Source organism: Copadichromis virginalis, linkage group LG23 (genome assembly GCF_057382275.1).
Source record: "Copadichromis virginalis isolate Kocher_CV1m ecotype Utaka linkage group LG23, C_Virginalis_male_GT1.1, whole genome shotgun sequence".
Lineage (NCBI taxonomy): Eukaryota > Metazoa > Chordata > Actinopteri > Cichliformes > Cichlidae > Copadichromis > Copadichromis virginalis.
Genome location: NC_140639.1, coordinates 5,462,820 through 5,534,572, shown reverse-complemented (window position 1 = coordinate 5,534,572; position 71,753 = coordinate 5,462,820). Strand labels below are relative to the sequence as shown.

The window sequence follows — 71,753 nt, the reverse complement described above, 5'->3', positions numbered from 1 at the left end:
AGGCCACGCATAAGTGCAGTTTCATAAGTCTGACAAAAAAAATGCAACATTTCTGCTTTCGTGCAAAGACACAGTTTTAAGTGTATCACCACAGACTGCCACGCATGTGGCCCCAGGTGCATTATTTTGACTAAGCTGAAGGTCAGATAGTAACACTGATCATAAGGCCTTGTTCTGTGGTGTCCAGAGTGCCTGCCTGCATCAGCGGGGTCCATCAGATGAAAGACAGACTTCAGGGGTAATCATGTCACTGCATTGATCTGAATGTTTTTGTGTGCCCCAGGGCCAGCAATGACCCTGAGAAAACCAACAACACCTACTTGGAGGAGTCTCAGCCCACCCATGGTAAGAGAAAAAAGAACTAAAAAAAAGGAAGGAGAAATGTGAGGGAGGGCTAGAGAAGGAGACAGGAGAGAAAGAGGCGAGTAAGTGAGTGAGGGAGAAGTAATGGAGATGGGGAAGCTGTGAACTGGAGAGATGGGATGGTGGCATGGATATTTTTATCATGTCAGCACAAATGTGTAATGTCTATTCCATTAAAATATTGTGATCTCATCCCAATTAGCTGAAATGGCTGTGCAATTCCAGGAACACATTTTGACATTGTGTTACCAGTGAATGCTATCTGTGTCAAGTGAACAAGATATATTAGAGGTAGCATGTGTTTTGTACCACACTACTTTTGCAGTGCATTTAGTTTTCCAGTATTTGGGGGGCATTTTATAGTTTTATTACACAGTGCAATAGAGGAAACGAGTAGGAAGAGAGGTACCCATGGGGACTTGAATCAGACACGTTTTCTTCAGCGCTGTAATATGCTGTGTATTCATCCTGATGTAATATTAAACACCGCTCGTTACATGAACCCAGCACATGAGTCTATGTAATTCATCCCAGGGAGGACATGAATGCTTTTGCAAAATTTGAAGGCAATCCATTAAAATAACTGCTGAGACACAAAACCACACTGACACATTTCACAGAGGTCTAAAAAACAGGAGATGAAAGTGGGAACTTCCTCTGGGGAGCATGATTCTTACAAAGTTTGGCATCGGCCCATCTTAGGTAGAGAGCAATTTTCAGTGAATGAATTAAAGCTGTATCCTGTTAGTCAGATTGGAGTAAAACACACCAAAGTCAGTGGGATCCATAAATGGTATTTCCATATTTCACTTTGTACTAGTGCAGTTTATTCACTGACTGACAGACCAGCATTACAGCTGAGCTCACACACTTACTTCTATTCTTCTATTGTTTTGTCCTTGTGCTCTTGCTATTTATGTAATTATCGTTCTCCTCTTCCTTCATTCTGGGCAGAAATCACCATCAGGGTGGATGAGTCAGACTGCCTGTCCATGGCCAGTTCTCATGACCAAGAAACAGAGCGTTTCCTCTCCACGGGCCCCACAGGCCGTCGCGTCTCCTTCAATGAGGCTGCGCTCTTCGACCACGGCAAGAAAACCCAGGAGAAAGGCCGCAGGTTAGAAAGCCAACACAAACAAAGCAGCCCACATTTGCAAATCTCTGTGTTGTTGAATCGGCATTCACCACTCACTGATGTAGGTTCACGCCAGTGCTTAATTCTTTGTGAGCTCAAAGTATCTAAACCTTTTACTGTGTCCCACATGCGTTTGTTACTTTAGAGTTCAGAATAAAATCAGTCTGCATTATGTATGCTTCGGACACAAAAAGCTCTCACCCTTTGTTATTACTTCACTGTCCTACTTTTCCCTTAAAGCTCCGACTCTAAAATACTAATTTTTCTTTAAGCCTAAATCTAGAAATCACGGTAGTTCTAATGGGTTTGAAGTCAAATATCTCCCCTTGGTCGTTTCCCTCTTATACAAAGATAAGCTTCATGATTCAACACTCATGAAGAATTCATGCAACTCATGTCAGCAATTTATAGTTTTTTAGTAACTCAGCGTTCTCCACCTCAGGTACACTCTGACGGAGGGTGACTTTCATCATCTGAAGAATGCCCGGCTCACAAACCTCCACATACCTCCTCCGGCCCTCAAGATAGTCACCATCCACGAGTGCGACTCTGCAGAGAACACCATCACGATGACAACGCGCCCTGTTGCTAAGTCAGCCCTTTCCATCTTCCAGGTGACAGCCTTGACCTGCCATTCGTACTGATGTAACAATAGTCATTAGTATTCACCAGGGCCAATTAAAACATCTTTTATTTGGGTCAGGTCAAGAAAATCCGGCAACCTAATGAGTCCAAACATAGGGTTCAGGGATCATTTCAACAGACCCAGCATTAATTTTCCATTTAGGTAAAGCTGGGATGACAGCCTAGAAGGAAATCTGTCCTTGAAATTAATTGATATTTGTTACTTTAACACAAAAAATAAACTTTTCTAAAATAATGTAAATGCACAGCAGTTATGCATAAGATAACAAAGTCTAGTTTTATTTGTGCTTTCCTGCAGCCAATGCTGTGTCCCTTGCCACAAACAGCGTTGACCAGCCTAAGTGTCAGTCCAAGCTGTGCCCTCCCTGGAGATGCTCTCAACTCTGTGGTGGACAGCACCAAAGAGCCAAGCTCCACTTCTGTGAGTGAAATATATCAATATATATTATTCTACATCACCTTGTTAATATGTTTTTGTACAAAGGATGGTGTCACACAACATTTTTATTGCTGAGGAGCCACACAGTAAAGATACATAAATCCAAAGGCCTTCTAGATGCTGAGCATGCATATAAATGATTTGTAAGAGGTCGTGCGATGAAAAAAGTAAACAAGGCATTAGTTTAGAATCTAGGTCAACATGGAGTTTGTGGAATGAATATTTAGTCATTTGTAGAGTGATACATTTTCTTAAGTCAGTCAGTCTTTACACCCACAAGCCAGTCAACAAGTGAGTCATCCACACAGACGTTAGAGGGTCACGTAGCCTGAGGGAGGACCAGCAAGAATGATGGCTGATGGGTAAACAAGGAACATCACTGTCGGATAGGATTTTACACAGACTACTACTCTTGGCAGGTTTTCTCTTTGACTATGTTTTTCTCTGCTCAGATTGAAATGATGGGAGTGGGGCCTCGGGGCAGAGGCAGCAGTGTCAGTGTGGGAGAATCAGCAGTGCTGGGGAGCGGTGCCTCTCCTGCTGGTGGCGGTGCAGGCCAGAGGCCCGTGTTGCAGTTCCTTACTAAACTGCGGCGCCATGCTAGTCTAGAGGGGGCCAGTCCCTACTTCAAGATCAAGAAATGGAAGCTGGACAGCAGCCAGAGAGCATCGAGTCTGGACACCAGAGGTAATGGATGGTATCTCTGTGGTATTCTTTTTGAGAAAAATCAGTACCAGTGCAGCAAGGAAGTACAAATAGTTCTTCCTGGTTCTGGACTTTTATTTTTTTGGTTTATTTGTGTATGAAGTATTTGTGCCAGCTTTCTCTCTTGGTAAACATACAATGGTTAAGCAGCAGGCTTTAGCAACCAACTGTGAGCTGCCTTTTGACTGAGGTGGAGATGTACACACAAGCATAATAGACAGATGGCTCAGTGACGCAAAGATTGGTTGTTCCAAATCAATTTGAGCCCCTGAGTAAATCCTCCACACCGATCCTCCTTATTCTATATACACACTTGTCTGCACGCGCCTCTTCTGTCATACCAAGGTACCCAAAAACCCCCAAAACATCACAAAATCTTCTCCGCAGTTAATAGAAGCTTTCTGCTGAATTAAATGTTACTTCACTCCTGCTGTCATACACCTATAACTCCCAGCTCTTTCTTCATGTGTGATGCGAGCCAGGCTCTCCAAAGAGGAGACAGTTCCAGCGCCAGCGGGCCGCCAGTGAGAGCATGGACCAGGATGACAACGATGCACATCATATAGACCTCATCCAATACATTGCCCGCACCCATGACGTCACCTATCGCCCTAGCCAGCCCACCACATGCCTCCTCTCGCCTCCTTCGACACCACCCCCCTCCCTCGGCAGGTATCTTTAATTCCCTTGCCATTCATCCCGTCCACTGCTTTGCTGCCTTGCACTCATTTCTTTATTTCAGCAAGAAAACCTGTGCTAACTACTTGTAGTAATTTACAACTCAAAGTCCTAATTCTCCACCACAGTGCGTTAACACAAAAGTTCCTAAACGAAATAAAACTGTAACTTATCATCTTGTCTTTTTTTAGACTAATTGTTTTTCTATGATCCTTAATTAGATGATATCAGACAATGCAGAGTTAAGTGTGAACACTCTGTAACCAAAGTCTGATCTGTCTTTTCAAACAATGCCATCAGTTTGAGCCACATGGAGAGGATTCCTTGCGGAGAATTGGGACGTGGGGTTTATAACAGGCACACGAAACCATTTCATTGCTGACTTGATAATGTAATGATGTTTTCAAAAGTACGATTATAATATAAGTTTGCAATTATAGCAGTGCAGGTTTTTTTAGGGTTTTATGTTACGCAACAAAAACTGCTAATGCTCATACATATTTTCTTACATAACTATTTATTTTCTTACACTGAATATGAAACAAATCAATGTTTTTGGTGTACATTTGTTTTATTGCTGAAAATAAAATCCATTTCTGTGAACAAAGAAATGCAATGATTCTTATGCTCATTTCCTCAGGTCATGTTATGCTCCGTGCATTACGTTTATTAAAATTCCCTGCCCTAAGATGAAAGCACCTTTCCAGAGTTTAAGCAGTTTCAGCTGTTCAGCTAAGATCACTTTAGAGACATGCAGCTGCAACCATTGCAAGTCATGATAATCATTCTGTGCTCTGTGAACACGACCATGTCTCAGATTAACATCCTATTTAGGTAAATGCTCACTGACACTTGTGTTGCATGTCTCTTTGTTTCTCTTCTTCCTCGTCTCTTTATTTCTTTTCATTTTATCTCATCTCTCCATCCCTGTGTGGATACTGCAGGGTAGAGGTAGAGGTGATGGTGGAGCCCAGCTGCAGCCATGGAGGACCAGGGGTGATTGGCCTGTCCCCTGATCCCCAAGAGGAAGCGCTGTCCTTGGCTAGAAGGGAAAGTGCAAACCAATCCGACCCCATTGATCCCCAGGATTCCCAGTCACTTTACAGAGACATCTGGACATTACGTGCAACTCTCGAACAGTACGCAGCCTCTGACCAGAGCAGCAACAATGACAGGAACTCAGTCTGCAGTGATGCTGACAGTGTGTGTTCACTTGGTGGACGAACAGACACAGAAAGAGGTCTCCCCAGCTACCCATCCCAGGATTTAGGGGATGAGGGAGAGTGTGGGGAGGATGACAAGGACTTCTTTGTCTATATGGATGAGAAGATGGAGGTGAAGGAGTCAAAAAAGAAGAAACAGAAAAGCACAGACTCAGAGCGAGGGAGCAATGATGGAGAAACGGGGACTCGTAAATTACTGCAGATGGACAGCGGCTACGCGTCGATAGAGGCTCCGTCTCGAGGTCCGGAAGATCTGCGACTGTTTGGGAGCAGCAGCATCACCAGCAGCCCCAAAGACAGAACAGCCCACGAGAAAAGGCATCATTTCACCAATGCAGGGCGAACTGGCACGATAGGTGAGAGTTTTGAATCTCATCTCTTCGAGGAGGAGCCTGAAGATGAGTTGTTGTTGGGTGCCAGTGGAGGAGTTTCCACCGAAACAGGTGCTGGTTCACTGGGGTGGTTTCCATATGGTCATGTGCTCTCTCCTCGAGAAGCTGCACAGCTTCCACCTCAGCATTTAACCCTGCACCGCCGAGACTACAGCATAGATGAGAAGACAGATGCGCTCTTCCATGAGTTTCTCCGCCATGACCCTCAGTTTGATCAGCAGGAGTCCCCACTAAGAAAGCACCGGTCCCGAATCCACCTACGCAAGCAGTGGCAGCGCCACAAGCAGTGGAGCGATCCTGGTGTCAGACACTTCCAGTCCTCCTTTGAGAGACAGCGGACGCCTCTACGGAGGGGTGACAGTGTAAACTATCCCCTGGACACAAGCTACCACAGTACGCTGCCCCGCATCGTCAGTGCTCCTGACGAGGAGACGAGCGATGGGACCAGCAGCACACCTGAAACTCCAAAGGTAGAGCTCACAACATCTGAGGATGGAGAAAAGGTGCAGGGCGCCCCTGTCAGAGACACTGAGGACCACACAACCTCTTCCCCTTCACCTCTTCATCCCTCCATTTCAGAGAAAGACGGAGGACTGACTGAGCTGCCTGACCCTCAGGATGACAGCAGACAGTCTAGCCACCCCTCTGAACCCCCAGATGAGCGTTCACGTCAGCTGCTCGACTCGTCGGGATACGGTCCACAAACCATCACAGCAGAGCTAACAGACAAACTGAGTGCTAACCTGGATGAGAGGTTGTACACGGGCCTTCGCAGGACCAAGGACACGGCTACAGAGTGTGTGACCGTGACAGCCACACACGCTTCTCCAGACCACAGCCCAGTGTAGCAGGGCTCCAATCGTCCTCCTCATCAACCTCCTGTCTGCTAATACACTCATTTCTTTCTGTTTGGTTTGTCTTGCTTCAGTTTCAATTAAACACCAATTCCCAGATAACCGTAGATACAGCTGATCCACCAGAAATGTATCCACTCTCTCCCTGCAAGTGTCAGCATTACAAAGCTGTTGAGTCTTCCCATTTTACAGCTCACTAACATCAACATATCAAAAATCATACAATTTTAGAAATAACTGCTTCCTCATTAAGTGTTTCTTTGTGTGTGTATTCTCTTTATGCCTCTTTTGCTGCCTTTCTGTCTCTGCTCTCCAGTAAAAGTAAATCAAGCTGAGAGCTGCTATGGCCTCTGTACTCCTTGATCCACTGTGAAACCAGGTGCTATTAGACAAGTAGAAGGCTAGTGAAGTGGACAAAACAGTTACCTACCAGTGCTGTGAGAGTAAATACTGTAGTAAAAACATAGTTGTGAATTCAAAGATTGCTTAGAACTATATGAATCATAAATTATCTTGATGTGGCCTATTGCAGGGCAACACAGACCCTTTAAAAAAGTTAAATTAGTTTAGTAGGCTTAGTTCCTTTAAAAAGATTGACCCAAATAAGGAAGACGCTACGCTACATGGAGTTATTCAGAGTGGTTGTTTAGATCAGTGGTGTCCAGCCTGTTGGTTGACCGGATGACAGAAAAGGTCAAATTGAGGACATCCTCTATCACCAACTGTGTGATTGAAAATGCTTCTCGGCTTTGTGACACATTTCTTGTTTACTTGTAACTTTTTGTTTAATGAGCAGTAATATATTTTTGTATGTCTAGCTTGCTTAGATGACAGCGAAAACTGACAGTGCGGCAGGTTTAAAAATGAGACGTCCTGCCTGCCAACAGGAAGAACTATCAGACTAGACAAGATCCAGCACTCTGGTGCAATGATTCTTCATCAGTCAAAGATCCATCAGCTATGACTTTTATTACTTTGGGCATCACTGCACTAAGAATGAGAACAGAGCCAGAGTTGTGTTTAAAGCCATGATAAGAGAAATTACATAAAAGCTATTAGATATGAAGCTACAACTGAATTAATCAGGCAGGCATGTTCTCTCATGCTTACAAAACAAGCTTTATTTGTCAACATATGACATTCTAATTTCTGCCCCCCCTCCTCCTCTAATTTTCTTGAGAAAGTTGACAGTGCAGCAGATTCCTCCCTCGGGGGCTTTATGGCTTCCTGAAAGGTCATAAAACTATCAGAACAAAGTGTCTGTGTTTAAGTCGACTTTTTCTCTCTCTTATTTAGCTTTTTTTGCAATAAAAAACAAGCTGTAGTTGTGTCTAAATTAAACAAAAAAAAAAAACATCATCAGATTAAGCTTTTTAGGCAGAGAATTCAATGCAGAATATGCATAAAAGGGAACACTGTAGATGATGGTGTTGAATATTAATTGTACAAGGAAACGGGGAGTCCTCCTCGCGTGCCCCGTCTCCCTTTACTCCCTTCTTTGAGGTTGGTGCCATGCAGGCAGTTGAAAGGACTGAAGTGAAATATCCGAGCAGACAACATTATCCTCCTCTGTTTGTTTGGGTGGATGATGATGATGATGCTCCTTTACAGTCTGCCCAAATTAGATCTTTCTCCTCTGTGTGACAGGAGTCTCCTAAGTGGACTCTGAGGCACAGGCTGAGTTTCCTATTACAAGAACAGTGACTGAGAATAAAGGAGATGAACTCAAATAAAGAATAGGGAGCCTAGTGCTTTTTTAATTGCTCTTGTCTTCCCCCCACCCAACCACCCACCCTACACACACACACACACACACACACACACACACACACACACACACACACACACTGAACAATTATGTCACAATTAAAACCACAATCCCCTGGAGCAATTTTGTGCCATCAATTATTGTTCTTCCTATGTTGGTGCTAGTTAGTAGGAAGGGAAGAAAATATCAACAAATCCCCCTTTCAGTTAGGATGGAAATGACACCTCCATGCTGATAATTATTCATCCCATCCTGACAGTTAATCTTAAAGAGGAAAACCGCTATGTTTTCCACAAAACGCCCCCCAAAAAGCCAAAATGTCTCAAACGTGAGTCAGTTTGAGACAACAGCAGCCACAAAAGAAAACGGCCATAAGGATTGAACTGAAATCAGTGCATCTGTACAAATATTACAGTTTGCTGTGTATACAAGCACAATATCACAATATCTAGACTGTATCAATATCCTTTATTAGGTTTAGGCAGATATTATATAACTGGGGACACTGTGGTAAATGGTGTTTGTATACTAACCAGTAGCCTGACAAATGCGTTGATGCATAGCAATGTGTTGGTCTGCATGAGTTCAAATTTTAGTGCAAATCTTCATGTTTTCTCAGACTAATGGTACCGATCCAGTCCATATTTAATGCTCAGTTGTTTAATGCAGAAGTCAAAACACTGGTGTGACTAGAGATTTTGTATTTTATGGGATTTAAGAGTCATTCTAGGATGCTGTAAACAACGAGATTTTGTGGAATTTATCTCTTTGAAAGTAGAAGTATTTCTGTATTTCTTGCTTGTTAGTAAACTGCTTATTTTCTCAAAGGAAAAAAGAAAAGATACATTTTCTTAACAACTTTGCTTTTGATGATCTGAATCTATTGAGCCTTGAGGGACCAAATAATTTTCAAAAAGTGTTATTTTAGGCTTGTTTTCCAATCTGTGAATAAATGAATGAAGCAAAATTGGTTATAGCGTGCCTCATTTCTAGGGAATGGTTGTTAATCAAGGCATGGGAAAGGATTGCAGATAAGGTTCCCTCTCATGAATCTCATTTCATGTTTTTTTCCCTGTTGCTTAGGCTCATATTGATTTCTTGCCTCTTCTTATCACTTCCTCCAAATAATTGGGGAGTAAAGCCAAATCCTCTCTGTGATCTACAAAGGGAACTTTTCAAATGGCTGCCTTCCTCTTCACACCTTATAATCTGTCCTTCTGGTATACAACGTAGACTGGAAACGGATCAGTAAAATACAAAAAAAAATCTGTCCCACTGCTTGGTGGTTGGGTGGAAGACACAAAAGTTGATCACAACTCAACACGTAGCCCACACAGCATGTTAGAAACATACTGACGGTACAGAATAACAAAGTTGAGAGATCGCAATAGTTGATCTGTTACTGATATGTCCATTCAAAACCCTAAATGTCTACCTCATGGTGCAACAAAAGGAATGAGCAGAGTAGAGCTGCTTCCACACATGATTTCCAAACAGTGGAGAGGATCACTTCTGAATATTTTCAAGAGGTAGTTTCATTGATATGCATGATGACCGGTGGAAATATTCTGTGCAGACCATGTTGGAAGCAGGACAGATGAAAAACAAAGGGGCTACTAACTGCAATATTCTCACACTGGCCTGATCGGACATTAGTTAGATTATGGACCAGGAAACTGGCAGGTTAAAGGCCATTTCGTGTCCAATGCTTCTAAATTGCACCTTTGTGTTTACAAGTGCTGCTCTATTAAGTAAGTTCAGGCCAGAAGTGCATCTGTGATTCATCCACAACAGCACAGTAGAAGAATTCTCAAAAAAATAATCGAATAACTGTTGAGATGTTTCAGTCATGCTCACCAGATGACCTTTCATGGACTGACGCCACAAAAACAAAATAGTGGCATAATATTTTAATATTATAGTTTTGTTTTTTTCTGTTGCAATCTTAATTAAAACCACATGACAACTAACCATTGCAAGTACTGCTGGAGGAAAAGCATGGCTCTGTATACATTTTTGAGGTTGGGGTTAACTTTAAGGAAACCTCCGGTGAACTTATAAGACTGGGAAGTCATGAAAAAAGAGCGATCCAGATTAATGCAAAGTCTGTCTCATCCTGTACAAGCTGGTCAGAGCAGAAGTCACAAATTATCTTGTCAAAGTTTGGGATTCCGCCAACCCACCAATCAAACCATGTATCACAGTCAAAGTAAAGCAAACTGCAGAGTGTTGCTGGCTGAGGTGGAGGAAACTGCAGGGAGAAGAGCAAACAGGCTCCCAGTTCCCTGCTTCAGTAGGCATGCATCTTAAGAGGCATGAAGAAATAACAAGTCAGGGGCTATATGAGTGCAGACAGTCATATTCTCATGATTAAAATGTTCTACAAGTACTGCAGTAGATATAATGCCATCACTTTAAATAAACACAGAAGAAAATAACCAGTCAAAGCAATAATAAACTGAGAACCAGTGTGACTGTAGTCTGTGTTTTCCTCCCTTAAGCAAGATTGTTTCATGTCATTTGTCCTCGTGGAAAAATACAATTTTCATAATGTACTGTCCTTAGTCAAGTAACTGTCAGTGTGTTGATTTAATAAACATCACTTTGTGCTTTATAGTGACAGACAGCAGGGAGAAAAGCACAGACTATAAAAAGTGACATTCATTCAGTAAAAAGTGGGAGGTGAATGTGAAGCTTTGGGGAGTCTGACATTAATCTGCTCTGAAAGAGGGAGACAGCTTTGGTCTCTGACTGCCACTCCTCTGTGCTTTTTTCACTCTTTTGCATCATCCTAAAGCTTACCACCACGGTCCCCCTTATATTTGAGCCATTCACTGAGCCAGACATCTCGGGGTTTCCTTCCGTAGGTGTAGACACTTCATCTTCGATGCAGTGTGGCTAATCCAATGAAACATCCTTTGAGGTTGTTCAAATGGAGTATCCATTTCCAAATCTATGCCAAGTCACCAGCCACCAAGGGAAAAAAACAAACAATTATGCATTTGTAGTGTCTTCATGTACTAAATGATTGTTTCACATTTTGCAGAATGAACAAAATTCATAATCAGCTAGGCAAAGTGGGACAGTTCATCCAAAGCAGTCTAAAAACTAATCGAGAAGTTCAGTGTTAGCTCTTTGACTTTGAAATGCACTACTATGTCATTTACTCTACACTCTACTTTTTACTTTGCCAATCACATAGTAGCAACTCAGTGCATTTAGGCATGTAGACATGGTCAAGACGACCTCCTGAAGCTCAAACCAAGCAGAATGGTGAAAAGAAGTGATCGTCAGTTCTCTGGGCAAAAAAGCCTTGTGATCAGAAAAGAATGGACAGACTGCTTCAAACCACTCATTATAACCAAGGTTTGCAAAAGAGCATCTCTGAAAGACCAGCACACAGAAAGCAGAAGAAGAACACACTGGGTGCCACTACATATAGGAAACTGAGACTACAATTTGCGTGACCTCATCAAAGTTGGACAATAGGAGATTGGGAAAACATTAGCTGGGCCCCTTAGTACCAACTGAGTGTTGTTTAAACACCACAGCATACCTGAGTTGACTGTGCCCTTTTATGACCACAGTGGGCTCATCGTGTGATGTATGCTACCAGCAGCATGACACATCAGAAGCCTATAATCATACCAAACTGGTTTCCTGAACACAACAGTGAGTTCACAGTACTCAAATAGTCTTCGCATATCACCGGATCTCAATCCAGTAGAGCACCACTGGGATGTGATGGAACAGGAAATTTGCATCATGTGCTGCCAACAAATCTGCAGCAACTGTGTGATACTATCATGTCAACATGGACCAAAATCTCTGAGAAATCTTTCCAGCACTTTCTTGAATCTGTGCGACCAAGAATTAAGGCAGCCAGTCCGGTACCTGCAGGGGGTAACTAATAAAATGGCCAGTGGGTGTACACTGAACTTAAATACCTTCAGATAGACGCAGGCGCTGCTGTGGGGATATAACTCATGACCTTGTGTGCAGAGGACTGTGCCTCTTGCTTCTGTGACTTATTTTTCATTCTTGCTGTGTAAACACGAAGCTGGGTTTGATATTATCATGGAAACCTGTTGATTCTTTGTCACTGGGATGTCTAGCAGACTGACAGACTACAACATGTGAAAAAAGATGCTATGAGATGTTTCAGCTGTCACAGTTTGCTTCAAACTGGTGCAGTAACTTTTCGTCCACAAACACACAACTAAACACAACCATACCATCTAGAACCACAAATAGTGACAGCAAATAGCGTTCCTTACTTTGTGCCCTTGCTTCACACATCCACCCACTCGCTGCACAATTACCTTACACACATGAATGAACACATATTGGCCACCACAATTCCCTCAACCTCCCTGCCTGCTCTCTCACCAACATAAGAAGCCTGTCAGGGAGATGCTCAGTATTCAGGGATGGTGCTAAGAGGAAAACCCCGTCTCTTCCTCCCTCCCTCCTACCTCATCGCTCCCCTTCATCACCACCGCCACCATCACCTGCTCCTCTGTTCCCCCTCCACCCACGCTTTCACCCCGCCTTTCTCCCTCTCACCAGATTGCCTTTTAACAGAGCGGCTCCAGGCATCATTCGAATGTGCGAGCGATGCCGATGACTCATCGGGTTACTCTTTGCTCACGATTAGACGAGTCTTCTCCTTCTCACTTATTATATGTGGCTAAACAAATGTGATGCCAAAAGCTGATAAGTGTGAAATAATATTGCCTGAGCAGACCCTGGCGGTGTGTTAGACAGCCATGAAGCTGAAAAAACAGGTTTCACTACTACAGTGTTGTTTTGTGAATTACCCAGTGAAAAAAAACAAAAAAGGAACAGTGACATTATCAGTTTTATTGTAATAATTTCCTTTTTCTTGCAATTATACAAGAAAAAGGTGTTTCGATATGAATATAACCGCTCTCTGAAGAATATGAAGCACCTGCTTGAAAATACAAGCTTGGATGATTTATCTCTGAAGCTTAAGAAGAAGCACATACGCTTGTGCAACAAAATGAGACATTTGAGCGAAAATATTTTTTTAAAAAAGATAAAAGAAAACAAGAAACCAATAATAGCAAGAGAGCCAGGCAGACAGGGAGAAGGATGATGGGAACGAATAAGTCGGTCAAACCAAAAAAAGTGAAGAAAGTAAAGAGGAGAGCAGGAGAAAACCCTAGAAAGCTTATTATGCACCATCTCCGTCCCACGCATTCTGCCTACGCTCCCTCTCTCCACCGCCTCCTCTTCCTCCTCTCCTTGTTCAGGATTCTGCTCCATGCATCCCTCCCTTTCCTTTCTCAGCTGCGTCATCCAGCTCTTCATTGTGTGCACACCCCCACCCTCCTCCTACCTCTCTGGGGACGGAGCAGAACTCTCCACAGCTTAGCTTTGTTATTACATGCTGGCTGAAGCGTTTGGGCTTTTTGTTACAGCCGCTATGCTTCATGATGGGTTGAAAGACAAAAACACACCCACACACATGCAGACATTATTGCACACACTGGAGAGGCATTTATTTATCAACCGGCATGTAAAATCCGTTTAATTTAACAGTAGTCATGTGTTTCGATGCTTGGTGAAAGATCCCACGCGAGCATTTGGATGCATTTTTTTTATGTTTGTGTAAAATTCAATTTATTCCTGGAGGGCGGCTGAAAAAAAAAAAACCCTGAATGTTGATATTTTCATTAAATAGTTTGAATGAGAGGGTCTCATCATCTGTCCTCTTCATGTGATGATACAAACTCTTTTTTATACTGACCTTGAACCTGCATCTGCAGATTGAGCTGTTTTTCTCTCATGATTATGAGTTTGGGCTTGGTATATCAGCCTGTAGACTTCTGAGTAATCCTCACTATTTAAATATCACTGCTTGTATGCTGTCTTTGCCTCCTTTGTCTACACGACTGGTGCTTCCAAAACAGCTCTCACTTGTCACTTGTTGGGGCATGAATGAAGGGTCTCTCAGGGTGTCTGGCACAGGCTGTTGAAAACAAATTCTCTGGGTACCGTGGGTTGCAGAGTGGGACCCCACTGGGATGTGGGGAGGCTGGAGGCTTGGCTTTATTATGTTTCCTATTTTTAGCATAGCATGCATTTGGGTGAGTTATATATGTAAAAGCAACACCCACAATATGAATGCCAGGACCTAAAGATGTCCCATGAGAAAACTACATTATAATAGCACAATCAGTGCTATTTATTTAACCTATCACACAAGCCCCAAGGCACCGAGTATGATATGAAACCTGCCAATAAGAAATTTATTTTTCACTGCCCTCAAACAGACAAGCATACAAATGGTATTATTACTATTTTTACATTTGGCCAGTGTAAAGATATTTAACATAATGATGGGTATACCTTTACAAACTGATCTGATGAAGGTTCGCTTGGTACCCAGTGTGAGCTGCTACCCAGTTTATTCCATGAATGTGCAGGTGTGAGTCTCACATGCAGAGCAAAATCTAGAGTTTCCGGTTCAAATAAGGTTGCTGTGGACATTCATTAGATGGCTTGAAAATGTTAGAATTCATCTACAGCAAAGTGAAATCCAAGGAAACCTGATGGAGTAAATGAGACTCACCACTGGTCTTTTACGCACCAGGTGAAAAGAAAAAGGAACTGACATCATTAATGACAGGCCACAACTAGATTTTCTGTTATATTTAAAGCACCAAGCAGTGATGTCATTTGGTGGAAGGACACCTGTTATTGCTCTTAGATAGCAATAAAAATGCTAACAGTGTTTTGCTTCAAACAGGCCAAAGTTTAACCCAGAAACCACACTCCTATCTAATTTACATGAAGCTGATTTATGCCTAAGTACAAAATGTGCTATTATAATTTGTAGTATTCGCAAATCCGTTAAAAACACTTTTGCCACACAAACGTAAGCAAACAAGTCAAAAAGAATGGACCAAAACCAAAAGTAATTTTCTAACACCAGGTGCAAAGTATGAAACCAGACAGCATTTGTGAATCACCTCAGCTCTCACTATAAAAAGCTCTTTTCCAAAACAGCATGTCTTCACCCAAGCTCTGCGACAATGAAGTGACAATGAGGCGTTTGATGATTAATTTCTAAAGCAGGGGTGTAGTGTTAATATTCAGAGACGCAGCTGTAAACTTGCAAAGTCCTTTTATGGGAAAACAGGAAATAATTTCCGGTAATGGATATCAAACAAAGAAAATAAAAATCTCCTTTCCAAAAATCATCTTTATTCAATCAGAGATAACAAGTGTTCTTGGACTAAAATAAGTGTTAGGTGCCCCCTTCCTCTTTCTGACACCACCCGCCTCCTTCACAGTGTGCTTCTCAGCTGTGGGTTTACTGATTAGTCAGATCCATAAATAAATAATCAAAGAGTAAGCGGCGACATTCCGCTCGCCCTCATCATCAGCCTGTGCTATCAATCATGCACATCACAACACAAATGACACAGTGGCCTTTTTAGATCATAATTTTAAGTATATTAGAATACTGGTGACAACTGAGACATTTAGAGACATTTTTTTCCTTATCTGGTGAATTTTTAGAGTTGGAAGAACTCGAAAAGTGTGTCTCAGTGTACGTCCGTTGATGGCGGGAAGGCAGAGGGACAGTGGGATGAGGGGAAAAAAAGAAGACAGAGGAACATACAGTCGGTGTGAGTGTGACTAAACTGACTGCAGCAGAATGACTCACCCTGTTGCTATGGCAACCTAAAGACACGCTCTCCTCTAATGTGCGATTTCAACAACTGGTGGATCGACGGCTAACAGGGGCGGGGGGAATGTACATTTATGGAAATCACTGAGGGAAAAAGGGTTGCAAAGGGCAATGCATGGGTGCAAGGAGCAGACATAAAGCCTCTACTGCAAAAAAAAGCAAGCGATATTAACAAAACCAAAGGCAAAATGCCCGGCACCTCTCTCTCTCCCTCTCTCTGTGAGTCTCTCAGCACTGCAGTATGAAACCCAGCGGCTCCTTCTCCTCCACTGTAGTGGACTGCTGTGTGTGGGTGTTAAGCTTGAATGCCCTTGGTAAGTAAAAGTCATGTAGGATAAAGTCTGGCCTCCCACCACAAAACTAAAACCCCTTTAGATTTCATTTCCAGCCAGAATTTTCTGGTGATTTGTAACCACTGTAGCACTTCCTCTAATTCACATTCCGTCACCTCTGGTGATGCACAGACGAATTTAGCTCAGTAAAATAGCAAATATAAATATCCATAAACGTATTACTTAAAGAGAATGTAAAGAAAAACAATGGTTAAACATAATAAGTACTGAGCAGAGGATGTACTCCTGTCATTTCAGACACCAGACTTGCTCAGTTGACAGAGTGATAACAAATGACAAAGGTAGGAATGTAAATCCATTCTTATATCACGATGTTTTAAATTGCTCATCACTGACTTCATGAATATTTTACATTCCCCCCACCATAAAAGCACAAAATAAAGCACACAATTAACAACAAAACAGGAATAAGATGATGGAATCTGATTTAACAATTTCTAAACAGCTACCGGTGCACAAATATACCAAAATGTTTAACATAAATTATAATATGGCACAGCCTCTTGAAGCAAAGACTTTCTTCTTCTCTCGACTGCTCTGTTTAGGAGTCACCACATCATCTGTCTCCCCCCAATTTATCCAGGCTTTGGATCGACAGTAGCAATACGCTGGGTTATGGGCAGCCTCAAAAGATACTTTTATTTCTCAAAGATATAACCTTCTGGGCTATAATTGATGAAGTTTTCATGTTGCAGAGAAAGTTGAATGGAGAAATAAATAAAAGAATTTATTCCAGTGTGAAGCAAATCACAAAGTCCAGTTTTTGTCCTCAGATTCTTTGTTCTCTTCCTCTGCCCTCCCCTCAGCAGGAAAGAAGAAAACCATGATTACTCTTCCACCTTAACAACACACCCCTCCCCCCAAATCATTTCTGTACAATCCCTAAATTGTGTTGAAATAATGTGTGCCCTCAGTTCAGACTGAAGAAGAAGTAATCTAATTTCCTACCACCACATAAACAAGACTCCAGTCTGACATACTTAACCTGCAATTAATTGGCAATAGAAAATGAATCAGACCATGTCCCTCTTCACGTCCTACCATTCTGGAGATGGGGGCGAAAAGAATGATGGTCCTCATGTTTAATTTAATTGGTTCCTGTGTGCACACAGTCACATTTCCAGGCAGCTCATTAAGCTCTCCTATGGAAAAATAAATGTTCCAATTCAAAAACTAACACAATAAAACTAGACAAGATCATAAATAAATAGATATAATTTCCCATGTGACCCTCAAGACAGGTCTAACTTCAGCTGTATACTGTAATGCAGTGAGGCAAACATGTAATAACAGCAAATAAAAGGATTATTCTCTATGACTTCTGCCCGCCTACCACAAGAATACGCTGCCTGGATCTGTGATTGAGGACGCTTGATTATAAACGAATCTGAAGAGACTGTTGTAATGTAGCCTTTCATCACCACGTTTGACTCACCGCAATAAAGAGTCACTGCAATAAGAATGCTGAATCAGAACGCTCCTATAAAAGCATATTTGCATAAAATCAAATAAAGAACAGTGTTGAAGCTTTTTGATGGAGTATTCAGTCAGAGATGATTGATGGCTGTGTGTCTACACGTGCTTGAACGTGCGCTTGTGAGTTCGTGTTGGCTTGCTTGGAGGGCTGACACCGGCACCATGCTGTAATTAGCCAAACAAGAGACAATGACATATTGAGCACTGCTAGCACCTTCTGTTAGTCAGCCTACATATGTCTCTTCAGGCCATAGCTGCTGACACAACTACATTTAGAAAATAGTTCAAATGTAACCCAGTGCATGTATCAAAGATGCTACGCATGACTGTGATCTTTTTCATTAATCTCCAAGTAGGTTTCCTAAAGAGAAGACTTTAGCAAAGACTTGGTTCCTTTCTTATTAGTTAAATCAAAATAGCTGCAATCATAAACTGAGCAGCATGCAAATGTCTGACTTCTTTTCTATAGGCAAGAATAAAAAAGTGTAATGACTTCAATGATTGAAGGGAAAAAACAATAAACAACATCTGCTTAATGTTAATCGATACATGATGGATTTTTGTAAGTAAACAGTGTTCACCTCTTTTGTTTAGAAGTGGTAAACTCCTGCAATCGTCCCAGCATGAGCTTATTTACTGCAAGCCCAAGCAGCTCCTTATTTCGAATTATCCACTCCTATTTAAGCCATTCCTAACAGCGCGTATAGCTATTATTAACCATTGTGGGTTGACGGTTATTTGCATACTGCTAATAATCAAACTACAGGCCTTAATCATTTCTTTTAAATGATCTTGAAGCCAGAATAGCCTGTAGACATACAGGTAATCAGAGACAAACACATCATGTCTCTTGTTTCTAGACACTGAAACAGATAATCATTACCAACTTGTCATTAGACGTGCTCCTGTGAACCTATCTCCTTCATGATGAAGTGTCTCATCACGAAGCGGTGGGGGTGTGGGGGTAGAGCCATTTTCCTACAAGAGCTCCTTCGTGTGATGAGAACAAAAGGTAGCTGCAAAAGCTAGGAAAGCATGGCGGAGAAAAGGTTAAAGGATTTAAGTACAGAGCAACAAAAGTGAGCCAAGGAGTCGGGAAACACTGAAAAGGGACTGAGAGGCTGCGTGTGCGACAACTGAGTGAAAGATGAATGAGACAGCTGAATACGTGTGGGGAGACACATTTGGAACAAGACTCAATTCACTGCATTTATCTGTGCAAAAAGGTCTGGCACAAACAGCAGGTCTAGACAGCTCTCTGCAAAAATCAGGTCATATTATGTAACGGTGACTGTTGATGTTGAGTTCATATATTTTCCTCAAAAAATGCTTTCAAATATTTTTTGAGCTCTTGTGGTTTTCCTGTTTGAGTTAAGTAATGCGCAAAAGAAAAACAAAAAGCTGAAAAAGGGGAAATTTTCTTCTATAGCATAAATAAAAACCAGCTACAACTCTTGTAGCCTAGACATGAAGTGGTTTGTATCAGTGTAAGTAATAATGAATAATAACCATAATAACGACCTATTATGCACAGTTTTGATTACAAGCTATGAGAGACAAGTTATGTAACAGTTCCTCTTGAAAATTTTATTACAAATTAACATTACAGTGGTTCAGTGTTCAGCGCTGCCACCTCTCAAGAGGGTCCTAAGTTCGAATCCTATAGGGGCTTTTCTTTGTGGAAGTAGCGTGTGCTCTTCCTTTGTGTGGTCCGACTTGACCCCATCCAATCCACAGACATGCGTATTAGGTTAACTGGCAATTCTCTGATTCTATTTCTAATTCCATTTGCTGTGGGTGTGAATGTTAGCGTTTCTACATGTTAGACCTGTCCCATGATAGCTGGGATAAGCTACAGTGGCAGCAGTACTGTGGAACTATCCTCTTAAGATTCTCACCAAAGAACAGCTTCTTTTCTTCCACAAAATGATCAAAAGTATGAACAAAGACTTAGAACAAATAGATATTTTATTCAGTTTTAAGAACTCTGTGATTTTCACTTTTCTTTCAGAATTTTTTTTCACAAAGCAGTTTTATAAATAACACGTCTGCAGCACCGACAGCACATCAACTCTTTGGCAGCTTGTTAGAAGATAAAAGTCAAACTTACAGGTCCATAAGGGCCATACAGACAAATACGTGCTCGTGTGTGTGTCATGCAGTCACCCCGTGACAAATAAAAGAAAGGTAGAAATGACTTTTTTTTTTTCAAACAAGGGTCGTGACTGGTGTCATCTCATCATGAAGTGTGCTCTTGCTCTTTTTTACACATTTCAGACTGTCCGCTCACGACGCACCGACATGAATGAAGCAATGAAGCTTCTGTGGTCTTAATGAGGGGCTTGGTAGAAACAATTGGGACCCATTCAGATTCCTCCCCCTCACTCATATGAATATTAACTTTGTCATTCATGATCATCAAAAATACATTTGAAATTCAGAACACAGCTGGAAGTGTACCAATAGATTCCCCACTTTATAAAAGAAAAGCAGACGCCTTACCACGACTTTGTGTAGACACTTAAATTATGAAACACTACATAACAGCTTGTGAATAGTTTTCTGCTGATGATGATTACATGGTGTGAAAATGTGGCATTAATTTGAGTTACATGTAACAAGGCACATAATCACTTCTACATAATGATAAATTACATAAAGGCAATTTTGAAGGACCTTCAAGTGTAAAAAGGCAGGGAATAGGGAGTGTGAATGATAGATGGTTTCACAATAGTTATATACGCTGTCACTATACGACACGTGTGCTCTGTAGGTGGCTTTCTCCTCTTATGTATCATTCAGTCAAAAAATGGCCTGCCTGTCCTTCCTCTTACCAGAAATATCGAATAAAGAAGACTACAACATGTAACACACAGCATCCTCTCAGTGCGAGCAGTGAGTAATGTTTGGCGATGGAGGGATGTAGACCTTTAGTTTTGTAACAGCTCAGAGAGCATGAGTGATGCCAGCTGAGCCACAGGGGCATAAGGTAGGTAGCTGCGAGTGACTGTGTGTGTGTGTGTGTGTGTGTGTGTGTGTGTGTGTGTGTGTGTGTGTGTGTAGAGAGAGCTTTTTTATAACAGTGTAAAGTAGTATGTGTGTATGCGTGGGCAAAAGCGTGGAAGGTGTAAGTGTAGTGAAGAGTGTTTGATGCGTGGGAGGAGCGTGTGTATGCTTTCATGTAATGTAGATAGTGATGTACACACCAAGCAACGTTGGCTTCTTTGTGCTGCTGTCACATGTACAGTCCATGTCTCCTTGCTTTGTTAGAGTCGCCGCTTTATTTCTTCCCTCAATTGTCAATACCTATTATTTCCAGAAATTACTTTTTCTTCCTTTTTCCTGAGACTAAGAACTCTTCTTCCCACTCCCATTTCCAGAGTTAAACAACTTACTCCACCACCTCCACCACTGCAGTTATATAAAAACATTTAAAGGGGCAATTATGTGTGACTTTCAGCAAGTTCAACAATGAATTGAAAATATTTTCAGCAAAACGATCGTTGGGCTTATGTCATACTGTACCTGGCGCTTCAAGGTTTAGTTGGCTTTTTTCTCTTTCTCTCTTGTTAAAAAAGGATTTGAGAGACAAAGGCAAATTTTCACCCTTTCCATGTCCATTTCAGGATCTATATTCTGTGATGCCACCAATTAAGAGCTTTCAGATAGCCACGTGAGTCCTAGCACGCTATTTTTAGATTATGTTTTCACAAGCATGGATGCAATTTTTTGGAGGAAAATGAGATTTAGTCATACTGTACTGTTTTTAAAAGAAACACACAAAGAAAAAGATTGCTACCGTCATCAACAGCTATGGAAGTGGGGATGAGCAAATCTTTGCCAGGTGAAGCTCTGATTTGTCACAATCCTTCCACAATTTCACAGACATATGGTGGTTTGTGGTGGGGGTCAATCTTGAACAAAATTAAAATGCTTTTCACTAGAAAAAGCATGCTCTTTTATCCTAGAAATGTACATTTAAATGAAGCAATTCTTTAATGCTTTTGCTAAGTAAAGCAAGTCTTCTTATAGCTTCTGGTTAATAAGTTGCTGAGATAGATGGTGAACAAACTGACTGTAAGCAACCACTGCTGTTTTGAGCCACACCTCCACCATGACTAAAAATACCAATCCTCCATGGTCAACAAAATATGTTTGGCAACCACAACAACATCTTCAGTGTCTCACTGAACACTGTCTCGCTATGTAGTGGATGACCCACACATTGGTCCATGCAGTAAGCTATTATCAGTTTTAGAGGCTTTGTGCTACCCTGTCTCTACATGAAGTGACTCTACAATGGGTTGTGATCATTAGAAGGATTGTTATTTCCTGCTGAATCTTCCTTTACTAGAAAATACCAATTAAAATGACATTCCCTCTGATAGCAGTGTAACACTGAAGGCTTCTGTCTGTAGCCAGCAAACATTTTCCACTTTAAGAGGTGAAGGGCTTTTGCTGCCAGTCATTAATACTGCATAGACTCCAGCATGGAGCCTCTACTGATGAAGTCACCCCTAACATTCATATTTACACTGAATGGGGTAATTAATTCTAAAGACCCATCTGCCCTTTTGCTTGTTTAAATATTTATACAGCAGTCAGTAGTTTTTTTTTCACCTACAATTTATTCCCGTCCACTGTTGCTTGCTCTGCCTACGTCTGCAAAGAAACAGCTCCCATATATGGCAGACAAATTGATTTAATTCTCCGGAATAATTCATTGTTGTTAATGACCAGAGAAGTAGCCAAAGGAAGTTCATCGATCAGCTTGTCAAACATTATTCTGTAACCAAAAACAAGCTGCAAATATCAAGAGCTGTAAAATTAAATCATGCTGGCAGTGACGGTAACCACTGGTAATATCATTGTACACATACTTGACTAATGGATGTGTTTGTTTTCGTGACTTATTCGTGTTCAGACTGAATGCAGTGAATCAAAGTTTCCGAGCTGTCACATGGCTCTCAGTTCTGAAAGTAAGAATCAAAATCTTCCCTCCTCTGTTTCATTTTATTTATCTGTTTCTGACAGCTCTCAGCATAAGAGCAGCAATAGATACACTTCAGTCATTTGTTGCCATGGTAACTGCTGCCAGCATGAGCATCAGCTTTTGTGCAGTCAAGAGTCTTTAAAGGGATAGCTCGCAGACACGGGCTTGGAAGTTGGAAAATTACAATGTGAAAATGAATGTTTAGATGCAGTTGGACAAAATAATATCACCCTTCATGCCAGTGTTTGTTTGTTTGGAAAACTGATAAGTCCCTACAGCACCTGAAATAGTCTTACAAAAGCATTTATATGAAAAAAATAGCTAAACTATAATGTGTAATATTCCTTACTACAGCTTAGTTAGCAGTTTATAATCATGCAAAGCTTTTGGGAGAGATTTCAACATGTACTTAAATAACATAATAGGCTGATATTTCATATCTCCAACATCTCCAACACTGATTAACATTGACCAACAACTACAACGTTAAAATCACTAATGGGCGAGACGAATAGCATTGATTATCTCATTACAATGCAATAATCTGCTGGGAAACCTTAAGTCCTGCCTTTTATGGAGATGTTGCAGAGCAAGTACGCCTCCAACAATAGTGAACTGCTCCAACAGGACAGTGCATCGCAGAATAGCCAAGAGTGGCTCAAAGAACTTAATAAAGAACTTAAAGTTTTAACCTGGTTTTAACCAGGATGCACAATTGGACTAGGAGGTGGTAGGTTTGAGGGAAGGCCTCTGTGTATCAGGATTCACCCGCAAAACAACAAGGATCCACTTCCAACATCCCACTGCCAGACATTGTTTTAGCATGAGGGACCTTCCCAATATTAGGCATGTGGTTTTAATGAGATCCCTGATCGGGTTAATGAGTGTATACAGACTACAGATGCAACTTATGAGTGTTTTCACATTTGCACTGCTAGCGCCTTTGGAGCAGTGTGAAAACTGGCAAACGTGCATTCAGAGGCAGAGGGACGAGATTAGCACAAATCAAAAACAAGACAGCCACAAGACCTACGTTTACTGTTTGGTTAATTTAGGCACCTGAGGAAATTGGAAAGCTTTAGGAAAATAAGTTAAAATAGACCTCCATTTTTTTGTTATTATTACCACAGTGCAACCAATCCTTCCATGAAAAGGCGATGCATATTATATGTAAATACATGGATTTACATGACAATTGCCTTCAAAAATCAGCCACTATTTTTTTCTCTGGTGAGATCAGGCTGAAAATTTATGTATTTTTTGGGGGGAAGCCAATAGTGTCATGCTTTCATGTTTGAGCCATGGGATCTTGCAGAGTCTGGCATAATTTGCAGCGTGTGATCTAACAAGTGGTTCCTGCTGTGATACCAATACACTCGATTTCAGCAGAAAACAAGCAACACAAAAAGACACCAAAAACTCCAATAAGCCCCTGTTTACAAAAGCACACACACACACAGAAATGTACCGAAGTCTGTGTCATTTTTGGAGCTTTTGACTCAGGCCTGCATGAGGCTGAGTGACATTGCTGCTTCAGAGGCAAACAGGAGAATGATTACTTACTTATGCTCTGTCTTTTCTTGAATCACGAACCTATCTGCAGGGTCATACTGGAGCATCCTAGAGCAAAGGAAAGAGGACACTATTTTATTTCTGTACAAAACCACACTTTGAGTTCTCTTTTAAGAAGTTTCCACATAAAGATGTTTTATTCTGGGTATATTATTATGGCTACTACATACTTTGTGAGAAATGTATTTCATAATGTGCAGGTATATTGCTCACTTATGTAGGAAAAACATGCAATGTGTGAGACTGAAGCCTTCACATTAAAGACCGCCAACAGTTCTGACTCATATCTAGCACCTAGTGATGACACTGATGGAAATTAATATATTCGCAGCTAAAATTAAAAACATTGATGAGTACTGAAATACCACCTAAATATCCACAAGTTATTTATGCTATAAAATGTCTGAGCACCTCCAGATGACTGGATCCTACACTCACAGAGGTATTGACTTCTGGTCCATGTTTGATCACCTGTGACTGATTAAAAAGGAGGACATTAGGGAGGTCAGAGAGCAATTTAGCTTAAATGACAGCGCTCCAGTCCTCAGGGATTTTATACTCTGCTTTAATTTGAACTAATGAATGTTACTATTTCAAAAGTATCCGATGCCATGGAAGAAACTCATATTGCACATCATTTCAACAGTGCTTTACTTTTAAAATCTGGTGAAGCTGAGAATATTATTATGACTGTTGATGCGCTGTTTTCATCAGGAACCTGAAGTATCTTTTTTATCAGTACTGGAAAACAGTTAATCCCCCTTTTTTTAATGTGTGCTTCCTGTTGTTCTTTCCTAATTCACTTCCTGTGTTTGGTATACATTGCAATGAGTTTTGAGACTTTACCCCTCTTCGCATTACATAATTCTTCACCAACAGTGCAGGAAGTGACTACAGTAAGTGGCAGTTAGCTGCCTACAGTAACTGAGTCATATTGAGTTGAATAGCAATTAGCTGGACTGAATGTGGCACCTTTAAATGAGCCCTGACAAACACTGTTTGTTTAAGTGAGCTCTCAGTGCAACATAAGGCAACTTGAAGTGTAAAGAAGGCAGATGGCTGCTAGCACATCAGTTGCAGTCACAATCAAGCAGGGTATGTAGATCAGCACGTTTGTGCTATAGCTGTGATCAGCTATAGCTGGAATTTGACATGTGTAGTGCAAAAATTTACTTTGAAAGATTTTTTTCAAATAAAAACATTAAACTCTGTTCTATTATTCTTGTTGTTGTTATTTGGTTTATTATTTGATTCGTGGATACATTTTATTTATGCAAGGGTTTTTGATACACCAGGGGTTGAGTGATATAGTGTAAAAATGGATGCTTTAAACTCTGTTTCACTCCCTGTTCACACAATTACAAATCAAATTTAGGTCAAATAGAGGCCAAACAAAAGATAAAGGACCGGTTTGATTCTTTAAACATTTATGTGAAGGATATTCTTCACATACTAGAATCTTTTTCTTGCATGGACTAAAATAGTTTGCAGACACTTGCTTTTATTGATATCTAAATAAGAAGATATAAAAAAACAAATCAATCTTAATAAAGAGCAATATCTGATCAGCTGCAGCGTCATCTACCATTGTGCAAAGAGTGGAGGCCAGAATAATGTCTGGCTGTTACAGCATATGTTCTCCAATATATGCCGAAAACATATGCTGTTCTTTGCACTTTGTTATTCCAGATGGATTTGGCAATATACACTCCTGGAATAAAAATGATTCTGACACTTTATATAAACACACACACACACATATGTATATATAGATATAGATATAGATATATACACATATATACACATATATACACATATCATCCCCATGTAACACAGTTGAGGGGAGTTTTGCCTTAGCAGAAATACTCAATGACACTATCTAAGTTCCAGTAATCCAGTAAAACAGTACTCATTTTCATCACACCATGACAATAATTTGACACAAATTATATTGGTTGTCTAATATTTTGGATATATTGCTGATAATATACTGGCTAAATTAAGTATTCAGTATCAACGGTGGAAAAGGCACTCAGCTAAAATATTCTTCCAAAAATGTCTTTACATGACAGATCAATCTGAAATGTGATGTCAGGGGCATATAAGTCTGTTTTACAAGCTTTTATAAGTCCTTTTGAATACAGAAGCATATGACATCTATGGAGAGTATAAAGATTTCAGGTTATTAAAGCCCTCGGGGTAAAAGCAGAGCCATCCGGAGCTGCACAGAGTTAGAGCTAAACAACAGCTACTCTGACACCGAGGGAGATCCTTAGTCACGACTGCATCAGTCTCCGGTTCTTGCAGAGTGAGAGGGCAAAGAGAGGACTCAAGTGAGTGGAAAAGGTGACACGGGGGCAGGAGGGAGGCCAGGGGGGAGGGAAGGAGAAAGGTGAAGAGGGAGCGAGTGCAGTTTATATGAGCGGCGCGTGCACCAACATTAACTCGCCCCATTAATGAAACGCTGGAGGGACTTCTCATGGGCAGCACTGAACACAGGAAGGAAGCAGAGAAGGAGAGGGCTAGAGCGGGGTGGACGAGGAGGAGGAGGAAAGTTGTGCATGCAGACGGACAAAAGGTTTGATTCTATCCAGCCTTGTCACTGTTCCTGGCCTCATTGCCGGTTCAATCAGTAACAAACATTAGGAGTAAATTGAGTGGATAGATGATGCAGCTGCTTTCAGCCAGTCTGGGGCGAACAGAGCAATTACCACTGCTGGGCTGTGTTTAGCTGTGTGACGTCCACACCAACACTGTATGACTGAAGACAGGGCAGCGGGTGGAAGGAAGAGTATTGGGTGCATTTCTTTCTACACATCTGATTCGATATGTGTAATGGCAAGAAACAACATGAGTGCCTTCATTTATCCACACAGGAAAGTGTTCTTCTCAGTGACTCAGGAGTGCATGCCCTTTCATATGTAACACGGTACAGTTGATAAGTTGGGATGCAGCTCACGCACTGACTGTAATAATGTCACTGAAGATCAAATCGTGGAATTTCTGGGGGGGGGGGGGGCACAATTCAGAGACAAAGGCTTCTGAACCTTAGCCATAGTCCCCATGTAGAGAGTTATTTTACATGTCCCAACCATTAATTAATGACATGGATGTCAGCTGTCTTCCTCCAGGACAGAAACTGAAACTGTATGGTTGGGAAAGTCAGCATGTGGGACTTGACAAGAAAACCAATGAATTTAATGTAAGACTGCTTTAATTTCCCAAAACTGCTGCCTAACGGCCATTTTAATAGCCCAAGATGAGTGGTGAACCTTACAGGCAGAGACAGAGGCTGAAAATTTAAGACACATGTGAGAAGCGCCATCTTGTGGTACTTTTTATCAATTACCCCTGTAAATTACTGGCTAAAGGAAGAAAAATAGAAAAGACAGCAACAGCTTCATTTAATCATATACATATAATATAATAATACATATATTATAATAAATTTGGTCCTAGAGTTGATCACAACTTGCATTTCAGCAGATAAGAGGAAAAGCTGTCTGCTTTCTTTACAATTTTCCTCATTTATCCCCACCTCAACTCCTTTACCTGAAGTCCTGTCCTGATTTTCTCATTGCTGATTGGTTCCTGAGTTTCTTTGTTCCTTAACTGAATTCACCACAGGCATTATATAAATAAGGAGTGCATCCCTTCCTGTTCCTTTTCACTCCTAGGTGGGGCAGCAACTGAGGTGTGTTTATATCCTTGGTTTCTTTAGTTAATTAAACCTGTTTTTGAAGAAAACAGGTCTCACTTTGTTTTCTCTTTCAGTCTAGCAGTCCATGTGTGACTTTCTCTTAACTTTGAAATAACTTCCTGATTAACACTACTAGTTAGTCATATTTCTCAAAAAGACTCATGTTTCAAATGCAATTTGTAATATATATTTTTGGGCATGTTGTCCGACACTGTCCTATCAAACATCGGCTAAGGCTGGAAAGCTGGGAGAAAAGCATAAAGAAGACTTGTAGAAAATGGCCTCAGGGTGGATTTGGAAGCAAGCTTCCATATTGGCCTTATGGAATAAGGGTTGTTCTCTTTGCAACCCAGTGAGCTAAAGTGGTATCAGTGGAATGCGTTTTTAATTACTTTGTTATTAGTTGGACATGGGGATACTTAGGCTTCCTCCTTTTTTAAATAGAAAGTTGTTACTTTGTTGCATATTGTTTGTTTTACAGCATAACACAATGTCATTGTTGCGTCAAGTGTAAAACAATATTGAGCAGAACTGAGTATATGCATCAGAAAAGCCAAAATGGGATGTTTCTCATCTGGGGATGGAGGGACAGAGGAGGCTTACTCTGTGGTCATATATATATATATATATATGTGTGTGTGTGTGTGTGTGTGTGTGTGTGTGTGTGTGTGTGTGTGTGTGTGTGTGTGTGTGTGTGTGTGTGTATACACACACATATACATATAGAACATCTATGTACACAAAGCACTTGAAACAGATGGGCTACAGCAGTAGAAGACTAGACTGGGTGCCACTAAGAACAAGGAAACTGAAGCTAACCCTTACCAAATTAGATACAATACAGTAGAAGATTGGGGTTGCCTTATCTGAGTCTGGATATCTGTTGACATTCAGATAGTAGCATCAGAATTTGGTATAAGCACAATCAATCCCAGTGTGGTGGTGTGGGTAGAATTGGCACATCTTGAGGCCCATTCTACCAACTGAGCATTCTTTAAACTCCACAGCCTGAGTATTGTTGGTGACAATGTACATATTTATGACATTAGTGCATCCATCTTCCTATTTACTGATTCTGCTTCCAGCAGGATAACGCACCATATCACAAAGCTCAAGTCATTGAACATTGTACTCAAACTGCCTCCAGTCACCAGATCTAAATCCTATAGAGCAGCTTTCAGATGTGGTGCATTGAGAGATTTCCCGAGAAATGCCTAGAAATCTGCATCTGTGCGATACTGTCTTGTCAATATGGATCAAAAACTCTGATGAATGTTTCCATTACCTTGTTGAATCTATGCCACAAAGAATTAAGGCAACTCTGAAAGCAAAAGGGGCTCCAGTGAATGCATATCCCTAGTTACAAGCTAAATGTGTGTGAGCAAAGATAAAACCCTGCTATATTATATACACCAAACCACTCCACTAGATGGCAGTGGTGTGTTTTTTTTAAAAAAAATTTTTTTTGGTGATCTACAGAATGACACCGAACCCCACACCTGCCTTGTCGGGGATGTGCTGACAAGGCAGGTGTTGACTGTTCCACGATGGAAACAGTCTACGCTGGATTTTTTTCATGGTACTCCAAAGAGCCCTGCCACTTGAAAAAGACTAGAATCCCACAAAAATGGGACACATTAAATTCTCTAATAAAAATCATACAGCGGATGCTGCAAAATTCCCACCATCCTGTATTCATTGTATCACTCAGCAGTGATGATCCAAACCATATGAGGGGCTCAGTGGATCTGCAGAAACCCAGCAAGGAGGCAGGCCACCCACAGCCATTACTTGCTGCGCTCTTTTCGTCTTTCCTCCCCTCCTAGGTCACGCAGCATTCCTTCATTGCCCTGGGGATCTCCGTTGAAGAAGCCAACATCATTCACGAAGACTCAGATACTGCAGCATATGCTACCTCCATTTCCCCCTCAACCATCAAAAGGGAACATTAAAAATAAAGCTGTGACAGACAGATGGGCAGACTCGCATAACTTTGTCATTACCTCTCAGTGTCAGGGGGTGAATGAGTGCAGGAAAGGAGGAAAAGCAGAGCAGATGTCCTGATCTGACACAGTATTAATATAGATTAGGCTCTACTCGCTCCTAGTGTGCCATTTCTAAAGACTGGGTGGTGTTACATGAACATTGTTGTCCCTGCGCTTGACAGATATTGTATATATGTCCACATTTTAAAAAAAAATTTATTGAATGTTTTCAGTCTCGCTGCTTGTGGCTGTCTGTGTTTGATCGTAGATTAGCAATGAAAGGACAGACATGTATGTCATAGTTTTGTTTATTGAACTTGATATATTGCCCAAGGGCAGACCACCTTCACTCCCACTCTTTCCTTCGTCTCTCAGTATTATTCTAACCGCAGCTGTACAGCGAAACATAAGCATTCATTGATAAACCCAGACAGTCAACAAAATAAGGAATGACAGTGCTGGCGAGGCAAATTGCTTCATGTATTCGGATTTGCTAGATACATATAATTATAGGCACTGGATAATAATTTGTAGCTTTGTTGTGGGGAACTTTTGCCTTCTGCTGGATTTACACTACAGAAAGAACAGTTTAGGGTCACTTCAAAAGAACAATGAGATAAGAAATAAGTGTGTCATTTCAATGGGCCATGTCCCAAAACCACACAGAGCAGCCGATAGAAAGAAAAAGGAGAATAAGTATCTCCAAGCTGTGCCCCATTAAAGGCTAAATGAAATTATACAAAGTAAAACATATTGGACCCCAACGGGCAACAAAAAGGTTACATCCAAAGGTTCATCTTTTAATTAATAGTATATAAGGAAACACTGCTGTCTTTAGAAAAACTTAATGTTTTATAAAGAAAAGGCTATTAAAAAACAAGCGCTTTTCATGATTTTTATTATTTAGTGTGGTGTAAAAAGGTTTTGTGAGGTCATATAAGTGCCCTCCGTCTAGTGCTGCAGGGCATGGATCATTTCCCGACTCTGGAAATTGAGTCAGAGTCAAACTGTGTCCTGCCCTGGCTTATTACTGGCTGAGAGGATCGCCCATCCCAGCAGCATAAATATTTATACAGAGGGGGAACGACATCACTTATTCACAACACATTCATTCACTTAAGGCAGAGCTACTTGCAAAGTTAACTCAGAGTGATCAGCTCTATTTGCCAAAGGACCATCACCTTTTCTTCTAGGTGTTTGCTCAGACAACCTTTTGAGAAGAAGTTTTTAAACTAACTCAGAATACACAATGAACGTTTTGATTTCAGTTTTGGGGGTGATTCTCGCTTTCTGTCAGATTGGGAGGAATCCTGTTAGTGGTGAGTAGATGTTTTCCATTTTTTCCATATGTTGAACAAAATGTCCTATGCTTTAAAAATCATAGCAGAAATATTGGTAAAATGATCACTGTGAAAGAAGGATTTTGACAAAACCCCAATCCATTTTTCTCCTGTTTTGCATGTACATTTTTGTAAATTCGAAATAAGCTATTTACTACTGATATGTGTTAAAAAACCCTGACATATGTAATATATAGTGTTCTAGATGGTATAATATTTTTAAAAAGACAAAGATTTGTGACAAGACTTATGAAGTGTGATTGACAATCGTTCATAATAACACGATACACTTCCTAAGTGTTTCTGTAACAAAGATAAATATTCCTATAATAATTAACATCTGTTATGGCACCATCTCCAGCTGGGATGTGCTGGCTGCAGCAGAGTCAAGATCAAAGGTGCGACATGGTGCTGATGAGAGGGGTGACCAGGGAGGAGTGCTGTGCCGGGGGACGCCTGGACACAGCGTGGTCCAACACCAGCCTGCCCATGAATGAAGTCAGCCTGCTGGGCTTCCTGGGTATTGTCTCCTGTAAACCATGCAAAGGTAAACAAACCATTAAGAAAGTAATGAGTTGCATCTGCCAAGTATAAGAAGCAAGTTGCATGTACTGCTCTTAGTCACTGCCATTAACTGTAAAAAGATGCTGCCTAATTCTTAACAGTCATATTCTTTCGAATATTTACCGCGCTTGGTCTGCTACTGTAGTTAGTTTAAGGTGAGTACATGGAATAACAGCTGATACCCTAGATATAATTTGAGCACTTAAAAACAAAGCTTAAATATCATTGGGTTTCGATTAATACACTGGGGATTCCATTGCATAATGTAACAATTGTGTCTCTTGGAGAGAGAAGGTCCATTTGAGTCATTTGTGAGATATTTACACAATGAGTTCCCAGTGCAGCTTTCTAACAAATTGCAGACGAGGATCAAGGAGAGGCATTATACAAAACTCCAGCTGTCCTGAGAAGCTTCCTGCCATGGAATTTCTGCAAGGTTCATTCAGGTTCGCTTGCAGATAAATTCTGTTTTCATAAGCAGAACTTGCATGTGAACAATGTTTTTTTCTTTTCTTTCCATGTTTAATAAGTTCCACTAAAAAGACAAGACTAGCTACTGGCATTTTTGGATACACTCAGCCCCATGTTTGCCTTGGTGTGTCACATGGGTCATCATGGAGAAGTTGAGATGTGAATTCTGTTTAGATAAATTTTAAATAAGCAGAAAGAACACAGTTAAAGCTTTGTTAAAATGCCTCTTGCATAAAAATAAACCGCTGTAACTCATGGGAAATTAATGAGGCTGGTGGAAACCAAAGCTAGTTAAAAAGGAGTCCTGTTTTCTTTCACAAACAGGAAAATGTTTTCCTGCATTCTGAAATTTGCCCAGACACCTGGGAATCATAATGTCCTGCGCTATTTTGATAGTTTGGATTTCTGTAGGAGGAAAACATCAATATTTTCAACCATGTTGTGTCATGCCAAATAAATAGCAAGCAATAGCTAGCAACTCTGGACATTAGTGGCATATGCAGAGGACATGAAGAGAAGGTGTACAGACAGCAAGACAGAAAGGGAGAGATTGAAATCAACCATAGAAACAGACCAGGGGAGTCGAGCAATGAAAACACAGCTTTGAAATAAAACAGGATATTAAAGTACTGTTGGAGACAGGAAATAAGTTCCCGATTGTTTACAGAATCCTCGGGACTCGGAGCTCATCAGGAATCATCTCCACAGACTCAGAAACCCAGGAAGAGATCTGTATGCACTGTCTCATGTTGATTTTGCGCTAGGATTACAGATCGTCCTGTGCTTTGACATTATGAGGTGTCGGAATAGCCTGTAGCTTCCTCGTTTTTCAGCCCGTAAACTTTCCTGACAGCTTTTTGAACTCCTTCCTCACAGCCTCCGCACAGTCTGTGTGCAGCCATACACAGATCTGTTATGAAAACACGCCAGCCTCACATTCCATCGGGCGAGACACCTCTGTGTGTAACGGTCAATAAAGAGATGTGATTATTATAAATATTGTGCAAGGTGGGAATTGTGTTGTGATCTGGGAAAAAACCCAGGTTTCCAGCTTGTTTTGTATGAAAACGCAGGTGAATCACCTGATGTCTGCAGTCTTGTTAATACAGTAACATTACACTGTGCTTTTGTAGAGACATGTGAGGGAGTCAGATGTGGTCCCGGGAAAGTTTGCAAGATGAAGACAGGAAGGCCTCAGTGTGTTTGCTCTCCAGACTGCTCTCACATTACCCGGAGGCATCCTGTGTGTGGCAGCGATGGGAAGACATATAAGGATGAGTGTTCTCTGCTTATGGCGCGCTGTATGGGACACCCAGACCTTGAGGTCATGTACCACGGAGAGTGCAGAAGTAAGTTCATCCTTCCCTGGAAGCTAAGCTGTTTTGTTCTTAAGCATTCCAACAATTCTGTTGCCCTAATGCCTTTTATTTTTCTTTATTTCCCCAGAGTCGTGCTCCAGTGTTGTGTGTCCAGGAACTCACACCTGTGTGACCGACCAGACCAACAGTGCTCACTGCGTCATGTGCCGCACTGCACCTTGCCCAATACCCATGCCGTCTGAGCACCGTATCTGTGGTAATGACAACGTCACTTACCCAAGCGCCTGCCACCTCCGCCGGGCTACCTGCTTCCTCGGCCGCTCCATAGGAGTTCGCCACTATGGGCACTGCAACAGTAAGATTGCTCAAACACCTGCCAGCTTCTACTTTTTACCTGTCTTTACATTGCTGTGACATTGTTTGCTACAATAAAGTCATTTATGGCTCTTTTTTTGTTTGTTGCAGGTCCATCTCGGAAATTTCACATCTTGGATGGCAGTGAGGAAAACGCAGTCTAGATGGTCGATTCCTGACGCAGCCCCTTTTTGTAGGATATGACCCGATCAAAAAACATTTTTGCTCCACTAGCTTCCCATAAGGAACTTTTTTTTTGACAATCACTCCCCCCTCCCCCCTTTCTACATATTAATGGTAGATGTGATATGAGACACCTCTGTTGGAAGAGAGGTGTTTAATAACACACACATGCCTCTAAAAAGCTATTTTTTGTTAACTATGTTTCAGTTTGGAAAGTGGAGGCAGATGAATGCGTTTGTCATGAGACAGATATATCTCATGAGCTCTTTGGGAGATGTGTGCATATTGTAAATAGAATACCAGTACTATTTATTGGAGAAGGTATTAAAACTCTATTTATGTTTTTTAGCCTGGTTAAAAAAAAAAAAAATGAAAGTAAAAGAAAAAACAAAAATAGTATACTCTATGAAAGCTCTTTGTGGCGGGGCGTGGCCTGCGATGCTGTGCAGGGAAGGTGGACACACCTGCATGGCATGGCAGGCCACGCCCTGCCACACTCATGCAAAAAAAAGAAAGTATTTATTGTTTGTTTTTTAATGTACATATATATATATATATATATGAAGTCACTGGGTTTGGCATTTTACAAATATTTTACAGTTTTAAAGACTCCATTCCCCACAAACAAACATTTTCCCTCAAGTTAATGGAAAGCAAAGCTAATTTTTTCGAAAGCTGATGCTATTTTGTCGTCTGTTGATGTGGGTTCAATTCACCACAAACAACAACGTGGCAACTACAAGTTCAGCTGCATATACTTCATTTAGGGTGGTGAGGACGGGGTTCAGTCTAAACAAATCTGTATAGTCTCTATTCCCCCCTACACATGTTTACTCTGAATCCCAGGCCAAACTCTTGGCCACCCGCTGATCACCGAAATTAACAGTTTTGTTGTGTTTCTGGGAGTCTCACAAGGCTGTTGGTACAACCCAGAGCCCTCTACAATACCTCCTCTGTTGAATGCTTTTTTTTGTTTTGTAAAATATTTTTTGTACGTCATGCAAGTTAGTTCTGATGCTGTTTTGCTGCTTTGATTTGTTTTGAATTTTTTTGTTTTTTGTTTAAATAACTTACAGGACAGACACATGTAATTAGCAGTGCCTGACTTAAAGGAAAATTAAATTTGTCTGGGAATGAAGTACAATTTGGACCAATTGAAAATACCTGATTATATTGCCATCAGAGTCAATCTGCAGAGTCAAGTAAATGGTAAATGGCCTGCATTTATATAGCGCCTTACTAGTCCCTAAGGACCCCAAAGCGCTTTACATATCCAGTCATCCACCCATTCACGCACACATTCACACACTGGTGATGGCAAGCTACATTGTAGCCACAGCCACCCTGGGGCGCACTGACAGAGGCAAGGCTGCCGGACACTGGCGCCACCGGGCCCTCTGACCACCACCAGTAGGCAACGGGTGAAGTGTCTTGCCCAAGGACACAACGACCGAGACTGTCCAAGCCGGGGCTCGAACCGGCAACCTTCCGATTACAAGGCGACCTCCCAACTCTTGAGCCACGATCGCCCCAGCCACGAGCGCCCCAGTAGTCAAGTGATCCAATTCAACATATTAAACTCAAAGCAGATGCCTGGATACTCTAAACAGCCTTAATAGTGTACTTTGAAACATGTTAACTTTCCTTCTGTAAATAACAATCTCAAGTGTACCACCTACCCGTGTACCTACTGTGAACTTTGAATGACAAATGCATTAACATATTTTTGTACTGCCGTTGTAAAACAACTTAAAGTTTCATGTGTCACAGTGCGTCTTCTTTCTTTAAAAATCAAAATGTTCTTTTCCCAGCTGCCTTGTTATACCTTGTTATTGCCTCAATTGTAATTTAATAACAATACTTTACGCATGTGAAACAGCATCTGACATGTATTTGATGATAAATAAATTTTTCTTAACTGTGTCACCGTCTTAATCACTTCAGCCAAATGAGATCATACTTGCACCCTTAAACAGAACTCATCAGCTGGGGTTTAGGGTGGTGGATCAGGCTCCAGCAGCCAGACAGAGGCTGTCAGTTTATGTGTGCTGTGGTTAGACCTCGTCTTCTGTGCGTGCAGTGGGTGAGTTGCCTTTCTGACATCCCTCGCAAGGCCACATGCGAGAGGAAAGAGAATGAAATCCAGCCTGTCCAGCTTTCCTCCCGTCTCCTCAGGGATATCCCCCGTCCTAGAAAAGGCGGGACGGGTCAGGGGGATGAAGGGTAAAGGAGCTAAGGATTGAATGTTTCGAAGCGCTGAGGCCTTGATACTGACTCACTTTCCTGTATAAAGTACCTCCCTTGTTTTTCTGTTTCTAGCCTTCCTCTTCTGAATCCTGCACTCCGCCATGCAGCAGCATCTGGTTCAACTTTAGGCAGATGTTTATATTCCTGTCCAAGTACCCTTTTATTACACTGGGAATGGAATTAGATGTTTTGTTAGTCCAAACAGGGCAAATAATAATGCCACAGCAAAGCTGTTGCTGTGCCCACTCGTAAAATGTGTTGCTTTTTCAGAAATGTACATTTTAACATCGTTAGTATACTGTGTATAAAAAAGACCCAAACTAATTCAAATAATTTGACTCTGGCATTCTTGCATACACATATTGGTCAGCTTTTGTCATCAAGCAAACAGCCATGATCTCACTATGGTTTACTAGAGTTTTATAGACAAAAGAGGTAGCTAGTGTAGCTACTAAGCCAGTTTAGTTTTCCATTATTAATGTGGAATTCACGTTGCCGTAGCCAAAGTAAAGTAAAGTCTATCCCCAGCTCTGTATGGTGTCAAAAAATTAGAAAATATTCTTAATACTGTCATCCCAGGTGAAAAATTCTGCCTTCTACTTGCGAAGAAAGTTGGAGTGGAGCTGAAACAGCTTGCATTTTCTATATGTTAATATATTATAACTTTTAACCAACTAGTAACATATTTGTGTAATAAATATTTTTTTAAAATTCCCACACCTTTGCCATCTATATTATTTACCCCACCAAACTAGTCTCTTTTTTTTAAAGTTTAAAATATGGCACCCCCACAAGAATTTGTAATGAATGTCTACCGCAATAAAGAATTTGCCACACTTTTGAGGTACATATGTTGACATACCTGTGGTCTCCCCGTAAAATACACAAGTGGAAAACACAGCGAGAGAGGAGTTTTGGTTCACGTGTGCTGACTAACTACGCTCATTTAGGTACATTTTGTTTAAAACAAATTTTAAAAAAATGTTGTTGTCATTATGACTGTGTAACATCTTCACCAGGAACAGCCTGGACATCATTACCACGTAGGCCTCCAGCTGATGTTGGATATGATGGGCCTGTGTCATAGCAGTGGTGGTAATAACATAACCACAGAGTAAACCTATGAGCCATTTCAGAGCAATTCTAATTACATCTACCGCTGACCTCAGGAATGCTGTGCCCACTTTGCTCCATATTTCATTCCTTTTACTACATGTTATGGTTTGTGGTATATCCAAAGAGGTGTTAGCCTTGCTTCCCCTGGAACACGGTTTTGTGTGTGTGTGGGTGGGTGTATGTTAGTGTGTGTGGGTGTGAGTATGGATTCATCTCTGCTGTTGAAGCTCACCTGTTATGACCAAGGGAAAAGTCATACACGTTACATCAGAGCCCCTTGGTGAGTTGTTTATATCCCTCCAAACACATGCGGCTATAATGTGACGCCCACACTGAAATTTGAAGGATGCGTCATTATCCTGTTCTGATATGTCGAGCTTCTTTCTCAACGACGTCCACATGGTATCATTTCCTCCAACTTGCATTACTACTTCCAGTAACAGCCAACATTTAGATCTGAAACAATGTTGTGATGAAACCCAGTGCTGTGGAGTGTTTTGGAGACCACCCACTCTCTGGATCGCGCCACTGGATTGTAAACATCTCCATCCCACAGCTGAAACTAATAGATATCAGATCCATCACTCCATCAGAAAATATCTGCCTCACACATTATTTCCCAGAGTTGTTCTGTTACATGACGAGTCTTTCAAATTTCCACATGTGCGCAATATTTTACGTCTGACAATAGTTTATTATGCTGACACAATAGCCAGTGCATCAGCCTTTTAGTTTATACTTTTAAATTACAGATGATGTTTTATATATTTCTTGGGAAAGCTTTTTGCTTTTTATTGCTTATCTGGAGTAACATGTTCTTTAGAAGCAAAATAATCTATCTGTCAGGGAACATATCACTGCTGATTATAACTCACTAAAGAGCCTTTATAATAAACAGCAATTAATAATAATTAGGCAATGTTTAGAAGTTTTGTTTCATGCCGTAGAAGTGTTATTTCAAAGCTGATTTTCAGAGATTATTTGTGGATGTCAGGTAAAGACAATGATGTCCAGAAAAATCCCCCAAAAGTTCTGAGAAACGTCTGCGATCACCAAAGCCACTTTCTTTGAGTCATTTGAGGCAACAGTAATGTAAAACTGCAGGCAAGTGTAGTGCAAAACAACAGCGTTATCCAAGTACTGATCATCAACAACAAATCAGCAGAGTTAGGAAGTTGTGTAAATGCTAATTGTCCCAAATTATTCCTGGTGAATTGTTTCACTTCCTCATCATGACCTCTGGCTTCTCTGTGGGCTCTGCGTGTGGTCCGGCCCATATGTACTAGGAATCACAGGGAGAAACCGGACAAGCAAAATATACAGTAAGATTCTCTGCAAAATATAATTCCAGACATAATTATGAAATATTGATCCCTGATGAGTTCACTATTATATTCAAAAAACTATTGAGGGAATGTCTAGTCGTGGTTTTTAAAGTCTCTGGGAGCATTTATGCTGGGAAAATAGGCGCTTGTTGTTTCTCTGCCTTGACATTTGACAAGGTACGTAAATTAGCTCTGGTTTGGGTTTGTGCTGAAATATCACACTGCACAAGTGAAAAGTCAGTCAAGTGTGATAATGGGGCTCTATTACATTCCTAACCTTGACTCAAATGAAGTCCAATTGTGCTGTTTGAGGCTTGGAGAGCTACCAGACCACGGCCAGTTTCACATCAGCTTTTCAGGTGGCTCACTTACAGAAACAAGAGTGAAATACCTTTTTTTATTAGCTTTGGCCAGCTACCTGCTTGTTTATCATGGAAAGTTGGATAGTTATGATGGAAAATTGCTTGAGCATTTATGTGCTGTCGTGTGTTACAGCATACCATGTAAATTCAGTAAAGATGAGAATGGAAAAGTTGCCTTTTCATTTCATTTCTCCTGCTCATTAGGAACTTCTGCAATAACCACCAGGACACACCTAATTAAATCACCTGTTCAGAGAACCTTTGTTAGCTGAAGAAAAATGTACCAATGACAAGCTCAGGAGATTCATATGGCATCTATTCCCCAGAATGCTAAGCTTAACATCTTATAAACAAACAGATGGTTTAAATGAACTGACACCGTGTTTAGCGGACACTCTAGTGGTGTATAGCATACGCTTTTGCTGGTACGAGACACACAAACATTGTTGATGCTCTATGAGTATTATGGCACTCTGTAGTTTCATTCATGCAGACAGACATACAATACCTTTACACATCTATACAAAACATGTAAAAGCCATGGACTTTTCTACATAACAGAACAATATAGTGACCTTGATGTCACCCACTGGTTTGTGGACTCTGCATTTAAAGTTTGGGGTGTAGCATTATGGCTGACACCAGCGGCTACATTTGAGCGAGAAGTGAGGGTGCTATGTTTTCTATGCAATGGACTGGTTAGCAACATTTACTATGTATGGGTGAAAATGCACCTACTCAGATATTTTCCGATTAATACTAAGTAACACACAAATGAAATGCTTACATTTCCATCCTTCCTTTTTCTTCCAATTATTTAATTCAGGTCACGGTTGGGTTACAGCCTATCCCAGCTGTCATAGGGTGAGATGTAGGTTATGCCCTGCACGGCTCGCCAATCTGCTGCAGGGTTACTTGAATTTCACTCACCAGATTTCTTGGATGAAGAATCTGTGCAATCAGGCAGCACACTGGTATTTGCCAGCTAACTGCATTAAATAAGCTCTAGAAGCCATTAGCACCAATAACACTGTCAAGATATCCAGGTTAGCGGCTTCCAATAGCTGGGGTGACTATCAGACATAGGTTTTTTTGTTTGGTTTCTTTGTACCAAGTATTTTAAAAAAAAGTTTTAAAAAGGTATAGTGATATTCTTTATTGTGGTGTGGGGGGATTAACTTGCTTTATGTCTCAATGTCTCAACTCTGGATTTCCCACTTTACCCAACTCAAAACATTTAGTCATTAAACTAGAACATCTAGATGATGTATTTGTACTGTCTCTTTGACAAACTTGTTAAACTCCAGCAGCTTGAGTGATTCACACATGGCTTATGTTGTCTTTGTAGCACATTCAGTGGTTCTGAGACTGTATTCAGCAACCTATTACTTACATGGTTTCTTTATTGTAAACTGTAACTGTAGCTTATTTCCTCACGATATCAATACCCACTTAGATTTGAATATACTCTTCATTCCTCATGGAGAATGAGTGACTCAGTGACTCTTCCTTTCCAATCATACGAGCAAACCCAAAATTTCTATGTTGAAGTTTATGCAGAAAATGATTACAGTTTTTTTTTCCTGTGGTAACACTGATGTTTGACCAGGCAAATGTATGACAGTTCAGCCAGTGGTTCTTAAACAGAAAAATAGAAATAAAAATGTAATGGTGGTTCTTGAGGAAAAAATCAGGAGGATCCAAAGTTAGATGGCACTGAAGCAAATACAAAAAGATACTGATTGGGTCAAGGGCATAAAAAACACACTCTTAGTGATCAGGACTGATTACCACGACTTAATGCAACAACTGCTTGATGAAACCAGACAAAATCAAAGTTTGCCAAAACATCTGCAGTTACCACAAACACTCCACTACAACAAGTCATTTGAAACTAAGTAGCTAATTGTACACATGTGTTCCTCTAGCAACATCTATATTTTGTTAGCTGCTCAGTGATGTAATCCTAAACACTTATGTACTAACGCTGTACCATGGAGGTTTATCCTGAAACATGCAGAGTGGAAAAACATCGCTGGGATGCCTGCTGTGATTCACATATGATTATAAGCTGTGCATATCTTCATGTTCTTAGACGTACAAGTTTTATTTTGTTAAAGAGAGCTTTGACCACCACTAATGTTTTGGCTGTGTGTGTGTGTGTGTGTGTGTGTGTGTGTGTGTGTGTGTGTGTGTGTGTGTGTGTGTGTGTGTGTAATGCACAAGTTTTGTGACACATGGCATCAGACAGAGTATGTCTGGAGGAAGAGAGAGTCTTCGATGGGTGGGACTGAAAACAAGTGACGCATGACTAAGAGGCCCAGGAAGTTCCAGCAGGCGGCTGTTATTGCTGAGTGTCTGCATGTGTGTGTATTTATGTGTGTATGTTAGTGTGATTCTGGGGCCCCGGGGAACAGTGTGGGGCAATCCTGGCGGGAATGTCTGGAAAAACTTGATGGAGTGACAAAAGCAGCAGTGTCCCTTGCACCATATCTGTCTGCTCCCTTGGCTGCGACACTTTGCCGTCTTTTTGAGTTCAATATAAATTAAGCTATTAAAAGTAGGTCATGAAAATACCAAATATTGTATTTAGGAGTTACTTCATGTGAATGTAAGCGTGCAGATTAATCAGACTTAAAAAAAAAAAGTCTTATTAATTAATTCATTAAAAGTCTGACTTAAAAAGGTAAAAGCTGCTTTATCGCAGCTCCATGAAAAAACAGACTAAATTATTTTCAACTATTGCAAAGTTTTAGGGTAAATATCCAGTGTTTAAAAGCAACTTTAAACTTCTATACCTAAAACTATGATGTAGAAGGTCTCTTGGTAATTGTTTTCTGCTGCCCACATGACCTCATTCTGACCCACGGTCACTCAGTCCCCAGATTGCATTGCTACAATGAGCATTCAACTGCAATGGCAGTGACACACTGGGTTCAGGGAGACAATAGCTTACCTCAGTCTGGCAGACATAGCAAACCTCGGTGCTATCAGACTCTCTCTAATCTCAGCCCATGGGACAGTCGTGTCTTTCCTGCTCCCACATGGCCAGATCAGACACAACATCAACCTAGAGAGCACATTAGGAACTAACTTGGTTACATTGTTAGCTTTACTGTGTGGCAACATCCAGCATTTTTTTCCAGTGATTCACTGTGCCATACCATACTTTAAGCTATTGATTGGTTTACTGACTTTTTTTTGCATAACACATTTACAGATATACATGGTTATTTGTTGTTTGTGCAAAATAGCAAACACTAAACACAAAAAAATACCCGAGGCTGGGTGCATATAGGCCTGTTGTTACCAAGAGCATGAAAGCAAATGTTTTCATGTAAAAATCAGGCCAGAAGGGTTTAGAAACCTGATTGGCCAATGGCTGGTCAGATGGGAACTCCTACTTGCTGTCAACATGTGATGTGACTCCAGACTTATGTGATATGTTTATAGCCATGAGTCTGCTGTTAAGGTAATCTCATTAAGGACACCTGTGTATAATAAAAATATTGCTTAGATTTTAGCTGACAACCTCAAAAATAAAAACAGACCTGAAAACAAAGTGTAATCAATCATTTTGCTCTCCAGCCCTTATGCAACTATGTGATGTCTGAGACCTTTCACTGCTATCTCAGGGCCACCAGATTGATGAAGAATTTAAAACAACACAACCTTTTTTCCTGTGTGAGTGACTACTTATTTTACTGTCTTCTGTCTCAGGTTTGACACTTGATGATATTCCAATAACTGCTGTCAAACACTGACACATGAAAAATACAAAATCCACATTTGATGAAATAGTTTTGTTCAAAAACAGATGCTACAAAACCTTTAAATACTTGGAGCATGCCTGTTGGCTCATAAGGTGGTTGACAGTAATCCAATGGAAAAGTAGCATGTGTCAAAATAAATCTAGTGTGCTGCCAAATTGCAAAAACACATCTCTGGTTGTCATGTGAAGACGGTGAGCAGGGGGGCAATGAACCTGCAGGGATAACACGAGTTCAGTGGAGACACTGTGTGGTGATACAGATTCACTGGGGGTAATTATATTGACCAGTCTCCAGTTCCTTAAGGCTTTTAAGCTAACATATTAGTATGAATCCTCATTTACAACAGGCAAAAACTAAACTGCATATTTATTATTTATCATGGGACAGAAATGAGAAACTTGTCAAGAGTGAGTAGTATCTTTAGTCACTGGCTACACTGTGAAATACCCTCAAGTCACCACTTGATACACAAAAGCACCACCATGTGGTGGCATTTTGTAAACCACATGTGTGATTTTTTAAAGCACACATTCTAATTGTAATGCATATATATATATTTAATAACCAATAAGTGTCAGATCTATTCAACCCAACTGCCATAATGATATTTCAGGAGCTCATTCCTAGCATTCTTCATGAAACTATACAATAACTCTTTTTTTGTGTGACAGGCACAAGATTTCACACTCATATTTCTGTATCATACCTTCTTGTAGCTGTTTGTCATATTTATTGTGTACATACTATTTATTAATTCAAATTCTTTTTACTCTCTAACTTGTGTTTTTGTTTATTTTTTGTAATCATTTTTGTATATACAATTTTTTTAATACTTTATCCCACTGCAGTAATGCAATAATTTGCCTTGTGGTTGTGGAATCTATCTATCTATCTATCTATCTATCTATCTATCTATCTATCTATCTATCTATCTATCTATCTATCTATCTATCTATCCATCCATCCTTCCATCCTGTCAGTAAGGGAAACTGAATGTTGAGGTTTACCAAGGGCAACATTTATGGCACCATCCACAGTCACTATTAACTTAATTCTATCTATGTTATTTTTGTTTTTATTTTTGTATTTTTTATGGCAAAGTTTTTATATGACAGTGTCAGCAGTTCACTGTGATCTACAATGTTTACGTCTAATATTTTTTGGAATATCGAAGTCCAGTAACATGAATTGTCCCTGTTAAATAAATAAAACTTAACAAATCCATGTAATCTATTACAAAATATTAAACTGACTATAACATTTCATTGCATTCTATGTCGACAATAGCTTTATTAAAGCCTCACATTGTAATATTAAGTGTTTATGTTCACTCACAAGGTCAGCGTCATTTCTAGCAAGTTCGCGTGGTGTCCTGATTGTCCTTTTCGGGGCTCCGTAGTTTTTCCTCTTTACCTGTTTAGTAGCTAATGATGGCTGAAGCTCCTCCATGGCCCAGCCGGTTTTTCTGTCATAGATGCTCAGCAGAGATCAATCCTCGGCTTCCCGTAAGTGTAGTGGATAAAAATTGTAGAGAATAAAATTTGGACAAACTGAAAACGCGATGGGATCGGCGGTACTTTCTTATGTATTGTTTTAGTAAGAGGACAACAATTAGCATGCTAACGGTATTAGCAGATTCCTACGATGTAGCGTTTATCTCGCCAACCCTGCCCAGTTAGTTAGCTACTCCTCTAAATAGAGGATCGGCTGTTATACAACGTCAAACTGCGTAAGCCTCACTGACAGATGGATTTCTAATTTGTAATATCTTTTGAAAAAAATGCTGGTCCTTATTTGATGGGATTTCGATGGGTATTAGCCTGACCGCTAGCTACACTTACTAGCAGTAACTAACGGTAGAATTGGAATCTTTATAATTATAGACTTCGGGACTTTCATAATTATATCGGAAAATTCTTTTCAAACTGAACAGTTTTTTTTAATCGCTTGTGTGCATGTTTCTGTCAGTCCGGCTGAAAGGATCTGTCACAGGATGCTAAACATGCCGTTTAGAGTGTCAAATATCAGCTAACGGTTTGTGTAGGGTGGTGAAAATGACTTGGAATGTGCTGTTGTGTATGTCTCTAACATGTGAACAACTAGCGACTTTTTATTCTTGGCTTTTTTGAAGAACATAATTCAAGTGTAACTGGTTGCAGTTGTTATTCATTCCACTAGTGTTGGTTGATAATATCGAAAATTGTACATATTTGTTTTGATATTACTGATATTATATAAATGTACATATTACGATGGATTATATGTAAGCTATATGTGATAAAATTTCATTTTGACCAGTCAGACTTCCACTTCTGTTTTTGATGTCTTCTCAGTTAACTGAGATAAAAACGGGGCACAAGGGACAGAAAATATCTTGAACAGTATTGGGTAATGCAAATTAAACTATACTGAAAATGTGTAGGGAATGACTTTATTCATAATTTTTCCTATTAGAAATAGATTTGTAAATGCGATTTTTTTGTAACAGATGTTATGAACTTCGTTTATCGTTTTTGTAAACCGTGACAAATGCATGTCAAAGACTTAAAGGGAACTCCGGCTATTAAGACATGTTTGCGCTAAAATATGTACTGTGCTTTCAATAAAACATGTGTGATATTAAAATACACCAAATGTTTTCCTTTTAAGCACATTTTATATAAAACCGATTTACCAGTAGGTCGCCATTGTTATTTACTTCTCAATGCACTCTGGGTAGTGATGTCATACGGTTGCACCGCATCCAGTTAGCAGCACACTGGAAATGGCTTCTGTTCAACCTTTCCAGTTTGAACCAGAGCAAACCGAGAGAGAGAATGAAAATAGTCAACCAGCACCTAGTTTAGATGAAGATGAAAACAATCCGCCACACGAGGACGAGAGAGTGAGGGAAAACTACTGGTGCCTATGCGGCTATTGCTTGCCAATGGCAACAGCGACTGAGAGCGTTTGTTGTAAAGCACCAAAACTTTTTGAAGCCGTATGTCTTAATCCACATGTTCTTTGGGCGGCCCTTGTTAGCCTCCATGACCGGTATCCGGTCTTTAAGTGATGACATTATGACAACACAACATTATGAATCGTGTTTCTGGGCCCAAAGTAGTCTGCATTTAATAAGACTGTTGTGTTTTTAACACGTTTCAATGCTTTGTATCTTATTCGATTTAATCTCAACAATCCCCTAAAAACAGTCAGTGATCACTGTCGGCTTCTCACGGTTTGTATTACCGCTAATCACTTTAAAGCTCGGTTTTTAAACCCTTACGATGTAACTAGCCCAGCCGATGCAGCAGCATTATATTAATGACTAACCTTATATTGTTGATGGATTATCTCGGCGGTTCTACCAAATCGTAACCAGGTCACTAATAGGCAAGTTAGTTAATACGGTTGCTACACTTTAAAAAACAAAACAGGTTAACTGAACGAAAGCACCTATACTACCGACAACCAATACACGTCATCGTCCCAGAATGCATTGTGTGCGAAAAAACATGGCTGCTCCCACGGCTCCAAAATAGTTTTAAATAACAAAGATTTAATGAATAACAAAAAAAAATGTAGTTATTCTCAAGTATGTTTTTATGTAGTGGAGATAATTTGTAACATATTTAGAGTAACTTGTAATAATAGTCGGGGTTCCCTTTAAAAAATAACCCCCCATCCCAATAATTTTTAAACCATGGAACTAAACTGAAATGACCAAACCTACTCCAATTAAGTGAGAAAAACTCTATCTATCTATCTATCTATCTATCTATCTATCAATCAAAGAGACATCTTCTATTTTTTTTAAGCTGACCTGAAACAGCTCACCTAGGAGGGATCCTACTGCGATGCTCATCTACCGTAGCTAGCTTGTTTTTGATATGGAGGAGTAGTGGCTCTGACCCCTACTTTAATGACTGAGCTCATCCTGTCTCAAAGGCTGACCCAAGCCACCCTTCGAAAGAAGCTAATTTCCGCCTCTTGTACTCATGATCTTATTCTTTCTGGCTCTATACCCACGTGTAACCATACACAAGTTAATATATTTATTTATTTTTCCTTTTAGAAACAACAGCAGCACATAGACTGCACTAACACGTCCCACCACATTAGAATAAAATACATTTAAACAACTGTTTTATTTACAGTCCATCACACTTTAAACAAAAGTAATCGGTGAAAATACTTGCAATTGATTTTCTTTTTTTTTAACCAAAACCCTGAAAGTAAGCTTTTCCAGTCTAGGGTATATGTTAAGCATAAGTTGCTTAACATATACCCTGATGTAGCCTGTGGAGTCACTTGCAAATATGTAAGATTTAAATGACAAGCAGTTATGTGATCATTTTTTGATTAAAGGTTAAAGTTGCCTTTTGTCTGTTTTCAGTCTTTTTTTTCTGGATAGCTTGAATGAAAAATAAATTGTATTAATCAATGCTGGCTGCAGATGCATTAACTCTTACAGTTAAAATAGTATGTAGCATTTGCAGATAAATCAATTTATCTCTTTGTAAATTGTGAGTGAGGAAGCAAAGAAAGTATTTTGTAGGGAATAATGTTACATGAATGGCAATAATTATTACACTTCGCAAAGAATGTACATCTTGTTATTAGAATTGAAAGGGTTTTTTTCCTCACAATCAGAGAACAACATTATGTGTTTGCTCATACTACTGTCTTGTTTTACAGGAGTATACATGTCCAAGATGTGAGTCAGGGTTTATTGAAGAACTGCTGGAAGAAAGAAGGTGTGTAAAAAGTGTATATTGAAAACAGTTTAACCCTGTGTAAAACAAATTTTGTAGTTTTTGTTGATATATGTCTGTATATTTCCTATTTCTCGAAAGGAACAAAGAAATAAATCACATCATTTCCTAAAGGGATTTTTAAAGTATTCTGATTCTGATTTTATTTATATATATATATATATATATATATATATATATATATATATATATTAGAAAATCAGTAGGATGAGCATTCCATAATTAGTTGTAGATGATGAAATTTAGGAAACCTCCAGTAGCAGAAATAGAAAGCAAACTAATTCACTTGCTTAAATATAAATGTTTCCGTATATGCTTTGCATATACTGTGAGATGGAAGATTGTGTTATTTTCTTCCATTAAAGGGTGGCCTAAAAAATCTAATAACTAATCTGATGTAATCAACATATGGCCATGAGTTTTTGTCCTTTTTTAGGTGTCTTTAATGATGTTATCCTCTAAGTTGTACATGGTAACAGTTTGCAAAAAGTAAATAATCTAGAAAACAAAGTGAAATGGCAGCAAAACATTACAAATATATAAAAGGATAAAAACGTTGACACATGGTCATTTCCTTTGATGTCACTGGGTCTAAACATAACACTCTCAATGATGTTCCCCTGTTTAGTGCTGACAATGGCTCCATGTCTACCATCTCCAGCAGGCCCCAGAATCAACAACCATTTGAGGTTTCTAACCCATTCTTTATTCAGACTCTGTCTTTATCATCTAACCTCCCCCTGTTTTGTACCGCTCTGCCTCTGTTATGCACACTATTGTGTAACAGAGTCAGCATTTCTTAAAACTGCTTCCAGTGACGTTTGTGCTAATATGTTATCATGCATGATGAACTTTGTCTTGGAGTTTGCACTTTAGCTTTTGAAGCTGCAGTTTTGAGCTTTACAGTGTATTTTATTGAATAATTTGTCTAGCTTTACTTTTCCCTGTTAAAAATAGGCATCAGTAATCTAAAGATTTTTTTAAAAGTGATAGTTACTCAGGCTTTAATGATCAGTAAACAGGGAAATGCTGCAAGTCAGCATTCTGTGACTGTACCATTGGTGAACCTTGACCTAATTATCAACCAAACCATTAACTTTCAAAGTGTTTTTGTATTGAATGTAAAAGTTTGGTGTTTGTACTCCAAAAGCTTCACTTGTTTGTACCAAGTCAGTGTGTTTGCTTTCATTTATTTGTGTCCCAGAATGCGGACCAGCACCTGTTTACATTCCCTTCAGGCTATGGCCAGTTTGCCCTGGGTGTCTTTGATGATAGCTTTGACTTTGGGGCTGGACTCACAACAGAGGATAACAGGGATGCTGAAAACCGTCGGGAAAGGGAAGCTGCATCTCGGCAACGATATGGTGCCAGGCAACCAAGAAGTCGCCATGGTTCAAGACGACAAGCAGGGAGACACGAGGGAGTTCCCACTTTAGAGGGGTAAAGAGTGCAGATTGTGAAGTGAAGCGGTGTTTTGTTTTGTTTCGTTTTGTTTTGTTTGTGCTTGCTGGGCAATTTATTAATATTCCTGCCTCCTACTCTGTCATATCTTTTTATGTTCTTTTTCATAGAATCATTCAGCAGCTAGTAAATGGAATAATTGCACCTACGGCAATGCCAAACATTGGTGTTGGACCCTGGTGAGTTTGTGAAATAGATGTGTTAAAATAGAGTGGGAGTTCACACCAAAATGTGCTTACTTTGTTCTAATGTCCCATTCTTTTTAAAGGGGTGTTCTTCACTCAAATCCTATGGACTATGCCTGGGGTGCTAATGGATTAGATGCTATTATAACACAGGTATTCTTTTAGAAACTTTGTTTTTTAAGTGATTGTATTAACATTGTAGATACTGATGCGAATGAAATGTGTCTTTCAATTTATCCTCCTTTCTAATATTCTCCTTTCTTTAATGTTTAGTTATTAAATCAGTTTGAGAATACAGGACCACCACCTGCTGATAGAGATAAAATAAAAAGTCTTCCTACAGTACAAATTACAGATGAGCATGTTGGTAAGTTAAAAAAGTTACAACAGCTTTGCAGGCTATTGCAAGTATGTCATCAGATTTCAGTTGTTTGACTTATTCTTTTTAATCAAGTATGACTATTTATTTGTAGATTTAAGTAAATAACTTTAGGGTATTATAAGTCACTATTTTACTTTAAAAATACTAATAATGGGAATATACTTGCTCCTAACTTAACAAATGTTTCCACTGGATATTAAAGAATATGGAGCTTTTCCTGAAAAATAAGTCCTAATGCCATTTGCCTGTCAGTAAAAGTTTCATCCAGAACTAACTGTTGACCTATTTGCACCATATTTAACTATATTTTTTGACATTTCAGCTTCAGGACTGGAATGTCCAGTGTGTAAAGAAGATTACAGTGTTGGTGAAAATGTGAGGCAGCTCCCATGCAATCACATGTTTCACAATGATTGCATAGTCCCTTGGTTGGAACAGGTACTAGACATCATCTATTCAGTATTCTTTACCCTTACAGTAAATATTCAGTTGTTGCTGACTGAAACATTGGGCTAAATGGGACTCTAAAAAGGTTTTATATTTTTCTCCAGCATGACACTTGTCCAGTGTGCAGGAAAAGCTTGAGTGGACAGAACACAGCAACAAACCCTCCAGAACTATCAGGGATGAATTTTACCTCCTCCTCTTCCTCTTCCTCCTCCTCCTCCTCATCATCCTCCTCAACACCCCAGTCCTCAAGTTCAACCAGCAATGAGAACTCCACAGATAATTCGTAGGAAGAACATGTGTCACCCCATGAGCTGTTTTTAGCTCTCAGGCTGCTGTACTTCAGAGCAGTGACCTCCATCCTCTCCCTGCCGAAGGGCCGAAACCTGAGTGCATCTCCCCAGGAGCACTCACGCTGATTCACGGATAAGTGATACATGAGGCCCATGTATTTCTGCCCATCCTGTTGCTCCCACCTTCATCAGGATTCTGAACAAAGGAAGGGCAGAGGCCTGGAGTGCACCTTCAGTCAGGGAGGATGCATAGAAGCATGGATACTTAAAGAGGCTTGATCTGCCTGAATCACCTCATACAAGAAGAGAAAAAAAGAATCCAAAGGTAGAAAACTAGAACAAGACAGTTGCTGTTCTTTTTTTTATTTCTCATTTTTCAATCTCTTGATTTGTTTGTTTTATGATGACCCACTTTTTTCAGTAAAGCAAGAGAATAATAAAGCTATCCCTTTTTAAGGAGCATTCATATCTCGCATATTAAATGACCCAAAATGCACTATAGTGCACTGCTTAAGCGTGCACTTTGAACTTACATTGAAACAATATTATATCTGACCCCTTTAGCTCTTTAAAAAAAAACTGACAATAGTTTCTATAATTATTTTATTGTCAACCTGTACTTGCTATTTTAAGATTACCTGAATCACACAGGTACCATTGTTTGCACTTGAAATGATCTGTTAAATTGCAGTAAATTTTTTATCAATTGCCACATACTTTATGATTTATATTTGCAACCATAAAAGATGTTTCCACATATGATACACGTGATACATTTTGAAACATTTCTGTGCATTTTAATTTAAACATAAATATTTTCAAAAGTTGCCAGTTGAATTCCTCTTGATTTGCAGTATGATCATGTACAGACAAAACTGTCTAACAGATGAAAATAAAGATGTTTGGGTGCTAGCACTCATTTCCTGTAAGTCATTCTTAGGGTGTGGTTACAATACTCTAAAGGCTTTCCAATAAGTCTTACAACAACAGTGTTTTACGTGTATTCATTTTTTTATACTCTGACTGTGGTGCTGTGGTTTAAAAACTAAATGGTAGTGCAGTAATCATAAAAACTGGGTCATTTTAAAAGAGGAGAGGTTAAAACATACCCTCTTGATACCCTTTTGTTCAAGTACCAAATAAAAAAAAAAAACTAATGATATGGTGAACTTTTAAGTTGTTTTGGTTCCCAGTCTAAATTATTTGTTCCTGTCATGACGCCTTCAAAGCTGTCCAGAACAGCCAAGCATCAACCAAGGAACAATGACCCCATTAGTGAGCACTTCTGGACCTGTTTTCAATGCATAATAAGATTTTGTGATAATTTTGTACTTTCAAAGTAAGGCCTGGTCCAAAGGCATGCAGCTAGTAAACAGATTCTATATTAAATCCTTCACTGGTGTACTTGCCTGTCTAATGTTATCAAGAAGCCAATAAATTCTGTTTCCTTTAATTGTTTAGCCATATGGGTGTATTTCCTCTACATTGTACTGCACATCAGGGGTTTTATGTTCAAAGATGGCATTGTTATGGACAGAACACTGATCTTACTGGAAGACAGATGAATACATATAGCTCAGAGTTTGCTCTCACAAGGGGAAATTACAGATTCATAATCTTTCTTTAAAAAAAAACAAACAAATGATACAAAACATTGTTGACCTTGTTGTTTTGCCTTCTAGCTGTGAAGCTGGAATATATCAGGCTTATTAAATATTTGGTTGCTGTAGATTCAGTGGTTCTGGTGCCGGTTAAAAGGGATATCTTGATAAACCGAGCAGATATTTGATGTTTACACAACTACTTTCTCGCCTGAAAATATGTTAAAAGTTTATTTTGTGACCCAGAAAGATTAGTATGAGTAATTTTAAAACTTAGTAGCGGCCGCCATTGCTGGAAACTGGAGTTTGGCTGGGCCGCGCTATGAATTCTGGGATGTGGTAGTAATTTGGACAGCCTTCGGCGCGTCGCTGTGACATAATCGGTCTACAAATGCGGCCTCAGGAGGATGCAGCCCATGAATTGTATAATATAATCGCAGTATAATCGCAGCCTTTGCGGTTAGAAAATTGCACTTGATCATGTCGCGATATTATCGCAAATGCGATATATCGTTCAGCCCTACCTCCTATCCATTTGAGTGTTCACGTTCATCCTTTATGGGTCTCCTGTAGCCAAATTATTAAAGAGGACAAAGTGTTCTATTTGATTAGTGCCCTCTAGATCCATAGTCCAAAATCTGGGTGGTGGGTGGGAGTGAGACCTATTTATGTAGGCATATGCTACAGAGGGCTATTTGTATTGAAATTATTTCCAAACAATTTTTTTTTCTTTAATACATGCTTAAACAAAGACTTTAAATCACCTGTGTATTCATTGTAGCCGTTTAACAGTTTTGTGCCCATTTTTATTTTTAAATTATTGATGATAATAATAATAATAATATTAATATTAAAAAGATGTTACTAGAACCACCACCTTCTATACATAGTTATTACATCAAACCTCCAAGTAAAGTACAAAGCAAGGCTGGGTCTCCCTATTCTAAGCCAGTTAATAGGTCGAATAGCTATTCAGTTGGGACTAGCAACTCGTTTTGTTAACGACTACTAGCAAAATGTAGAGTATGACAACATTTCTGTGTGTTTAGTGGCTTTTTGCATTAGTCCCCATCTATCAATATATTACTGACTTTTCACAAGTACTCGGTAAAGCTGTTTTGATCCTGCAACTAATGATCCATTGACTCTTTGTTTGCTTTCATTCTGATGTATGGAAGGGGATTCTTCACATAAGTATCACCAAACTGGGATAGACTACTGGGAGGACTGTTATTTTTAGTTGTTGCAATACTTGGGTGAGAGCTTTCTTTAGATTGTAAAGAGGTTTTTTTTTCTTCTTTTTTTGTAATATGTTCTGAGCTCTCTTTTCTTCAAACAGATGGAATATTAACCTGAGGTGCAGTACTATGGAGAGTCTAGACTTATGATTTTTAAAAAATACATAATGTGAATATGTATTGGCTTTATTTTTCTAGAGCTGCAGGTTTTGCAAATCTTTTAATAACAGAAACCTGAATAAAATGAAAATATTTAAATATTTCATGTTGGAGTATTTTTTTATATTTCCAGAAGAATTATCTTATTTAACCCCCACGACCCTGAAAAGGATAAGCAGAAGCGAATGGATGGATGGATTATCTTATTTAAATATTATTTAATATTCATTCCAAAACTCCATTTGTTTTTACTCTAGCCATTTACCTGTGAAGAACAGCCTACGTTTAGGTTGGATGTGTTTTCCCAAACAAAACTAGTTGAAATTTTTTATTCTTCTTCTAATGTCCTTTCCTCTGTGTTTTTTTATTTCCTGCTTTTGCTTTAAATTGCCTCATAGGCACCGCAGTTCTATTCATACTTCTTTTCTATTTTCTGCTATTGATTCCTTTCCTTACATTTAATTTATGTAAACATCTCCTTAAAAACACTGACATACTTTGAACGTCTAATCTAGATGAGTTTCCGTTTCAGACTGCGATTCAGAATGGTGGCGTGATTAGCTTTGAGCTAAACTTCAAATGTATTAAGATATTGTGATGCTAAAACAAAAATAGAATTTTATTAAATGGAATATAAAAATGGAACAAGGTTTTACTTTGGGTTGCATGAATTATACAAAAAAGTAGCCACGCCTCTAAAAACGTCACGGTGTACGTGCTGATCAGGGCGTGTGCGTGAGGTGAAAACTGGAGGACAACCGCATCGGCTCAGCTCCGGGCATTCAGTCCGTACAATCAGCGGAGAGAACATTCAGCTAAACGCGGTTAACGTTGAGGTTATTCGACGACCTAGTAAATATTTATTATCAACAATGAAGTTATTGTGGGCTGTCACTGCCCTTCTGTTGAGCTGTTGGCGAGCCGATGCCTCCACAGGTAAGAATTCTGTGTCAGCCATGTTGTTCGAAGATGTAGACTTTGCATTGACTGCGAATATTATCGTTATTAATTTATTTGTTTAGATTTCAGTGTCCCTGCTTTGTAAAAGTAATGTTTGTCGCATTTGGTATTTTATTTTTCATTCTCGATGTTGAATACCGTTCTATATAAAAACCTAAAAGCTGTCCTTAAACGGTTAGAAACATGATGTCGAAAACATAGGCGTAGCATTGTTGCTAGCTAGCCGATTTGCTTCTGTGCGATACATAAAAACCCTTCCAACCGCTTCGTGACACATGGTATATATCGCTAGTATTACAAATCTCCGTCGCCTCGTTCTTTCTTGTTCATTTAGAACGCTCCTTGTGTCGAACAATTTCTGGGTGATGTTATTTTAAGATTTTCCAAACGTTAGCTAATAGTAAATGTGAGGTCACGTGGGACATGTTAATTTACAACAAATGGTGGAAAATAAGCTTGTTTCAAGTTGCTTCTAATCTTTTACGTTGCTCAAATGTAACTGGCAGTTGCGTAATGTTCTAAACATTTGCTAACAGTTCGTACTGTTCGTTATCTTGTGGGTTTTTTTTAACGAACACAGGACTCTGTTTTCTCAATCTACTGAAGACTAAAATTGCCCTTTCTGTGTGTCCCTTAATGATCGGCCATGGCTTACAACATCAAAACTGCTCAGCTTGAATACCGATAGCATGTTCATACTAAATGTAGACGATCAGCCGGTTGATCCAGACAGTCTCCAGTATTGGAGGCGTCACAAGACTGTATTTATTCGATGTGTAGCATTGTCATTATGAGCTGGTAATTTTAGGTGAGGCTCTTTGGAAGACTGAACAACTCTGGTCTTGAAATTTCTTTAATGAACTATCTTAAATGTTGAATTTTGGCTCACACAAATTTGATCAGCTCTACTTAGTAGAGATGACTAATTTTCCGCTCAGAATTTCATCACAAAGGCAATCCAGAGAAATGAGGAACTCCGTGTACTGAGACCTTGTAAAATGTTAGTAATTTGATTACCAGTAGAGGATAAAACCACTGGAACCTTAAATTTTGTGGAGCTTGTACCGGTGCACAGTATGTTTGGTTGTTATGTGTACATGCACTTAAGCCAGAGCCAGAAGCCCTCATGCCTTTCATTGTTTTCTGCTTTGGAAAAAACAGTTCTGGAGCAGATCACGAGTAACACTAGACCTCCCATGAGTTTCACCTCCTTGTTAGTTGTTAGTTTAACTTTGGCATGAAAAGTAGGCTACAGAGTAGACGGGTAGATAAGACTGTTGTTTTTGTGTGAGTGAGAAGGGGAGCAAGCAAGCATTAAAAAAGCAATTTTAACACATCAGTTGTTCAGTATTCAGTTCAAGTAATTTTGTGAATGGTGTTCAAAACACACCCATTTTGTTATTGGCCACCATTTTGAGTCTGCTTAACTTGCTCTCAGTAAAATTATGCTTTAATGATAAAAGCGTCTAAGCATTAGTGCTGAAGGTGGCAGATTTTTTTTCTCTCCTATCCATTTGAGTGTTCACGTTCATCCTTTATGGGTCTCCTGTAGCCAAATTATTAAAGAGGACAAAGTGTTCTATTTGATTAGTGCCCTCTAGATCCATAGTCCAAAATCTGGGTGGTGGGTGGGAGTGAGACCTATTTATGTAGGCATATGCTACAGAGGGCTATTTGTATTGAAATTATTTCCAAACAATTTTTTTTTCTTTAATACATGCTTAAACAAAGACTTTAAATCACCTGTGTATTCATTGTAGCCATTTAACAGTTTTGTGCCCATTTTTATTTTTAAATTATTGATGATAATAATAATAATAATATTAATATTAAAAAGATGTTACTAGAACCACCACCTTCTATACATAGTTATTACATCAAACCTCCAAGTAAAGTACAAAGCAAGGCTGGGTCTCCCTATTCTAAGCCAGTTAATAGGTCGAATAGCTATTCAGTTGGGACTAGCAACTCGTTTTGTTAACGACTACTAGCAAAATGTAGAGTATGACAACATTTCTGTGTGTTTAGTGGCTTTTTGCATTAGTCCCCATCTATCAATATATTACTGACTTTTCACAAGTACTCGGTAAAGCTGTTTTGATCCTGCAACTAATGATCCATTGACTCTTTGTTTGCTTTCATTCTGATGTATGGAAGGGGATTCTTCACATAAGTATCACCAAACTGGGATAGACTACTGGGAGGACTGTTATTTTTAGTTGTTGCAATACTTGGGTGAGAGCTTTCTTTAGATTGTAAAGAGTTTTTTTTTTTCTTCTTTTTTTTGTAATATGTTCTGAGCTCTCTTTTCTTCAAACAGATGGAATATTAACCTGAGGTGCAGTACTATGGAGTGTTAAGTGATCACATGCTGGAATAATGTTGTGGCCTCAAGGTCTCCATGATGGTCACGTGACTAAAAAAACATAAATTGGGATGAACAGTTCAATGTAAAAGCGTCAATATATTTATGTGGCTATTGAAAATAGCCTAACAGGTTTTAGCTTATTGTCAAATAATCCTCCACATGTACTTTTTTTTTTTTTTTTTTTTTGAGTACACAGAAATGTAGCACGTCAGACTGATTCTCATGTTATTAGTGCAGAGGGCTATTTGTAGTGAATTGGATTAACATTCATGTTGTCACTCTGAGGTTGAGGCCTAAACTATATTTAATTTTGAACTTTTAAAAAGCATGTGCTTTTAAGGTGACCTTTGGTAATCATGGAGAAGCCATTCTAAACTAGGAAACTGCAGCTCTTGTTACAGCGTCACAGATGTTCTTCTTCTGTCTGGTCTATATCTATTGTTAAATTGGAAATTTTGTAGTTTTAGTTGAAGAGAATGTAAGCCTAACTGCATCCAAGTGGTGTCTGGGTAATGATCACATTTAGAGTCCAGGGACACCCCTTTAGACATAGCACTTTTTGCAGGTGGCTAAACTCTGCCACTCTTGGCAGTGGACACTTGAAATATACCTGTTTGGGAAAAAAAAAAAATCTGTATTTCATTAATGTACAACGAAAGTTAAACATGTATAAGATCCAGCAGCTCTTGACACCATTAAGTAGGTCAGCGGCTATGCAAACCCATGCAGTTAATTAGTACTTCTAAAGTTGAGATGAGCAGTTTCATACAAGTTGGTTGGGCATAAACTGACACATAACTTCAACCAGGGCAATGCATAACCACATTCTGTACAGGCTGGTGGACACTAACCTGCAAGAACAGCAGGCTCTGAGCGCTGTTAACATTAGCCAAACTCGGCAAACTGATTTAACATGTGGTATGTGCAGTGTTATATGAACATTTCTGTGACAAATGTGTTTATGACACCGGCAGGGGTCATGTAGTTGATATTTTCAAATTCCTGTGTTGGAGTGCTTTAATTGCACTCGAGTATGAATAGTAACACCACATGTCCATCTGCTTATCAATACTTTGGTACTGACCAGCCTGGCAGAAGCACCCATTTGAACTGTTGTTTGAACCTTGTGCAGCAGATGGGTTATATGCCCACAATTTAGTTTTTTCATTCATTCAAAAACATTTTCATTCAACCTCATCTGCTTTTTTTTTTTTTTTCATGTTCTTTCATTCATTGTAAATTGTGTTAATTTCATCAAAAGCTTCTGCATGCTTCTTTTGTGGTTTTTTTTTTTTTTTTTTTCCCACCTACCTTTAGGGATGACCTGGGAAAGCTTTGTTTTTTGTTTTTTAAAGACGAAACGTTCCAAGGTATTGTGTAACTGCTAATACTTAATGCTGGCATTTAGTCTATGTAATCCAGTGTACAACTGGATTACAAAGACTACACTTGATATTAACAGAGCAATGAATCCTATAAATTAGATTGATCAAAAACAAATGGAAAATACAAAAAGGACTCAAATTTTATTTCAACACATTTCGGCAGTCTTAGAGTCCAGACAATAATTAAAAAAAAAAAAAAAAAAATTGACAGAAAATTTGTTTGGCTGTGGCTTGGCTTTACATCAGCTTGGTCATCCCTATTTGCCTTTTAATTAGATCTTGGAGATATGGCTTAAAAAAAAATCACATTTCAAAACTTTTCAAAAGTTTTTCCTTTGCAATGGTGCAGTTTGACCCCCATTTCAAAAGCCTAAACATGGTCACAGTTAATTTCAGCTTCCACCAGAATGATGAAAACACAGCCTTTGGCCTGAAGGATTGAAGGATCATTAACGGTTGTCTGCACCTACCTTTGTCAGCCATTCTTGGCAGTCTGACTGAGAGATCACATACTTGGGAAAAGCATTCTTCCATAGCACAGTGGGGGTCATAATTTTATGCTTTTTGTAGCTTAATTAGATGTTTTTGAGAGCGGTGACACAGTGTCCCTCAAAGCATTATCAGAGATTTTTCTTTTTAATTAAATAATTTTCCTTAAATGTAGCTGAAGGAAGCATTAATGGTTAGCAATCATGCTGTAAATGGTAAATGGCCTGCATTTGTATAGCGCTTTTCTAGTCCCTAAGGACCCCAAAGCGCTTCACACTACATTCAGTCATTCACCCATTCACACACTGGCGATGGCAAGCTACACTGTAGCCACAGCTGCCCTGGGGCTCACTGACAGAGGCGAGGCTGCCGGACACTGGCGTCACCGGGCCCTCTGACCACCACCAGTAGGCAAACATGGGGTTAATATCTTGCCCAAGGATATTTGGCATGCAGCCAGGAGGCAGCCTGGGATCGAACCACCGACCTTCTGATTAGTGGCTGACCTGCTCTGCCACCTGAGCTACAGCCACCCCATAAGTACAATGGCAGGGGTTACACTAATCAAACTGGACTTTGCTCATGCTCGACACAGAGCCTGTGTGAATACATACAAAGTTACTCAAATTGGTTAATAACCCACTGGGGCCCAGGGTGTAATTGGCTGTTTTTGACTATTTTTATTTTACCTTTATATTTCACATTTAAAAACTATTTATCTTGCCTTGGTTAACATTACTTTACTTGATCTAAAAACCACAAAGTAGGAAATTTTATTTATTTTTACTTTTAATGCAAAATGTATAACAAATTTTAAAGACTTTTTTTTTTTTTTTTTTCTGTGTGTACAACCATTTAAAACTGTTACAGAAATTTAAATTGCAGAACAATTAGGCGTCATAATAAGATGCCACACAAATTATCTGTGATACTAGAGCAGGGCGATATGACCAAAAATAATTTATCCTGATCCATCCATCCATTCGCTTCCGCTTATCCTTTTCAGGGTCGCGGGGGGCGCTGGAGCCTATCCCAGCTGTCATAGGGCGAGAGGCGGGGTACACCCTGGACAGGTCGCCAGTCTGTCGCAGGGCCAACACACAGGGACAGACAACCATTCGCACTCACATTCACTCGCACATTCACACCATTCACACAATGGCAATTTGGATTTTCCAATTAACCTATCCCCTCAAGCTGCATGTCTTTGGACGGTGGGAGGAAGCCGGAGTACCCGGAGGGAACCCACGCAAACACGGGGAGAACATGCAAACTCCACACAGAAAGACCCCGGCCTGATGTTGGAATTGAACTCAGGACCTTCTTGCTGTGCGGCAACAGTGCTAACCACCGTGCCACCGTGCTGCCCTTTATCATGATATACATTTGAAAATTTACGATAACTATATAATTGACACTAGACAAAATACTTTGCAACTCCACAACTTTATTCGTGCAAAAAAAATAAACATATTTGATCAGCTGTTTTTTTTTGTTTTTTTTTGTTTTTTTTATGTGCATTAAAGTTATATAAAAAGTTAACAGTGCAAATTCCTCGCTGACAGTTTAACCAAAAGGCATTGCCAGTAGAAATTGGCCGACATATCCTCAGCATAACCATGTATAATATCCAAAAAACGTAAAAAGAGGTTATACACACAGAATACTGTAATACTATGCTGAAGCACAGTACGTATCACTCTGCGAGGCTCCGGCCTACGATAGCCGCAACGCTCCGACAATCCATCAAGCGGTGCAGGTTCGTAGCTTAGCAAAGTCGTACTAAAACATTTGACAGATTTTTGAGCGCCGTGTACCACATAAAATCGTTTCGGGGTCAGTAAACACAACCAGAGTTCATACATAAAGCACATGGGATTATAAGGAGCACTGATTTTCAGAAAATTCAGAGGATTGATTTCAAGTGTGCCGTATTTTCCAAAAAACACTGTAATAATGATGGCCCGCTAGCATGCTCTACCAAAAATAGTGTTTTGTTGTGTATCTGATGGACGAAAGCTAAACCAGTTCCACACCACTGAAGTTGCAGCATTTTTACAAACCAGTTCTGGTTCATCTGTTTCATTCAACAATCTGCTTTCGCCCTTTTCATTCTGTCGCCGCCATGTGCGTATGAAAACAAAGGCACTGCGCATGCACGTTTTACCCATATTCTATCGCAATATTTCATTTTCTTATCGTTGCCCGACATTATACCAGTATTACCGTGAACGGTATGATATGGCCCAGCCCTATGTGATACCCCCACAAGATATTTTTTTTGTCCACCACAAGCACAGGAACACATCACAGGCCAAAAACCTGCCAGCTTGACAACAGAAGGTGTTTCATTCATCCTGTTTTCTACCTGGAGACAGATTTGCATTGAAATCTGCCTTTATGGGGCTCTTTGGCAACAACTTTGGCATTCACTAGTGTCCTCTTTGTTTTGAGACAGAAAACAAAACAAACGAATAAACTACACAATAACTATATACTGCAAACACACCAAATGTCACACATCTTTCACGTCTCAAAACTAGCTTTTTATACTGCTCTTTCACTTTATGTAGCCTATCAAGACAACTTAACAACTTGTATATAGTTTAAATGGAGACTCGGAGTGGCTGCATCTTGTTGCTTGTTCCTCATCTTAAATCGGTCATGTGTTTTGGACACGCCAGTGCGTCTGGGCACCCCAGAGGGTTAAATCTCTAGATGGACACAAGATTAAGTGTAACAGTTATCTAAAACTTGATTAGCTTAAGGGAGTGTTATACTCTATTTCCCCTAGAGCCAGCCCAGTCAATACAAGCTAGTCAGAACCTACAGACCTTATATTGGATATCAATGTTTTCATTAATCTACCCAGCATTAATAAGAGGACAAAATGATTACAAACATTTCTACAGAAATTGGGTGAACATGATGCTCTGATCTGTTTTATTTTTTTTTTCTCTTCTGAGTGTGTGTGCTTACTTTCATGTTTTTATTTCATTTGTGTATTAACTGTTTTTCTTTCTCTTTCCTGCTTTGTTGCTTTTTCACCATTGCACTCTACCATCAATTCATTAAATCATTTGGTTTGCTTTAACCCCATCACATTCAAAAATGTTCAATTTGTTTGCTGGGCTTACTTTAAAACTGTGCTCAGCGGGTTTTATCAAGTCCCCTTTGTCTCAGATGAAGCTAACCAATGACAGTGGAGAGCTGCATTGCGAGGTTGTAGGGAACCCTATTCCTGAGGTGCAGTGGTGGTTTGTAGAGGGCGAGGAGCCAAATGAGACTTTTACTCAGCTGTTTGATGGGGCACGGAACGACCGTGTGAAAATAAATGCCACATATATAGCACATGCCACTAGCACCATACACCTCACTAGCCTGACCCTTGAAGACTCTGGCACATATGAGTGCCGTGCTTCCAACGACCCTGACCGCAATGAACTGAAGAAGACGCCAAAAATCAAGTGGATCCGCTCGCAGGCAAACGTTATTGTGATTGAAAGTGAGTGGCAGAGTGAACCTGAGGAGACCCCCCAGTCAAAGTAGATGACTGTTACCTCCTCATTAGTTAAGTCCCGGACATTAATCTCCTGTTACATACCTCTGCCGTGTTTCCCGGACCAGAACTTTCCATCCTGCTTCACCCAGTAAACACACTCCTCCTCCTTTCCTGAGAAGGTCCAAGGTTGTTCCCTAGTAGAAAATGAACCTCGTCTTATGACATCCATAGCTCCCTAACCCTGTATTATCTGACACAGTACATATGTTCAATCTGATGCCTTTTTTCCCCTCTCGATTTAAGGCTTGGGTAGTATTATGGTAGGTTTTCTTGTATATAATACTGGTCATAAGGTTGGAAATATGCAAATGGCTCCTTCAGGATTATTATTGTACATGAACAAAGTAATATTTGATCGGTTTAACTATTTAGTCATAAAACCAAAAAAGGGGCGTCAGATTAGCTTTGCTTCTTGTTAGAAATTTAATTTGCTTGCATTTTCCTTAATTGGTACTAACACTGGCAATGCCCCTATTGTTCATGCTTGTAGACCATCCCTGTGGCTTATAGCCTACTGAACAGTAGGTACAGAAGATGGCAACTAACTGTAAAAATGGATTCTCAGCCATGGGGCATCTTTCTGCCTTGTGGCCCAGTATTAATTATTTATTTTCTTTTTTGTGAACTTGGAGTAATGTTGCTTTATCCAATTGGAGCTTCATTTTAAACATCTTTAGTTCACCATTATCACAATTGGCTGTTAAACTTACAGTTTTTATTGCTGTTGCTTCTTCTGCATGAATTAAATAATTTTTCCCCATGACCTTTCTGTAGCTCATTACCTTTCCAGTGTAATTCCCATTCTCCCTCCCACGAGGGGAGCTCTCCACCTTTTTCAGAAAGTTCTGTGCACCTGTATAGAACTTGTGCGTGTGTCACATTGTTTTCATGGTTTATTTGTCATCATGTTTTGTTTTATTTCTCCCATCTTATTAATCTTTAAACTTGTAAAGTAGTTTGAACATGTTAAAGCTTAGTTGGAAATCATTGGATTTTTCTTTGACCAATCAACACTCAACAATTGTCTTAGCAAAGCTGACACATAAATGTGTACCTGACAACATTGAGGCTAGTAGGCAAGTTGGATAGTTTGCCTCTACATTTAATTTTAAAGTTTTTTTTAATTTTTTTTATTTATATATTCTTTTTTTTTTTTTTTTCCCACTCCTTGCTCATTGGTGAATGAGCGCATAGGATTGTCATATACATGGAATTTCTACAACATTTTTATGTTGTAGCCTCTAAATTGAGATGTGGAGTTATTTGACTCGTTAGAATAATCCAACAGAACCACAGGGAATTTTTCACAGGATGTGTATAATTTTTTTTCTTTCTTTTGAAGAGGTTTTCTATCATTTTTCCCTCCCTGTGATGTCATCGTGTCAAATAGAATTTTTTTTTTCTTTTAAAGACAGCTGTTGAGTGTCAAGATCTAAATGTAAATTGTAACTGTATCTTATAAGCAATCAGTGGCAATGATGCATTTGAAGCCAATGCTGTTTGTTACTTGGTATATTTATAAATAATGTGTTATGTTCAATTTTTTTTTTTTCTTTTCTTTACTCAATTTAAGCACCAAACATCCACACTGAACCTTCTGAAGTCACCAACCAAACCTCTGCTGTGCTCAGCTGCAACCTCACAGATGCCGGCATGTCCAGTAAGGGCTCCCACTGGACTTTTAATGGCAAAATCATTGAAAGCTCCAAAAAGGATGGCAACACACATCACACTACCCACAAGTAAGCAAAAAAAAAAAAAGCATCCATGTGCCATGTAGGCAGGTCTGTCCTGCTGGTCTTGCAGAATATTATGCTGTTTACCATATGCTGGTAAAGCGAGAGACCTTTTCCAACAGAAGCCTTTTGTGGGCCAGACATATTTAACTAATTAGAAACACTGAGTGACTAAAATGATTGGCTAAGTATAATTGGCTTGTAAATATTTACCATTGCTGTGCCTTAAAGTGCTATGTTTGGTATACATGCCTTTTGCTATCCTTCATTTTCTCGTCTTTGTCTACGATCTCCCCCTCTCACTACTTTCTCTTTGGCTTTAGCAGCAGAGCTAGGGGCACCATACAGGCATTTCACTGCTCTTGATTAGCAGAGAGATGGACTGCATAGACGTGCAGCTTTACTGGTAGTCTTGGCAGCCGTGAAAGCTGTGTGCTCACTTTGCTTGACCTTAATTCCCCATTGGAGATAGAATGCAGGATTGTACAGGATAGTAGCACCAAACAAAAGGTCGATTGTAATAAAGGGGGAAAATATGAAATATTTGCTGGGTGGATAAGCAGCTTTAGTTTTACCACGCTCTTGAGCATAAATGGAGATCTATTGTGAATTTTCTACTTGGCAGAGTGGAAAACTAATCGCCATCATTAAAGGGGTTTCAGCAGTGGTCCTAAGTCACTTGTTGGCTACTAATGTCTTAAAGAAAAAACAAAGCTTGTTAAACTATTCTCAAATAAATGATTCTTTTTCTTCCCATAGATTGGAGAAGATCACTCATGCCAATAGTGGAAAGTATGAATGCGTGTTCTTGACTGATCCAGAAGTGAAGCAGACCATTGAAGTCAGAAGTAAGTAGAGAGTTGCATATCAAAGATGTTTTCAGAGATAAGTTAACATTTTTTGTTCAATTTCAAATAGTTTTTAAATAATACCCTGCAGATTAAAAATATAGACTTGTACTACATTGCAATATCTTGAACTATTGGTTTAGGTTACAGGAGTCATGTGGTGTTACGTTATGTTGTGCTCTGGTGAATGGTCAAAGGGTCTTTATCATGAATCCATGCTGTCATACTGAATGCTTGAAAATGTGAAATTGACATTAACTGTGTAGTGGTGGGTTTTTTTTGTTTTGTTTTTTCTCCTCCCTGACTTCTAGAGGAGCTTTGCAGGTTGGGGAGGGAATACACGTTTCCTGTTATTTCTGACTATTTCGATGATGTTTGTTGATGATTGTGCTTTGCTAATATTCACCATAATTAACACAATTATTTCAATTGTTTTTATAAAAAAAAAAATCTATATTGTTGGAGCTACAAACTGGGTGGATGTTACTTGCATGTGAGGGGAAAAAATCAGTTTCCACATAACAGAATTATTTGAAGAACTTAAATATGTCTGAGAGCATTTTAAATGATGTATTGCTTTCTGTTTTTAGGTGTCCTATAATAATTATGTGAAATGGGGTTATTTAATCTACTGTTTACTGTCATATTGTAGTTTGAATTAATGTACCATTTCTTGCTGTAGCACTTCCCCATGTCGCTGCCTACAAGCACTCTGAGCACGGCAATGAAAATGACAAAGTTGTGCTGGTCTGTGTGAGTCATGGATATCCACTACCTACTGATTGGCTCTGGTTCAAGCAGAACGACGAGGAAACCCAAGTTGTGAGTTTCTGTCACACTCAGAATGATATTAATGTTCACTAACACTTTAGTTAATATTGTCTCAAGTTGAAATTTCTACAAGCTCTCACAGTGCATACCTGAGCATTACGATTATATTAAAAAAAAAAAAAACCTCATTATCATCAGCAGTCTTAATGTTTCACTGTAGATATGGTCTTATTCCAGTTCACTAAACTGTGCATAATTCTAGCTTAGTTTGTCATTCACTGGCAAACTATGTTTTGGGTTTTAACCACTTTGTTATTCACTAACCCTCAGAGTATCACCAATGGAACTGAGAAATATGAGATCAAGAATACCCCCAACAAGACCAGTCTGACCATTAACAACCTGAACATCGACAGTGACCTCGGGCATTACATTTGCTCTGGAAGTAACGAACTCGGCGTAGCTACTGACAAAATCAACCTGCGTGTCCGCAGTCGCTTGGCTGCTCTCTGGCCCTTTCTTGGCATCGTGGCAGAGGTCATCATCCTTGTCACGATAATCTTTATCTATGAGAAGAGGAGAAAGCCTGATGAGGTCAATGACGGTATGTATGCTATGTCCCCTACACCACTCATTACATCCTTATTTATTTCATATTGAAATTGCAATTAGCACAATGATGCAACACTGCCTTCATCTTTGATTTTTAGCAATGAAGAAAATGCTGGGATTTCAACAGTTCCCTTGCAAATATCAGCATAAGCTGAAGTCATTATGTAGTGACTCCTCACAAGTATCTTTGCCGGTTGGCTGCAATAGTTGGTGACTTCCAAAACCTTTTGGGCCATTTTGATATTATTAGGAATTCTTAGTAGAAAAAACTACATACCATTTTATTATTCCATGGTTTTTGTGTAATACCAGCTACCGGCTGTTTGTCAACCTGCAGCTCCTCTTTTTGCAGGAAAGACTTGTTCTTTTTCATAAGTCATTTAACTACAATTAAAACCAGAACACTTCAAACTGTAGACCTAGTGTACTAAGCAATGAGATCAGAAAATTGAATGCCCTTTGAGACTATGAAAGCAACGTGTTGGTTTTTATGGAGAGATGCAGGATGTAGTTGAATTTTTTTTTTTTTTTTATTTATTTATTTATTTTTTTGTTTTTTTTTAACTATTATTTTTCATTTTGAAAATAAAGATCAGGAAATAGCTGCCACCACTGTGTAAAGAATCTGTGTTAGAAATTTTATTTTATTTTTTTATTATTTACATTTTTACTTCTCTGTTCGCTGCTGATTTTGCATTTTGGTAAGTGAACAAAACTGCATGTCAGACTGAAGTGGTTGAACTGAGATGACCGCGTGGAAAAGGCAGTGGGAGTCTGAATGAACTGCTTTCATAGTAACCACTTCTAAGAGGAATGCGCTCAAAGACTTGTTCACTCTTTCACTGGCCCTTAATCTTACAGCGCAAGCTTCAAATATTTCTTTCACTTTGTTTTGGTTTTTAAACACGTGTGTTTGAGCCAATGAAAGAGTCAAATGAGACACTTAAACTGCTCTAATGGTTTGACATGAATTTGGGTAGGTTGAAAAGAGGTCTCAACTATTTGTTTGCATGCTTTGTGCATCTTGTACTATATGCATGATACATAATAGGCAACCTTCTCAAGATCAGTATATCATATACCATTTGTGTCATTCATCATTTGGCTGCAGAGGTAGCCTACTTTTTGCCATACTGTGAATACATGCTGTTCGGGTGTGAATATGGCCAGAGGACATACAAGGATGTGTGTTAGCTCTGCCACTTTAAAGGTGTTTACTGTTGTTACCACAGCAGTGCACTGTAGTCTTCCTTTGGTCTTCCTTTGCTTGAATTGCATGAGCCTCTGTGATACAAAGGGGGGAATCAAGCCAGTGCAAAAAAAAAATGTTCACGTTAAACATTATTACACGACATGCCAAAAGCCACATTATATGATATGACTAAGAACAAATGATTGTAATTGTTAAATGGGTTTTATGTAAATGTCAGAAATGCAACAGTTGGGCATGCTTCTATTTGTGTTTAGTTGGATTTAATCATAACACCATTGCAGTCATGTTACCGATTAAAACGTTTGCTACTATCATTGTGGGCTGGGGATGGCGTGGGTTTCTCACACCAATCAGAGAAAACATTTTAACTTTGTTTTTGTTTTTTTTCCATTTGTCATTGATCCTGTTTTGCTGTCCAGATGATGACTCAGGATCTGCTCCTCTGTAAGTGAAATCTTTGCTAATTACCTTGTGAAACACTTTGGTCAACTTTGTTGCTTTTAAATGTGCTATAGCAATAAAATTGACACAAACGCTGCTGTTGGAGCTCATTTTGTTCAATGTGTTTCAGGAAGAGCAATTCTAATGCAAACCACAAAGACAAGAATGTGAGGCAAAGGAACTCTAACTAACTAAAAGCTGAAAGAGGTGAGTTAATATAATTGTTAAAATTAATAATGCATTTTGTGGGCTAGTCTGTCTGCAAATTTATTTGTAAGGAATGGGATATATATATTTATTTTTTTCAAAAAATAAAAGTTTCTTCCCCCCCCCTTGCATAGATGGATGTCCAGACGACACTCCAGGATTCAGCTGCTGTGTGGCACAATATACTGTGCACCTTGCAATTTTAAGTACCTTTTTGTGCTTGGGTGTTTAATGTTTAAAAGAATATGATTTCCTCTTGGTTTGGTTTCTTCTATATCCCTCTCCATATTGTGCAGCCAGAGAACATAGTGTGAAATTTCTGCTTGAGACTATGGGGCAAATATTGCATGAGTTTTTAAATGCTGTTTTAGCCACGTGTGTTGTTGCAAAAATCATTAGTGTTCACATGAGGAATGCGTAGTTTGTGGTTATTTTCTGTTAATGCTGATGCTTCCTGCACTGACCTCAGTCATTGGTTTTATATTCTCCGATCTGAAATGGTGATCTATAAATCGAACCAAGATGCAATTAAAGGATCTGAGCAGTTGTTTTGATCCTAATGAATCACTGCCACTCTGAATAGAAAATAATGAAGGGCATTTGAATTCACATGTTCTGTCCCTTCACCACAAACCTCCCTTAGCAGAGTTTTACACTTTGCCTTAACAGCCACCATTTCTTGTCTTTTTTGCATTTTGTTACCTACCACTAAATTTTAATGTGTTGCTGCAGAAATAATAGCTAAGATTCAATGTGTGCTACCTTTATTACCACAAGAAACTAGTGTTTTGAATAGAATTTTTTTTTTTTTTTTTTTTTTTAAGCTTTTCCCTATTTAAATATTTTAGATTGCGTTTCTCATCGATGCTTTTGTTGCCGACTTCACATACACGGTTGAAGTTTAAGGACCAAGTGCAAGAGATGTTGCTTTTGTCAAATGCAACTTTTAATGCTACACACTTATACAGGCAAATTGCTGACAAATATTGGTTTTAGTTTTATTCGCTCAGTGTGATCAGAACTGGTTGTGTGCGACTGTTGGATCCTTGTCTCTTCCCCTTCATTGTATAGATGACTCAGAAGCCATATATTCCATTTAACCAAGAGTAGTGTTGTGATTGGATATTACCATTTCGGAATTGCACAGTTTGAGAGACCTAGTCAACCAGAATTGTGTCAATTGTTGTACTTTCCTTCTACATGGAACAACAACATCTCTGTACAACTTGCACAATATAAATTAAAGGTATTAAAATTTGTCTGGTCTTGTTACTCAACTACAGCTACTCAAGTGGTTTAGAAATGGTAAGCTACAATAGAAAGCAATCCTAAAGTGAAAATACTTGGTCTTGCAATTTAATGGAAACGTATTTAAGTATTTTATTATTGTCGTATCCAAGTTTTATTCTTTGGGGTTTGTAAATGAAATTAACAGCCAGCATTATAGCTTAATTGGTTACACTAAAATACATTGAGATTATTTTGGACGGTAAGGTTCATTGAACAAAAAACAAAGAAACAAATTTTGATATTTAAATGTCAACTTTTATAATCAATTTTGGCAGCAACTTCCCATTATAACAAAAAATAATCAGTTTCTTTCTAAACCAGCTCACTCACTGAAACAAAGTACCTGTTCTTAAGGCATTTACTCTTCACAGAATTCCAAGCTGTCCCCACCAGGGGGCAGCATTTCACTGTTGGGTGTGGAGGTTACTTGATTTTTTTTTTTTTTTTTTTTTTTTTTTCAATCATGATTTGAGTTTTCCTGTTGTTATAAAATAAAATGAAGGTATTTTCTTAAGAACTTAGGTTGAATGAAAATTGACTGACCCCTAGTTCAGCTTTACTTATTCCCTTCAACGCTGACTTTAAAGTCAGGTTATAACCTGAACAACATGCTATTACTTTGCAGAAATGTACAAAGTCAGTTTGAATGTGCTTAAATTACCAACAAATTGAAACTTACAAAAAGGGGAACTCAGATATGGCAGATACATGAAGCAGATTGTCCACATGGTTGACCTCAAATTCCTGTTCCCAGCTTTTTTTTCGTTTCCATTTTTTTAAGGGTAGTCAAACACACTGGGTCTCCTACCTGCTGCATTTGTAACAAAACAGTAGTGCATAGACAGACACACACACAATTGTCATGAGTGTCTGTGTTTAATCATTTGTCATGGGCTGTGTGCCAATTAAGAGACCGCACGCTTAAAGTACGCATACTACGTACGAGAAGTGCGGAAGTGAGAGGCTTGTGAAATGGGACGGTCTAGCCTTCGTCGCGTTACTCAGGTTGCCTAGGAACCATGATACTAACCGCGAGAAACGTTTCATACAGCTTTGTGTGACATAAATGAAGGAGAAAAAATGTTTGGGGTTTTTTTTTTTTTTTTTTTTTTTTTTTTTTTTTGGTCAATCATTTTTGTCATGACATCACTTTGAATAGTTGAGCCAATATTATATTTACTGTCAGATTATGATAGATATATCTAGATGTGTGTGGATGGATAGATAGCAGTGAGCTTGAACTCTGGGTCAAAGATTCAAGTTGCAGTTATTTATATTGCCTATCACCTTAAATCTTCACTCAAAGACAAGTATCTTTGACAGTGTGTATATATAGATGCATTATACACAAAAAATGTTCATTTAATATGTTGACATTACATTTGGCTTAATGCTTACATATGTGTAAAAAGAAAATGTATGAGCTGTGAAAACTGTTTCTGATAAAATGAAGAGTAGACTGATATGAAATATTCCTTTATTGGGTGAGAAAATCAGACCTTGTCATAACTGCTTTAAGTCACACAGAATAGATATCAGAGCCTTAAACAGGCTGACTTCTGCTAAATGGCAAAACTGAGCAGAAAGTATACAAACACATAACATCCTTATAGAATATGATGTAACACTATAGATCAACTTACCTCAGAATGTATAAACAATTACAGCAATATGATGCAACAAACACAGCAGTTCTACTAATCCAAAATACTCAAAGCTTCATAGAACTGAAACAAACATTTATTTTGAGGTCCATTCTGCTGCTGATACATACTTTAGGTTTCTGAATATTAAACATGTTGCTGCCTTTCATAGTGTGTAACAGAAAACACTGGAATGATAAAATTATTTGAACATTACCTAATAAGACTGATTCAGGACAGACAATGAGTTATTTTAAACTTTCCTAGCAGTCCTTCACAAACAGGGAACAGTCTGTCTATTCTCTCCATCTGTCAGCTACTGCTGGCTCTTCCTCCTCCTCTTCCTCACACACTGCTGAGTTTGTCCTGGTGGATCATCAGGCGTGCAAAGCAGTCGGTCCTCACTCTGGACACTTGCACTTGGAAATCAAATGTGTGATAAGCTGCAGGATTCAAACATAAGTTTAACTTATAAATACATGTTCATACTTTTATTCCACAATCAGAGAGAAAGAAACAGAGAGAGTGCAGGACAGACAGACAGGTGACAGTCTCAGGTGTATACACTGCTACAAAATAGCACAAGAGAAGGAGGATTTAGTGTCTGTGTTATTACGAGTGCTAAACAAGAGTTCCCAGATTGTACAGTG

General features: G+C 39.3%; 4 protein-coding genes and 1 long non-coding RNA gene across 10 annotated transcripts in view; 4 read left to right on the top strand and 1 right to left on the bottom strand.

Annotated features, from left to right (window-relative positions):
* cbarpb (CACN subunit beta associated regulatory protein b) overlaps positions 1-9,169 on the top strand; it is a 15,837-nt gene extending 6,668 nt beyond the window's left edge. For all 5 annotated transcript variants that reach the window (XM_085447895.1, XM_085447893.1, XM_085447894.1 and 2 more), the window contains 7 exons: positions 284-345; positions 1,318-1,480; positions 1,941-2,112; positions 2,442-2,564; positions 3,035-3,269; positions 3,770-3,959; positions 4,910-9,169. In XM_085447895.1, the coding sequence (XP_085304021.1) occupies positions 284-345; positions 1,318-1,480; positions 1,941-2,112; positions 2,442-2,564; positions 3,035-3,269; positions 3,770-3,959; positions 4,910-6,428 (2,464 nt within the window). In that variant the 3' untranslated portion in view covers positions 6,429-9,169. The remainder of the gene's footprint in view (positions 1-283; positions 346-1,317; positions 1,481-1,940; positions 2,113-2,441; positions 2,565-3,034; positions 3,270-3,769; positions 3,960-4,909) is intronic.
* A 21,127-nt stretch (positions 9,170-30,296) lies between these two features.
* Positions 30,297-36,158, top strand: fstl3 (follistatin-like 3 (secreted glycoprotein)). Its single transcript, XM_085447558.1, has 5 exons — positions 30,297-31,323; positions 31,706-31,891; positions 33,513-33,728; positions 33,826-34,053; positions 34,164-36,158. The coding sequence occupies exons 1-5, from the start codon at positions 31,254-31,256 to the stop codon at positions 34,214-34,216; spliced, it is 753 nt and encodes a 250-aa protein (XP_085303684.1). The 5' UTR covers positions 30,297-31,253; the 3' UTR covers positions 34,217-36,158.
* LOC146680076 (uncharacterized) lies at positions 31,777-44,488 on the bottom strand. The gene is made up of 3 exons (XR_014917844.1): positions 44,394-44,488; positions 42,242-42,355; positions 31,777-31,874 (listed from the first exon to the last, which is right to left on the bottom strand). It is a non-coding gene; the product is annotated as an uncharacterized LOC146680076 (long non-coding RNA).
* Positions 44,438-52,040, top strand: LOC146680075 (E3 ubiquitin-protein ligase RNF126-like). The gene is made up of 9 exons (XM_085447557.1): positions 44,438-44,563; positions 47,736-47,794; positions 48,441-48,501; positions 49,017-49,252; positions 49,384-49,452; positions 49,542-49,611; positions 49,732-49,825; positions 50,163-50,278; positions 50,392-52,040. The coding sequence occupies exons 1-9, from the start codon at positions 44,486-44,488 to the stop codon at positions 50,575-50,577; spliced, it is 969 nt and encodes a 322-aa protein (XP_085303683.1). The 5' UTR covers positions 44,438-44,485; the 3' UTR covers positions 50,578-52,040.
* A 2,244-nt stretch (positions 52,041-54,284) lies between these two features.
* Positions 54,285-69,429, top strand: bsg (basigin). Of its 2 annotated transcripts, XM_085450024.1 has the most exons (9): positions 54,285-54,514; positions 61,935-62,285; positions 63,916-64,084; positions 64,838-64,926; positions 65,609-65,748; positions 66,028-66,301; positions 67,942-67,966; positions 68,094-68,170; positions 68,305-69,429. In XM_085450024.1, exons 1-8 carry the CDS (start codon positions 54,451-54,453, stop codon positions 68,152-68,154), a joined length of 1,173 nt encoding a protein of 390 aa, XP_085306150.1. In that variant the 5' UTR covers positions 54,285-54,450; the 3' UTR covers positions 68,155-68,170; positions 68,305-69,429. The 2 variants fall into 2 exon arrangements, with proteins under 2 accessions (XP_085306150.1, XP_085306149.1); XM_085450023.1 differs by lacking the exon at positions 61,935-62,285 and having other exon boundaries at positions 54,288-54,514.
* Positions 69,430-71,753: the final 2,324 nt, after the last annotated feature.

Excerpts from the sequence above, each read along its gene's own strand:
- bsg (XM_085450024.1), top strand. The coding sequence starts at position 54,451 with ATGAAGTTATTGTGGGCTGTCACTGCCCTTCTGTTGAGCTGTTGGCGA. Across the intron at positions 62,286-63,915 it reads AAACGTTATTGTGATTGAAA|CACCAAACATCCACACTGAA; the intron begins GTGAGTGGCAGA and ends ACTCAATTTAAG. Across the intron at positions 64,085-64,837 it reads ACACATCACACTACCCACAA|ATTGGAGAAGATCACTCATG; the intron begins GTAAGCAAAAAA and ends TTCTTCCCATAG.
- fstl3 (XM_085447558.1), top strand. The coding sequence starts at position 31,254 with ATGAACGTTTTGATTTCAGTTTTGGGGGTGATTCTCGCTTTCTGTCAG. Across the intron at positions 31,324-31,705 it reads TGGGAGGAATCCTGTTAGTG|CTGGGATGTGCTGGCTGCAG; the intron begins GTGAGTAGATGT and ends CACCATCTCCAG. Across the intron at positions 34,054-34,163 it reads CCACTATGGGCACTGCAACA|GTCCATCTCGGAAATTTCAC; the intron begins GTAAGATTGCTC and ends TGTTTGTTGCAG.
- LOC146680075 (XM_085447557.1), top strand. The coding sequence starts at position 44,486 with ATGATGGCTGAAGCTCCTCCATGGCCCAGCCGGTTTTTCTGTCATAGA. Across the intron at positions 44,564-47,735 it reads AGATCAATCCTCGGCTTCCC|GAGTATACATGTCCAAGATG; the intron begins GTAAGTGTAGTG and ends CTTGTTTTACAG. Across the intron at positions 47,795-48,440 it reads GAACTGCTGGAAGAAAGAAG|TGCTGACAATGGCTCCATGT; the intron begins GTGTGTAAAAAG and ends TCCCCTGTTTAG.